This window comes from Heliconius melpomene, chromosome 10, assembly GCF_056956725.1.
Source record: "Heliconius melpomene rosina isolate 202511_hmr_F chromosome 10, ASM5695672v1, whole genome shotgun sequence".
Lineage (NCBI taxonomy): Eukaryota > Metazoa > Arthropoda > Insecta > Lepidoptera > Nymphalidae > Heliconius > Heliconius melpomene.
Window position 1 is genome coordinate 4,717,495 of NC_140398.1, and position 72,089 is coordinate 4,789,583.

Below are 72,089 nucleotides of genomic sequence, written 5' to 3' on the forward strand. Positions count from 1 at the left end.
GACAAGGCAAACGAGCGTTCGGGTCACCTGATGATGATCACCGCCGCCCACGACCCCGTGCAGCACCGGAGGAGCTACAGGTGCGTTGCCGGCCTTTGAGGTGGAGATAGACGCGCTTCTTGAAGGTACCCATATCGTACCGACCTGGAAACACTGCCGCGGGTAGGCCATTCCACAGTTCGGTGGCGCGTGGAAGGAAATTTCTACGAAACCGCACAGTAGTGGAGTGCCACGTATCCAGGTGGTGTGGATGGTATAACATACTGTTAAGTGGGCATATATTATTCAAATTGAGTTAATTATATGACAATTGATATTGAGAGAATAGGTAATGGAGTAGAATTTGTAATACGTGAGTAATGTATAAATATTTTAGTTAAATTTGAATAATACTAAAGATGGATGGATTGGGAAGACAAATATTTTAGAAAATTAATTAATAATTAAACTGTATGAGACTAGAACGGTGCCCAAGAGTTCGTCAAGGGTCGAAGTGTACAGTAATAACTAAATCACACAGTTTACTAAGATATATAATTATTTAAATATGCTTTTTCCTTTATAGCAGGTCATAGAAATTTATGCTAAGATACTCCGATCTGCTCTTCCCTTTGTGTGTTAATTGGCGTAACTCAACGCCGCGCTTCGTTTTTCTAAGATTTACTACGTTATACCATTGTATAAAATTTTACAATACTCATAAAAAAAATTAAAAAAGAAGATCACTATCAAATTTCACAGATTAAAAATAATAATTAAACAAATGTCAATTAAGTTGCAACTTATAACGTAAGTATATTTTATTCATATGTCAAAATCATGTACGAAAATGTTATTGAAATATAAATGTATCAACGAAAATGAAATGTATTGTGTACCTTTTAATTATCTTGCAATTTATACACGGGCTTTGTAAGTAATTCATTGAATTATTTACTTTTGTATATAAATATTTGTATTTATTCAGTTTCTCGTTTTAACGTATATGTTTTTCTTGATGTCCCTCTTTTTTTAGGGTTCTGTATTTCAAAAGGAGGACCCTTACGGACTAAACGGAACCCTTATAGAATACTTTAGTTTTGTGGGTCTTTCTTTATATCCTGAATGAAATATATGAATAGTTAAACTTTCTTCTGTTTCTTCTTTTCTGTCTCTTAGGCAAAGTAAATCTCACTTACACAGGATAAATAAAAAGAAACCTTTCTTCTTTATTATTTTTTCTTAAAACTATATCTTACACATAGCAGGCAAGCAGAGAGAATCTAGGGAACCTAGTGTTAATATAATCTCTTCCTACACTTCCGTTTCCCATTTTGTTCGTTTCTATGTTATAAAGAGATATCAAATCATTTCACATACAATAAAATGAATATTTATTTTATTTTGATTCATAATTTAGTAAATATGAAGTCAAGTTTTTGGATCTCAACTCAACAGAAGAATAGAAATTTATCTTTATTGTTTTTTTGTTAGATTTAAACTATGACAATGCGATATCAAGGAAATCACAAATAAATTTTGAAGACTACGAGTTCAAACCAGTCACCACGTTGTCAATACATAATGTCTCCGCTAAAAATATTAATTGTGATGATTTTTCTAAATATGCCTTAAATTGTACTTATGAAGCGGCACTCATATATAATTCTAGTCGGATGGCACCACCTTTTCCAACGAAAATCAATGATTGGTGTAGGTAAGTTAATTTCTTTATTAACTTTTTTTTGTTTCATATGTCTCTCGCATATAATAGGATAAGTAGAAGCATTTTTCATCTAATTTCTTCTTAAAGTCTTCTTCTTTTTAAAGTCTTTAAAAATATAACTGATAGCCATCTTTCACAAAAGACTAATTAGAGTGTATCCATATAACACCCTATATGTTATAAAAAAAAATTTAGATAATTAAGGTTGTTGTGACGCATTTACACTTGTTGGGAATGAATTATTTTTATTTATCTGTTATGATTTTTATTTTACTGTAACATTTATATTTTTTTCATAATGTATTGCAAAGGTATATAAGAACAATAAATATAAGGAATTCTATTTTTTTTCTTCTAAATAAATAAAGAAAGAATTTTTCTTACATATTTTCCAGAGCAATTAAGCACTTAACCAACTGCGCTATAGATTGGAACGCTGATTGTTCGGACGTGAGCGAAAGCCATTTCAATGAAGAGAGTATAAAGGGTCACATCCACGTCGTCAACAACGTCTGTGATGACGATTGGTTTTTGATACGTGAGTTTAATTAGTAATTATTAAGATTTCCCTCGCTTTATTAGATAAAACACTGTAAAGTCTCGAAAATTGGGCGGAAAATGAAGGATGATTGTGGTTTCGATCCCAGCTTGGGGGATCATTTAAGAAGGATAGGTTTAGTTTGATATATCTAAACGACTGAACAGGCAATGTCTCGATAATAATTGAACTTTTTTTTGACGAAACTCAACGCCGTGTGACCATACCAAATTACTAATTAGTTATAAACTTTTTAAGCAAAGCTTTTTATTTATTTATCAAAATTTCATTAAAGCTTGTTACTTACTTTTGTCACGCTTTTCTTGGTCAGCAATCAGTGTTACAAAAAAATGACGTCAAATTAAAGGCCGGCAAACGTATTTTTTCTCGTAATTGCCAATTTACCTGATTGTTGCAACATTTCCTTAACAAACGGTCTTTTTATAGAAATGTTGTTTTTAATTTTTTTCGTCGCCGTCATAAATAGAATCTGTTTTTTTTTGCTGAATATAATAACAATACAAAAATTTTAATTGGAATATGAATTTCTGTTTATCGTCAACGACGGTTGTACGTTTAAATACATAAGGATTTTAGAAGCTACAGGAGAATAGATAAATATTTATACTTATTATCATATCGTTTAAAATCATAATCGTCCTCTCCGTAGTCGGGTAAAAATTATTCTAAATTGGTTAAAGTAAAAAAAGAGTGAGTGAAAATGTCCAAGCAGTATTATTATTACGTTACTTAAACATTTCTTAATTATCCATTTATGCATTTAGCGATAGACCAATGAAAAAAAATTAAATCACTATATTAAAAAAATATACTTATAAATATTTATAGTACACAACTTATTTATAGTATAAATATCTCGATAACACTTGAAAAGTTGTACCTACAGGGTACGAAGAGCTGCCCCTTTGCGTCGAAAGCTCGACAGATTCCTGGGAATCCTGCTATATTGCCTTTAAGAATGCAGTTGAGGAACAGAAAAATACAACGCAGGAATGGACGCACTACGCTGTACATTTTGACCTTTGCTGGTTAGATTTGTATTATGAATGTTTTTGTTAAAGGAACTTCGTATTATATACTTATATTATAATACTAGTGACCTGCTCGCGGCTTCGCCCATTTAAATTGAACAAATATTTCCTTACTAATCTGAGGAAATGAAAATGTTAAATATATCATTACCCGAGTGGTAATCGAACCGACAACCGTCACGTTTACGATCACTCGCTTGTGCTCCTCCAAAATTTGAATTTAAATAAATATTTTCATATTTATAATTTAGCTTTAACTCGTATATATTCAATTGCTATCTAAATGTGAACATGTTTTAAATTCGGTACCGAATGATCATCAAAAACCGCATCGGGCGCATGTTTTATTCAAGTTTCATAAATGTTTTTGCCAAAGAGAATTTGTAGTTTGTCAATGTTGAGGCAATAAAGTGTTTGTTGGCAGTAAACGTATATTGGAAATTTTAAAAATGAAAAAGAAATAGTAAAAATACAGAAAAAAATACCGATTTGACATTTTTTTTTAAATTCACGCCGAATACCGCAGATAACAAGGAAGGCCGAATAACCTAACTAGGTGTTAAGATCGCTTATTTCGTGACAAAGCTTATTGAGTGAAAGATCTCCGCCAGGAGTGAACATAACTCATTACCCCAAGTGGGAATCGAACCGACAACTGTCGCGTTTACATTAAGACACTGCTGCAACTACACATTTGTGCATGTATAGACATTTTACAGGGCGCCTTGAACTTTTGTTTTGAAGTAATTTTATAGTGTGTTTTCTTAATTTTTTAAGTTTATTTGGTATAATTAAAACCAGACTATTCTTCTATATTGACTATCAACTATCATTTGTACACCAATCAATATCAATATTAATCTTCTTTGATCTTTTCTATGGTAAGAGTTGCCTGGAAGAGATCATCTGTGGTGATATGGTCGCTTTTACACCATATTTTTCATTTGTTTTTTTCTAGCATTTTTTGCATTGTTAAGTTAATATTATAAAGTATTAAATAAATAATAAATAAATAAATATATTTACCTCTATAGTGCAAGAGCTCTGTTCCGACGATGTACACTAGAGTCCTTATTCATGAAGCCCACGTTTTGTACCCACGAGCAGGCGGTCACTTTGCAAAAGTTTTCAGTTATCGTATCGGAGGGTGGAGTGTATCAGGTATTTAGATATATTTATAATTCTTTATGTATGTAGAGAGAATCGCTCGAGATTTTCGCTCATTTTAAAGCATTTTGTAGCGGAATTTAGATTATGCAAAATGAAAGTAATGTTAAATAAGTAATGCATATCTCATAATGAATTCATATCAATTTGTCACATCACTAACAATTTTCCTAATTTAATATAAAAAGTTTAAATGAGTTCTCAAGTTATTTTAGAGCAACGAACTTTCAAAGTAACAGCTTTCTTAAAGTTTATCCATTCTTCTCCTATGTTTTTTCTTATTTTTTTAAGTATAAATGAATGTATAGTTATTATTTAAAGGCTTTTTCTAGAAATAGAAGTAAAATATGATACTTAAGTATATTGTATTAGATAGAAAAGCAAAAGTTAGAATATTAAAAGTAATATTATAAAGTAAAATATATAAACGCTAATAATTAGAATATGTCAATGATCATATTTTTAGTCAAAATATTATCTTCGTTATTCCAAATAGATAGTATGGAAATCTTAAAGACACTGACTGCCACTCGCAATGGATGAATTATACATAGTATTTTCGGCTTCATATTTTATTCCCCTATGCATGGCATATGAGGCTCCTATTATGCCACTTCCGTTCTCCATTTTCCGCCGAATTCTGGAGGTGAGTCGAGTGTATTCAACCCCGCGCTTTGCCTCGTTACCAGAGCGAGGAAATTAATATATGAACCGTTTATTTTGAGAGTGGTGTAAGTCCATTTTCTTTTGTTTAGAGAAAATTAAAGATTAGTATGTCGATGATTATGCAATTTCATTTACCGACCGATTTTAAGTTGTCCAAAACATGGGTTTTTTTTGAGAAATTAAACACGGACTAGTTATATATAAAAAAATTACATTAAATTAAGCATGAATTACGTGATATCTCATTTTTCTCAAAAATGGACTTACACCACTTTCAAAATAAACGGTCCATATTAAATATTTCATATTTTCCAATGGGAATCGAACCCACAACCTGTCACGCTTAGTCTCCCGCTTTTACCTGTGCGCCATGACCGGTCTCAGCTAGATATACATATATGTATATATTAAAGTAATTCTTTGTTCCAAGGACTGTGAACGTAACATGATGTACGCAAACTGTCCGGGCGGCGACCCTCGTCCCACTACTACCATGTTGAAACGGTTGATGAGCGGGGAAGTCCGCAATAGGGGCACCATTATAAATTATAATTTGTGGATTTTGTTTAATATTATTTATTGTTTGTATAATTTTGATATATAAATATTTACATTTATATAATTTGTGTTTGTATTTTATTTGAGGTTTTCTGTTTTTTCATAATTAGTGAAGTGTTAGTGAAAAAAATTTATTGTTTTTTTTTTAATATACGATTTATTCATTTTTATTGAAATCGAACTCCCAACCATCTAATAGACGCAGGAAGACTAAGAAATTTATATTGTTACTAGTGGACCCGGACGCGGCTACGCCTGCTTGAACTATAAGAATATTTTCGCGTCGGTCATACTCATACTATACCGCCCGAAGGCTAGGTCATTCCGAATCAGTGACATCTCCTTAATTATTTATTAGAATGTTATACAGTAAATTATAATTTCAATCTAGATAAAATGTTGAAAGTGACTATTATATTTATTTTCATAAGGATGAATATCAAAATGTCGCGGTAACGGTTGCGTAGCGACGCGATGGTTGTTATTAACATGGCAGAATAAATTACATGTCAAATTAAAAAGTACTTTAAAATATATTAGTTTATATGTGTAATGTAATGTTATATAGCCTATAACACTTCTGAAGAATGCAGCTTTCATACAAAACAAAAACAAAGTAAATCGGACCAGTAGATCCAGAGATCTTAGCGTTCAAACAAACAAACAAACAAACTCTTCCACTTTATTATATTAGTATAGATTAAAACGACACAACAAATGTTCATGACATACAACAACTTAGTCGGTTCCCGAGAGGTAGAGGTTTGAATCCCATTAAGTTAATTTTTTTATATGATTTTAAATACTTTTATAACCATGTAGTTTTTTTTTCAATTGCATTCACACTTTTATATATAAATCGCTTGCAATTCGTGAGAATAATTTACCAATATCAATATTTATAATTGGTAGAAAAACACACATACATGTTGCTCGTTTATAAAAACATTTCTATTTTAACAATTTTGTAGCAGTTTTTTGTGTTAGATCTTTGTATTTTATTGCCACACTAAATGGATTAAAATAAAACTGCAGTCGAACGTCAAATTATTTAAATGTTCACTTTTTTATTAACGTACACAAACGATCATTTTTGTTTTTTTTTTAATATGTTTTTAGCTCATACTGACTCCCGCATATAGCAGGGTAGGCAGAGGGAAAAAGAGAGGGAGGAGGGAAGAGAATAGCGAAGAGGGAAGAGGGAAGAGTAGGGTTTGTTACAAAATTGTCACATTCATATTAGTAGAGGAGACGACGGTACTAAATCGGGATTTACTCGAGCATCATAGTGATCTGTTGGGTTGCAAAGCGTAGATGATAAAAAGAAAAAAAAGTTATATAATATCTTTAGCTTTAGTCAGTAGGGGGAGCGGCTATATTATAGTTCTTAGTATTTTGTTAGTTTTCTCTTATTACTATTATAGTAACAGAAAGTAAAAAAAGTGCGTTCAAGTTCCCTATACAAGGAACTTCTGCAAAGAAATAAGTAATTGTGAAACTTTCTTTCTTTTAACCCTAATAACGCTAAGCTAATAAATCCTGAAAATCCTGAAAAAACAAGCCATATAGTTCATTGGGATTGATCAGTCGACTCGGAGTCAATTGCGGGTTGAACAATATTCACCCAATTATATCTTCACAAGGCTCCGCCAAATTTAAATGGATCCCGACTGTTAATCTTAATAAACTTATTAGTCATTGTTTTCTTTTTATAGTTTTGTGCAGTCGAGTTCTTTATTTTTTGTATATTTTTTCATATTAATAGTAAATCATTGCTACCCGCAGCAAATAATTAGTAATGATTTAACCGTCAATAAATCCCCACCCTGGAACTAAACTATCGTTACCCTAACTGTCGTAACTAACTACTGAAATGTTACTTTAACCCTGTAAATGTGACTTTAACTTTTGTATATAAACAGACTAGGATTATGTTGTTTCGAAGCCATATATGGGTATGTATATATATACATGAGGCCATATTGGCTAAGTGGAGCAATGTCTTACTGTGTATGCGACGGTTCTGGAGTAGATTTCTGCTTTGTATTCAAATACTTTTTGAAAAATAAAAAAAAATATCTAACTCGCGCCTTTTGAAAACCATCCTAGTCCAAGAGGAGAGAGATTAAATATATTTTCTTCCTAAATGTGGTATAAAACAATTTTAGCTTCACGATGTATCCCGCACATAGCAGGGTAGGAAGATTGAACCTGGAAACCTAGTGTTATGACACTTATTAAAGTTAAGTTAAGTTTTTGAACGAAAGTTTTAGTTCTTAAGTTGGCCATCGGCGCCACTATTTTTGTAAGAGAGAACGTGATTATACTAAATTGAATGTAATTGTTGTGGAGAAATAAAAGTTTTTCTTAAAAGAAATCTTACAGTTTATTTATAATCAAAGCCTAAATCTAATAGGTTATGGGCCCAGGAATGTTATCGGCATATAATAAATTGTGAAGAGCAAATATTTACAACAATTTAACAAGAAAGTGTTCCGCTTGTATAACCTCAAACAATGGAGGTTACAAATGCAATGCAAGTTGAAAAGTTTGAAGGAAGAAACTTTCGCCAATGGAAATTCCATGTAAACTGCGCATTGAAGGCAAAGGGCTTGGATATAAAAAAGGCAAAACCCGAAGGAAACACAACACAATGGTTAAAAGAAGATGGCATGGCAATGTTCATCATAACTTCATCTATGAAATTAAATCAAATAACATTGATTGAAAATTGTGAAACTGCATTGGAGATAATGAACAAATTGGAATCTATCTACGAACAGAAATCAGAGTATAATAAAATGATGGTTCAAGAGAAATTTTACCAATACAAGATGTCACCAACGGACAACATTGCCCAACATATCTCAAAGGTGGAGAACTTGGCGAAACAGTTACGTGAAAGTGGAGAAACCGTGAGTGAAATGGCAGTAATGACTAAAATAATTTCAACTCTGCCAGCGAGTTACAGATCTCTCCGCCAAGCATGGTTATCCTTAGATCCAGCTAAGCAAACAATACATAATCTGACTTCGAGATTGTTAGATGAAGAGGCGAGTTTGACAACTGAAGAAGAAAGTGTAACTGCATTATTAGTTGCGAAGAAGCCTGTATCACAATACAACAAACAGAGTACCAATAGTAATAGAAGTTCTACAAGTCAAACACAACATAGATTTATATGTTATAACTGCAACAAACGGGGGCACTTTGCACGAGATTGCAAGGCACCAAAGAAATCTGGGAAGAAATCTCAAGAGCAGAAGAATATGTTAGCGTTTAGTGCAGAACATTGTTTACATTCTGTTACAGACACAGATGTATGGATTCTTGATAGTGGGGCATCCGCTCACATGTCATATAGGCGTGATTTCTTTCATAAGTTGCAAGATTATAAAACTGACCCTTGTATTAACAGAAAAGTGCGGTTAGGAAATCAAAAGGAGATTGAAGTACAAGGAAAAGGCACTGTGATGATTAAGAAACATGTAAATGGACAGTGGGAAGAATCCATACTGACTGAAGTGCTGTTTGTGCCAGATTTGCGTCGAAATCTATTCTCTGAAGGAGCGGCCACAAAGAAAGGTTATGTTATAGTAAAAAAAAATAATAATGCTTTAATACTTAAAGATAACTCAGTAGTACTGACTGCAAGTATAAAAGAAAATAATCTTTATGAACTAGATGTCAAAACTGTTTGTCAAGAGAGCTGTAATGTGGTCCAAACAACTTTGAAGTTATGGCATGAGCGCCTAGGACACTTGAACATAAAAGAGGTAAAAAATATGGCTAAAAATGGTGAAATTACGCTCCCAATGACTGAAAATGATAAAGAGTTTATCTGTGAAGCTTGCCAATATGGTAAACAGAGCCGGCTGCCGTTCCAAAAATCAGATAGGAACCCCCATATACCTGGAGAAGTTGTATACAGTGATGTATGTGGACCTTTAGAACATGCATCTGTATCGGGCGCAAGATATTTTGTCTTGTTTAAGGATGGAGCAACAAGTTACAAGCACGTATATATTATAAAGTATAAAAGTGATGTGATCAGCTGTTTTAAGAAATACAACAAGATTGTAGAGAATACATTTCAGCATAGTATAAAGGTATTGCACACAGACAATGGCCGTGAATATGTAAATCAAGAGTTCAGGGATTATCTTGATGAAAACGGAATAATTCATGAATGCACTGCACCGTATACCCCTGAACAGAACGGCCGAGCTGAAAGGGAACTGCGCACTATCATGGAATGTGCACGATCCATGTTGCATGGAAAAGATATGCCACTATATCTGTGGGCTGAAGCTGTATGTTGTTCCGTGTACTTGCTTAATCGGAGCTCGTCTAGCCAGACTAAGAATGTATCACCACATGAACTATGGTATGGTAAAAAACCACGTCTTGATCATGTCAAAGTTTTTGGATCAGAAGGATATGTTCATGTCCCTGATAAAAAAAGAAAGAAACTGGATAAAAAGAGTAAAAAAATTATTTTAGTAGGATATGACCAGTATAATTATAGAATGTTTGATATTGAAACAAAGAAAATAACTATATCAAGAAATGTAAGATTCAATGAAAACAACATGACTGTAACTGAAAATGGTAAGAAAATCCAAATAATTTCTATTGAAGAACAACATGAAAATGGAACTACTCAAACTGAAGAGCCAATGAGCTCAGAACAGCAAATTTCAGTGGATCAGTCTAGTCCAAGAAGCTTAGAGCAAACTCAAAGTGATGACAGTTTGCAAAGTTGTTATGATGAGAATGATGAAACTTATGAGCCAAGTAGAACTTTGGAAGATATTGAAGAACGTAACATTACACTGAGACCAAGACGAAATAGAATTCATGGGGCAAACCTAGTAGAGTTCAATACTCCAATAACGTTTGAAGAAGCCATGCAGTGTAATGATAGTGATAAATGGAAAGAAGCTATTTTAGAAGAGCTGCAATCCCATTATGAAAATAATACTTGGTCCATAATAAAAAGAGACAATCAGAAAGCTATCACCTCTAAATGGGTATTTTGTATAAAAAGAAATGAAGATGGAAGCATAGACAGATATAAAGCTAGGTTATGTGCTCGAGGATTTGCTCAGGTGAAAGATATTGATTACAAGGAGACATTCTCACCGACGGTAAGGTATGACTCCATTAGAATTTTATTAAGTATAGCAGCAAGAGAAAATTATGAAATAGAGCAGTTCGACGTGAAAACTGCCTTCCTGTATGGAGAGCTTGCTGAGGATGTGTATATGGAAGTCCCCGAGGGTGTCAAGGCTGCATCAGGAAGCATATGTAAGTTAAATAAATCATTATATGGTTTAAAGCAATCATCTCGTTGCTGGAACAAAACGTTCAAGTCGTTTTTATTAACTTATGGTTTTAAAATGTGCCATTCAGATAATTGCATCTTTGTTGGTAATTTCCAAAATTATAAAGTCATTTTGATATTATATGTTGATGATGCTTTATTATTTTCAAAAAACAAACCTGTTTTATCTGCTATAATAAATGATCTGAAAAATGTTTTTAAGATTAAAGTGTTGAACTTGTATTCTTTTGTTGGCATGGAAATAAGTAAATTGCCTGATTGCATAATTATTCATCAAAAACGGTATACAGAGCAAATAATAGAAAGATTTGGTATGTCACAGGCAAATCCATGTAATACTCCTACTGATAGTAATGTTATTTTGACTAAAAATGAAAACATTGACTTTGTCCCTGATTTTCCTTATAGAGAAGCAGTGGGAGCATTACTGTTCCTGTCATCTGTTAGTAGACCAGATATAGCTTATGCTATTAACATAGTAAGCCGGTACATAAACAATCCCAGTAAAGACCATGTTAATGCTGTAAAAAGAATAATTCGTTATCTAATAAAAAGTAAAGATATGTGTATAACTTATAATTATAGATCTGAATTAGTGGGTTTTTGTGATTCAGACTTTGCAGCAGATTTAGACTCGCGCAAGTCAAATACAGGATATGTGTTTATGTTCAATGGGGGGCCTATTACCTGGGCCAGTTGGAAACAAAATACTGTGGCATTGTCTACCACTGAATCTGAATATATGGCAGCTAGTGAAGCAGCCAAAGAAATTTTATGGCTTAGACAACTTTTGTATGATATTGAACAGCCACAAAATTCAGTTACTCTGTTTATTGATAACCAGAGTGCCATTAAGCTTATACATAATCCTGTCTATCACAAAAGGTCGAAACATATCGATGTACGATATAATTTTATAAGAGAAAAAGTTGAAGAAAATATAATACAAATAAAATATGTAAAAAGTGCATGTCAACTTGCTGACTTTCTCACAAAATCATTGCCTGCAGCAAAGTTTGAAATTAATAGAGATAGTATTTTAAATAAATTGTAACTTTTGAAGAAGTTTGTGTAAATTTTTATAGACTTTGTACTATAAAATTTAAGTGGGAGTATTAAAGTTAAGTTAAGTTTTTGAACGAAAGTTTTAGTTCTTAAGTTGGCCATCGGCGCCACTATTTTTGTAAGAGAGAACGTGATTATACTAAATTGAATGTAATTGTTGTGGAGAAATAAAAGTTTTTCTTAAAAGAAATCTTACAGTTTATTTATAATCAAAGCCTAAATCTAATAAAGTAAATCGTTCCCATTAATACGCTTCTGCGAATTATGGAGGTGTCTATCAAGCTCACTATATAAATATCTATAATTGGAATTCATACTATGTTAATACATAAATTAAAACCATCGTGGCGCAATGGCAACGTTTGACTGTAAAGACGATGGTACTATCTGCGTTTTATATTATTTTTATCCCATGACGAAAAAATAATCGTGTTATAAACGTGGTATAACGTCTGTGTATGTGTATATGTCTGTCTGTGACATCGTAACTCCTAAAGGGATGAACCAAATTTTGATTTAGTACTAGTAGTATTATGACTTAGTCATGATTTAAGACCATACGAGTATATTCAGCCGTTTGAAGACCTTCAGAGACGAATCTGGCTTCAGAGAAGTACCTATCGTATTTGAGCTCATTTTCTTTACAGCAAAGATATTGTATTTATGAATGAATAAGATGTAGATAGATGGTGATGCTTCATGCTTTCCAGTAATTCTTGTAGCTTTATTTTTTCTAAAATATTGATCAAAATCTCAACAATCACTGACATCGTTATAGTAGAATTTATAACGTTGTCAACGTCAATAAAGTATTGCAGCGAAACAAATCATTTTTCATGAACGTCCGTACAATGAATGTACATAACATATATCCATATGGTTACATCGTCCATCAGTGCTTATACAAAAACACTGTGGTTATACCTGATACAACTTTTGATATATTTGATTTAAAAGGTGGCTTAAAAATTTTAACAGTGTAAAACAAGGTAATTGTAGATGGAAAGGACCAAGATAAAAAAGGATCCACCACAGAGGCCAGTGGGGCTAGTGGATCAGGGGCACAAGCGAGCGACTAGGTGTGCGTTCGATTCCCACTTAAGGAAATGAAGCAATTTATATTTTCAATTCTTCGCTTTGGTAACCAGGTAAAGCGTGGCGTGAAGCTTACTTTAGTTTTATTATATTAAACAGGTATTTACTTCAGGTTAGATAGGCTTTGTATTGCGACATTCTGTTTTAATATATTACGTGAGCAGATGATGCCCGAGTGTACATTCGTTTAATGTGCCTATTTTCGTCGTACCTAAACCCTTTTTGTAGTGGTAATAAAATTGGGGACAAATTCTGCAATCGTAACAAAAGTGTTGTAAGTCAAATTGGAATGAAATTAAATGAAATCAGCTTTACACTGTATCCCGCACACAGCAGGGTAGGCAGAGGGAGTTTAGTGTTAAGATACTCCGTTCTCTATTTTTGACGGAACTCTGAAGGCATTGCGTGTTGAGTGACGAAACTCAATAGTGCGTTTTGCCTCGGCCTCTGAGTGAAAGTCACTAAAAGTGTGATCCTTTATTATTATTTTTACACTTATATCTCCTTTTGCTTAAAGAACTAAATTTATAGTACATTTTTAGGATCCAATAAATATCACTGAGCAAGTTTGTGGGACAATGCTTAAAACAAGTAAATAAAAAAAGTTTTTTTTAACAAAAATAATTTAATATTACTATCAGTTTTACTTAAAATTTCCTTTAAATAAATTGCATTAGTGTGTAAATGTTGTTTTGAGTAGTATATATTTATGACAATCAGGATTAACTCAGCTTAAAACTCTAACTCTAACTTTAAAAAATAACATCAGGATAAAACGTCATATTAAAAATATTTACGATATTTTTTATTCACAAAATGACACGATTTCGATTTCAACTTGTTAACTATGGTTCTTTCTGCCTACTCTGTTATGCAGGAACTGAAAATAAAAAAAGGAAAATAGTGAGCCCGCCCTTGAAATAAGCTTAAGGTCTAGTCAATAAGGCTTTACGTTCTTATCCTACCACGTAAAAAATTTAAATGGTTATTACAACTTTTAAGTTTTAGCTTCTATGCAGCTATAATTTTAATAGAGAACTAGAGACAAAATAAACTAAAATATAAAACGAAGACTTTCCTTTGATTATAGTACATTAAGAAGTCAATTTTACATGGAATTGGTCATATTCACATTTGAACAAGCAACACAAATATAAGGAATAGTAAACAAATTCGATTGTTAACTGAAATCCAATGATTGAATGCAATATGGCGCCGTGTTTGCGAGCGCACACAAAGACCTTGCCTCGAGGAATTGTACTTCATTTTGAGATAGAGTATCAATAATTCCTCAATTCAAAGTGTTTTATTTAAATTTGTAGCATTGTAGCTATACAGGAAGCGTAAGGGTGTAGGTTCAATTCCCACTTGGGGTTATAAATAATTATTTAAAGTTCCTCTGCGTAATCTGATATAATTTGTATACAGCGTGAAGCTATAAATAAAACATTGGAAAATATGATCTGTTGCTTCTGGAGTCGTAGCATTTAATTTCTCCTGAATTTTCAATACAAAATTTCCCAATATATTATTAGATATTATATTAAGTGGTGGATATTGCGAATTGAGCACTCTATGCCGCACTCTTTTCAGTAGCAGAGCAGGAAATGAAAATATTTCATTTCTTCGAGTGGGGCACCTCCGATTATCGAATTTACAGTGAGAACTGCTCCATAATGACTTAGTAATAAAATATTTGAGAAAAATAGCTTTACGCTTTTTCTCAATAGCAGCAGGTAGATAGGCAGAGAAAAATGTTAAGTGTCCGTTCTCTACTTCTCAATTCTTTTTTTTTACTTCACATTGTATCCCGCACATAGCAGAAAGGAACCTGGGGACCCCTAATGTTAAGATACTCCAATCACATTAAGAAACTTCTGTTCCCCACTTTCCCCAGACATTGCGTGTCGAGCTTTGCTTAGTTACCAAAGCTAGTGCTTTGCTAACGAAGCAGGAAATGAAAATACTAAATATTTCATACCCCCGAATGGGAATCGAAGCCTCGTCGCGGTTACAGTCGCACGCCTTTGCCCCTGCGCCATGACGGCCTCTTCTCATAAAATATTCATTTAAAAAAAACTAAATAATAATATCTACATAATTATAATAACCACTATATAAATAACACTGAAAATCCTTATGATATTAAATTTAATCCCATAATTTATAAGTGAAATTACTCCCGAAGGGTTCGTGACCAAAATATTGAAGAGAGGTTCAATTCTATTATCTGAGAGCGGATGTTATCAATTTCATATTAGTTCGTATCAAGTTTCGATTTTCATTTTCAATGGCAATTTATTTATTTTGGAAGGGGCTCACAACGTTATTGTTATGCTAAAACAGTATACAATCTGTTTTTTGTAGAAGATTTTGTTATGTATTCATGTAAGAGAACATTATATATGTATGTATGTTTGTAGTACCTCTAACAACTAATCGTCTGCAACTCTGATTGCATGGACTCGTTTCATTTTAAATCCTCTCCCAGATCCATATTTCAAAATCGCTCTCAAGTCTGAGATCGATCTTGAGATGCCATTTTTATTCATAGATATATTATTTATGTTCATGTGTTTAGGTTCCTGGTAAAGATTTAATTGATTGAAGGTATTGGGCTTATAGATCCCCACATCTTCCATGATTTTTTTAACGTCACCTATCTAAGAATACTTGGGCGGTTTAGACGAATCTAACGATACCTTAATTAGCGGATGCCTCAATTATCTTTCAGCGGTTCTGGAGATATGAAAATAAAGAATATTACACACATACATACAACCATAACCCTTTCTTAGCAGTCGGGAAAGAACACACTCACAAAAAAAATATATACTGTATGTTTTTACAAATATGTATACTAATCAGGTAAAGTGCATATCAAGAAACACTATCCAAACCCAATGGACTAGACAAACAAAAATAATTTGTTTGAAAACTTTTGTAATAGCGTCTCACTGTATATTTTACAAGAACACAATTTCATGGTACATTCCTAACAAAATAGACGGAGCTCGCAGTGCCAAGTGTTACGAATTACGATACTCGTGGCCATTTTGGATTTCTTATATTTCTCTCTTTTTTTATAGCCTCATGTTGTATCTTACGTACAGCGGGGTAGGCTGAAGGAATCTGGGAAAATAGTGTTTAGAAAATCCGTCTCCATAGACACTTCTGTTTCTCACTTTCCGCCAAATTAAAGAATTAAAGAAATTAAAGAATTAATGAATTAAAAAATTAAAGAATTGTGATACAGATATTTTTCCAGTCTATATAAACAAATCACAGCGTTGAGTTACGCTACCCTAAAAAAATACGTTAATACATATTTTCTGAATCTACCGAAGTAAGATACTAATTAAGATAAAAAATAATACTAAAGCTGTAATACAATAATTCCATTTTATATTAAATTAAAATTGAAAACCACTTGAAATCCTCTTCACCGTTGACTCGGATCTAAATTAATTACTGTTAAATGAACCGACTCTGATTAAGGAAATTATGAAACGGGTATAAAAGAAAAGCTGCTCTTTACGTGTCGCTGTCCTTTATTCTTGACTGTAATTTCATTTTGTTTTTCTGTTTTAAAATGTTTTCCCATTTGTTTATTGAAATATTTAATTTTGTCATAAGAATCTTAATTTATTTGAAGTCAGTTATGGCGCTGGGGCACAAGCGTGTGTGCGTGCTTTTAGTTTACCAGAGCGAGGAAATTTAGATATCCTTTTATTAAATACTAGCGGACGCGCGCAGCTTCGCTTGCGTAATTAGGGGAGAATTCTAGAAAACCATGAAACACATGTTCAATTAAATATTTTTAAGAGTCTAAATTAAAAATTTTATAATAATCGGTGGCGTTTTAAAGATTTTTCCATACAAAATTTCAACCCCTTATTTGCACCCTTAGGGGAAGAATTCTAGAAAACCATGAAACATGTGTTCAATTAAATACTTTTAAGAGCCTGAATTTCAAATTTTATAAAAATTGGTGCCGATTTAAATAAAATCTATACAAACTTTCAACCCCTAATTTGCACCCTTAGGGGGAAAATTCTAGAAAACGATGAAACACGTGTTCAATTAAATACTTTTAAAAATCTAGATTTCAAATTTTATAAAAATCGGTGCCGATTTAATTTTTTTTCCATACAAAATTTGAACCCCTATTTCACCCCTTTAGGGTAAAAATATTTCAAAATCCCTTCTTAGTGGATGTCCAAATTACGAAAGTAAACATCTGTCCAAATTTCACGTTTCTACCATCAGCGGTTACGGCTGTGCGTGCGTCTTACCTCAGTCAGTGAGGACAAGTCCTTTTATATATATAGATTGCATTCCCCTGAGTGGGTATCGAACTCACAACCGTCGCGTTTACAATCGCAACCCTGGGCCACGACAGCCTCAAATGTAGTTTTTTTATATGTAAAAATAATTTATTAACTACTTCATATAAGAAGTTTTAAAACTACAATATTTTCTTACAAAATATAGACGATAGAACGCTGTTTCTACTTGGATTAAATAAGCACCTACTATTTTCAGATTTGAAAAGGCGAGCGATAACTTTATAATTTATTTTCAGCTATAAGAAGTGTTCAATTTCTCACTATTTCTTTTAACTTCAAAAAATATTCGAATAGTGGAAAAAAAATTGCTAAGAGTTGTAATAGAACTTTAAAGGGTCTAGCCAGATAAGAATGGGGAGGCTAAAAAACTATGTTTTGCCCGGTCTGGTAAGATGGTAAGGAAGTCAGGTTAGGGAGTGGGATCCTAGTGTTAAGACACTCCATCCTCCACTTTTCGCCGAATTCTGGAGGCATTTCGTGTTGAGTGGCGGAACTCAACGCCTCACTTTGCCTCGGCACCAGAGCGAAGACACGGAAATATTTTGTGTTACAAATATTTTTCGGTTAGAAATAAAAGGAATTTTCAAAAAAAATCGTTTAAAAATTACTTGATTGCGAAAGAACTAAACGACTTTCAGTTAGGTAAAACATTTATTCTGTGTATTTCTTATTTTAGTTGGAAAGGTTCGTATAATGGTCTGGTTAAAGCAGAATATGAGCCAATTAAGTACCTAAAATACTGAATATGGGGGTATTGTGGGTTCGTAGCTGTATAGGCTAGGAAAGGCCGATATGTTTCTATTTAGCGGAATTATCTTTGTATATATTGTACGTATGTATATATATCTTCACATATTAAACTGTTGTTAGCAATTCTTTGTGTTGTGTGGTAAGGGCTAGCAATATTTTGTATTTTACATCATTTTTCATTTTACATTTATTTTTTTATTAAGCTTAGAAAGTACAATTTATTCATAAGTACTATTAATATATATTAGAAGGTACGGAATAAATGTATATTTTGTAGGAAAAATCCATATTATTTACGGCTTTCCCCATTTAGGAGAGTACGGTAGAGAAAACCTAGTGTTAAGTGCCTTTTTTTTGCCTAATTTTCGAATTTCAACCCCCCACTGCGTCTACGAAATTGAAGAAATAAAAAAATAATAATTACCCTGAGTGAGGATTGAACCTATAACCTTCAGCCTATGCCTACAGTTACACACTGTTCTACTGTGTCACAGGCTCGTATAGTTATAAAATATACTCATAAAATAAATGAATATATAGCTTAATTGAAAATTATTCTGTGTACAGCTAACTTATATAATTCTAATTATTATTCTAAATTTCTAGTTTAAAAATTAAATTAAATGAGTGATTTTCCTAATCTACTATTTTGTGCACGTTCCTAATATATAATATAGGCATCGTAAAAATATACTCATCATGTTCACATAGCAAGACAATACAGCGTTCGATGATTCCAAATGCTCTGTGAAGTATGAGATTGCTTGCTTGTCGACGTTCCTAACTCAATGACTTCAGTTCCTATTTGAGTATAGAATTTGAATGTACGATAGTAAGTAAGTAGTTAATTTTTTATTTAACTAAACTGGAAAATTTTGGATGTTAAATTTGATCCATAATCATATATATATATATATATACCTAGTACATTATAGCGGCGCTACCATTAAATTGTTTACTATCCCATATATTGAACAGTAATTAGCAACTCCTTATATTACGTGGCAATTGCTTGCAATACGACAGCGGCGTTGAACTCCGCCAGTCAACACTAATTGTCTCAGTGGAACTACGGTCTCTAGGGCTACCTTGCAATATGCAAATACAAAGAAAACCTGATAATTTACTCGCATATCGAGAAATTTAACTACCGACCATATTCAAGTAAGCTCACAATTTCTATCTGATATTCCCTTTCCCAATCTACCCACTAAATTGGAACGTTCTATCAATTAAATAGACGTGTTTTGTTTCCGCAACCTATGCAAAGCTATAAGTGATCCTTTTGGTGCTTAGAGAAACGCCGAATCCAGAGTCCGGTCACAGAACACTCGTATTGAGTGGTTATCGGTTTTTCGGTAAAGGCTTTCAATTAAAACGTGTGCATTGGTCAATGGATTTCTCCGTCCTGATGATAGTATTTACTAATGTATTGTACTAATTTAGTGTTCAGACACTCCTTTCTCCATTTCCCACCCGTAATCCCGATTAACAATTATTTTTTAGGAATGTGCAATGTACAAACAATTCAAACTGGACTTAAGACTTTAATTCAAGGAAGTATTCAATATGCAATGCCTCAAGAATACGACGGAAAGTAGGGAACCTAAGTATCCTAAAGTGAAAAGAAGTCTTTTAACAATAGGTTCCCTCTGCCTACCCTACTAAATGTGAGATATAGAGTGAAGCTAAAAAAAATATATACCAAAGTGTCATGAATAAAATCAGCTTGTGCTATTTACAATTGTTTGTTCAATAAACAAGGGGAAACGACAGCAGATATAAATTAAAAATATATATATACAATTTTGGGTCAACATAACAACTCTCGAACGTTGCCCCACTTAAACCTTGAATAAAATTATTTTTATATAAATTAACAATTAATTATATTGTAAGTGACCTGTATCTTTTTATTAAATTAATAATTTAAATTAAATGAATACGCTTGTAATCTTTTAAAAAGCATATAAATGTAAACGTCATGATCGAGATAAAATTATTTTCATTTTCAAGCTGTGGTAACCGATAACCGCGGCGTTGTGTTCCGCCACTCAGCACATAATATCTCGTCTCGAGTTTTAATCTGTAATAGGAAATATATAATGTTTTATAGGTACTTTTTTAACTTCAAGGTGTACCCCGCACATAGCAGGGTATGTAAAGGGAACCTGGGAACCTAACCAAAGTTAGCCCCGGTAAATAATGTTGATATTTAATCAATATTGTTTAATCTTGTTCTTACCAACATAAAGGAAATTACTTTTCAGTTTACACTTCCCTTAAAGCGGGAAAAATGAAAAGTAGAACGGACGGAAGGAAGCTATTAATAACAATGTTCGATACCATAGTTTAATTATACTAGCGTCGATACTTTGATTTTTATTTATGTATATATTTTTATATATTTAATTCCTGTTTTTATTTTGAAGTGGAAGATGGCGAACGAAGTGTCTCAACACTAGATTCCCTCTTTCTGTTACGCGAAAAAAGCATGAAGCTGTCTATTTTTTTTCCCAAGTTCCCTCTGCTTAATAAAGCCTTACTATATCGCTGAAAACTATAATAAATACATATACATTTGTAATATTTCATATTTTTTTAGCTTCGTGCTCAATATTTAATTTTAATATTATTTTTTTCTTTTCGTCCAATCAAGTGAACATATTTTTTAAATCTATTGATAAGACACTCTTTCCTCGTCTTTTACGTGTAAAAGCGTGAAAATTAAAATAATAAATTCCCCTGAGCGGGCATCGAACTCGCAACCATTGTGTACAACATCTTAATACTGATGCCTCAAGTATAACGATACATTAAAACCGTTAAACGATTTCCGTATTATGATCCGTAGATATACGAAGGTTATTTTCAATAGAGCCGATATCATTAGAGATCAAAGGCTTTATTTGAATTCTTTACAATACTCAATCTGAGGTTATTCAAAGACGGCTAAAATTATGGCTGAAGTTAATGATGTAGGTATTAAATAAAATAATATTCTTATAAATAAAGAATAATTTTGTATATATTAAAAAATATTTATAAGAAATTATTTTAGTTGTATTTTAAAAGATAAGATTTTTCGTATTGATAAATAATACTGTTTAGTATTATGTTAATAGTTAGGACAAAGAAGAAACGTGTGTGTGATAAAAATTTATATCGGTTTTGTTCTTTTTATTTAAATTTACATAATTTTACATAAAGCAATTAAAATTATACTTCTTTATTGGTTCACAACACAATTTTCTAGTAATGTCGAAAAAATTGTACATATATGTAAGTAGAGTAACATTCCTGGCAGCCGTCAGGAAGGCAGGACTGTTACTCTACTTGACCGATGTCCGTTCTGGATGGACTACATTCGTTATTCGTGTGCATGCAATCGCGGACGACTCCTCCCTGTCTCTGATCTCCCTGTGCTGCATGAAAAAAATTGGGCGCGGCTTCGTGGATGACACTAGGTCTAGAATTTTTGTATTATTTTTTATGTAGTAAACTTGTGGTACACAGGATTTTAAATACATTGTGACGCATGGGACCGTGTCACTTCAATGGTTGTAAGTTCGGCCCCGGCCCCAATAAAACCAGTTGTCTTATTGAAAGGGTAACCAACTATATCGATTGATACAATGCCATTGCTTTTATTGACTTTTCACCTATACCTGCTCTCTTTTACACGAAAATACGAAATATTGATACGCCATGCATTACGCTTTATCTTACATAGCAATGAGGGCAGAGAGAACATGGTCTTAACTCATTCCATTCCCGCTGTATCCCGCACATTGCCCGGTAGGCAGAGGGAAACCTAATTTTAAGACACTACGACTACTACTACTTTTCTTTTATTAGCATCACTCAGTATCACGCACTCTGCAGGGTAGGCAGAAGGACCCTAAGAACCTATTGTTAAGACACACCCCCTGTTCTCTACTCTCCGAAGAATACTTGATGCAATGCATGTTGAGTGGAGAAACTTTACGCCGCGCTTTGCCTCGTTACCAGAGCAAGAACTATTTTCTTAAATATTAAATATTTCATTTCTCCGAGTTTGAATCGAACCCACGAACGTCGCGTTTATAATCAAAAGCCGTTCCACTGCGTCGTATGGCCTTAAACTTATTTATACCATTTAAAAACATTGTTGTTACACATATATATATATATATATATATATATATATATATATATATATTATTATTCGTAGAAGTAAATACTTACCGAGATCCATTGCACTTAAAGCTGCTTAAGTATGAAACAGTTTCTACAATTCTCTAGAGAAAGATGCTAGTATGCTTGATACATTAGTACTTTGCCCAATTATCTAAAGTACTATAGTAAGATGAATAGATAGAGACCAGGTGTAGTGCAGGGGAATAAGCGTGCAACTCTTAGCGCTCTGGCAATCAGGTAAAGAGTGGCGTTGAGTTCCGCCAGTCAACACGCAATGCCTCCAGGATTCGGCAGAAAGTGGAGAACGGAAACGTCGTAATGGCAACGAGTTCGTTCCCAGCGTGAAGCTAAAAAAAAGCGCGCAGTGTGATAGCGATTGACTATCAATGGTATGGATGTGCATTCGATACCCACTCGAGCTATAATTATATTTTATTTTTTTCTTTGCTCCTATAGGACAAACGCGGCGTTAAATTCCGCTAGTCTTCATTCAAAGTATTTTATTTAACGCTCCGCTATAAAAGGTAAAGCTTTTATATCGAATAAATAAATAAAACATTAATCGTGTTATCTAAATAACATTTTTTAAACAAAGCCTACTAAAATATGTTTATTTTATCAAACGATCCCAAAGACCGTATTAGGTGTACTGGCCCTATTGTCCTATTACCTACATATTTACGAGAGCCCGCTGGCGATCTTCGGCAGAAATTTGGTTTGGCAAACATTCTTGGTGTACCCTCGCGAGGTATAAAATGTAAATGTTTATATACGAGTACATTTAAATAAAGATAAAGAGATCGGACTTAATATACCTATATGTACATATAATACACTGTTTTACGATACAAAAGTAAAGAAATAATTGTATTAAGCTTTAATTGGCTTCTTTGATGAAAAAATATTGGTTATTGACAAAAAATCAATAAATATAAGGAATATCGACTGATTGTAAACGTGACTGTTGTGGATTCGATACCCGCCCAGAAGAATTAATAACCCCAACAACAAACATTATTAATAATTTTATTTTATTCATTTAAATCTAAATTACCGGTAAGTACCGGTTGACCTTTAAACACAATGTCTATGATACTGCAGAAAGGTCACATAAAAAAAAATTTAAATATCCTGAGTATAATAATAATTTGCCTGAAATTTCATATACAAAAGGAAATTTGTATAATTTTATACACTACCAACGTCTATCCGGCTAAGGTCCTTTAGTGTACGAGTAAAATTATATTGTAGAATTTACTATTAACATGGCACAAGGGGCGAGAAAAGGAAACTCCTTCACTTTTGTATACTATAACTGTATTTACGTATAATTAAGCTATATATAAAAAACAGCTTCACGCGGTATCCCGCACACAGAAGGGTAGGAAGAGGGAATCTAGTAGTAGGACTTTTTTTGACTAAGTTTTCTTTATTTTTGCTTTTGGTTCTTCCTTCTGAATGTACTCCAAATAAAATATAGTATAGCTCCAATGGTTCGATGATTGTAGATTCGATTGAGTTTCTAAGGTAAAAGTCTTTTTTTTCTATATTTTTCAATCTTTAAAAAATATTAAAATATAAAGAATAGTTATGAAATTTAAATGAACGAAATCGTAACTGAAAAAAATGAATATAATGTTTTTATAATAAATTTGAATTTCAAAAACATGAACTATCTGCGTAGATAAATAATCTATATATATTAAACTAGCGGACGCGCGCAGCTTCGCTAGCTTATTTAGGGGTGAATTCTAATAATCCATGAAACATATGTTCAATAAAATATTTTTAAGAGTCTAAATTTCAAATTTTATAAAAATCGGTGGCAATTTAAAGATTTTTCCATACAATTGTTAAGACACATCCCCCCCTTATTTGCACCCTTAGGGGGTGAATTCTAGAAAACCATGAAACACATGTTCAATTAAATATTTTTAAAAATCTAAATTTCAAATTATATAAAAATTGGTGCCGATTTAAATTTTTTTCCATACAAACTTACAACCCCTGTTTCACCCATTTAGGGTTATAATTTTTTAAAATCCCTTCTTAGTGGATGTCCAGATTACGAAAGTAAACGTCTGTCCAAATTCCACGTTTCTACCATCAGCGGTTACGACTGTGGGTGCGTCTTACTTCAGTCAGTGAGGACAAATCCTTTTATATATATAAATTAGGGCTATTCTAGTAACGCAACAAAGCGCGGCGTTGAGTTTCGCCAATCAACACGCAATGCCTCCAGAATCCAGCGAAAAGCGGGGAACGGAAGTGGCTTAATGGATATGGAGTGTCTTAACACTATGTTCCCTATTGCCAAATCAGGGATACAGCGTGAAGCTACTAAAATCAATTCCAATATACGAGAATACATACAAATTATCATATCATTGCCATATTCATACATCTTGTATGAGAACGTTAATAACATAAGAGCTTGCAATTAATAGATACACTATACGCATTAACACTAAGCAAATAACACATTCGATAATAGCATTTATTTTAAGGTAATAAAGTTTAAAATAGATTGTTTTTATATAATAGTAAATACTTCATATCTGTTTGTCAATACATTTGCTATTGCTGTAACAATAACATGTCTTAAAACAGTGTCTCACAGGCCATTAGTGATACAAGAATAAGCTCTCGTTGTCATACTAATGATAATTCAAAATAATTTATAGTTTATAAATAGAGAATGGAGTGTGTTCACACTGGGTTCCCTCTACTTACCTCGCTTTAAGGGAAAAGTCACGAAAATATTTGATTGTAGCATATTTAGTTTATCAACTATTGGAATACATATGTAGTGGAATATATCAATATAAATTAAAATAACAACAATCCTCGATACAAGTAGTTTTTTTCGTGAAAGAATAACAAACATACATACATCCATTCTTTAAGATAACTAAACTTATCAACTGATTTTTGTAACGTAATAAAATTTTTCCAAAGATTTTTTTTAGTTAAAATAACGAAGTTTAAACAAAACTAGCCCGAAATTCGTGAAAAACTAAAAGTGAGGTCAGAAATAGTATGTGTAAAGAATATTTTCCACTAAAATATATTGCTTTTTCAATGGAAATTTTAATGTGGGAAAGTCACTGCTTTTACCGGTAAATGTTTTATCATTTTGTTCTTCATTTTTCTATGATATGGAGTTTGGGGAATGAATCATTCTACAGAACTTTAACAATGGCTTCGTTTTAGTAAGTGATAGTCAGTTCACTGTTTATTTGTTCAATTTTCATTGTGAAGTTCCTGAATTTCTAACATTTTCACTGCGGTATTTTTAAACGAAACTAACGCATGAAATATGCACGAGATATAAAGTCCCAGCCATTTTTTTGAATATCCAGGGACAAGTTGTCAATTAAATAGGCAATTTTTTTTTTCACCATTTAAGAAATATATATAATTTTTTGGCTTATTTTTAACATAGTATAGATTATTAATAATATAATTATTTACAGTGAACAAGGCGTAAACATCAATTAACTTTGGTCCAGCAGACTTTAAATTTTAATTTCCCTACTCTGATAGGATAAAATATACAGTTTCGACATAATTCACTGTATCCGGGGTCAAAATTGCCACGGAATTTTAGAATGTGTCATTTGTCATTCATGAATGATCATTATTTGTGCCGTAGATCCTCTACTGAACGCACCTTTAAAATGGGCGGAAAGCGAAGAACGAACGTTTCTAACCATCAGACTTTCTTTGCCTCCTCTCCCTATTAGGGAGATGTATGAAAAAAAAAATGTAACTAATATATTTAAAACTTAAATATCAAAATATTTTGTATTCGATTATCACTTGCCCAGATTTACCCTGTTAATGGGCAAGTTTTTTTTTTTTAAATAAACTAACGACTACAACACTATTAAAATAAAATAACAATATAGAAAACTATTTAAAGAGTCCCGTGGTGTATGGGCATAAGCGCGCAATAGTGAACACAACAGTTGTGGGTTCGATTCCCACTTGGGGGAATGAAATGTATGAAAGCAAAAGGCGTTGAATTTCGCCACTCAACATGCCTCAATAATTCGGCAGAAAGTGGGGATTGGAACTGCCTTATTGGGGAACAGAATGTCTTAATATCGGGTTCCCAGGTTCCCTGTGCCTACCCCGCTATGTGCGGAATATAGCGTGAAGCTAAAAAAGGCAGTCTTATTATTATAAAAGAAAATGCAGTATAAATAAAATAAACATAATTATCTCTGTTTCTGAAAATGTCAATATGTGCTTACTTTAAAATAATACGGGTAGGTTTTATTTACTCGTATGATATTGAAATGTAAATATTAATATCATTAAATTAAATATTGCGGAATAACATTATAATTAGATGTAATTAAATAAGATAATAAATTGAAATAACATTATGGAAATAGTATAAGATAACATTATGGCGCAGAGACACAAGCGTCTGAATGTGAACACGACGGCCGTGGGTTCGACTCCCACTCGGGGAACTGAATTATTTGACATTTTTATTTACTCGCTGTGGTAACGTGACAAAGCACGGCGTTGAGTTCCGCTACTTAATACGTAATGCTCCGAGATGCTAGTTCCCAGGTGCCTGCCTACCCTGCTGTGTGCGGACCCTTCACTAACATTTTACTTGGAGTACAATAAATCAATGTCATGATTTCAAGACAATTCTCATGAGCCTAATTAAATTCACATTATGCAAGAGAAATCATCTCTTCTGCCTTTGTAGTAAATAAGCTCAAAGCGACTCAACCAGCCGTAGTTGGCTTAATCCTTTTCATGGTGCTCTTTATAGTTCCCCTTTGTGGAGCGTTGATTTTTTTGTACGGTGCGGTTTTTAGAATTTTTATTGAGCGAGTTTTGAACGAGAATTAAACTGAAATTAAGGGCAGAATGAGCTTTTAGTACGTTTTAGTTTTTATATGCTTGGCTGCTTGAAACTTTCCACTAGGTATATGGTTTATAGTGGATTTATAATGTTGTTTTTCTAGCTTTACGCTTTATTCCACATATAGCAGGGTAGGTAAAGGGGACCCTATGTTAATAGACCCCATTATCGGGACTGCGTGTTCAGTCGCGGAACTCAACGCCACATGTTGTCTTGTTACCAGAGTTATCATTTCCTCACTATAAATGACTGACAAATATAACACTAAGATAAACAATAAAAAACATATATTTTTTAACAACACTTTTAAGCTATTGTATAATTACAAACGATTTTAAATAGCAATAGTTTCAAAAATTCCCAATGTGGCCGAATCTGTTTTGGATAGTCGATAAATAAATCTACATTCGGTCGCCAGAGATCCGAACTAATTTGTGGAACAGAGCGTGGCTGCTGGAGCGTTAAATTCTAGGAAGATTGTATGTGACGTTATAAGAAAAATAGTTTAATTACTATAAAAGAATGATGCCATCCTTTTGCCAAGTGTTTGTGGATTCGATTATTTTTTACCTATGTATAATTATACTATATATATATATATTTAATTTTGTTAAGAGACCCCAGTTGCGTCACAGATTCACAAACGTGTTCCTGTAAAGCCGACTGTTTATGGGTGCAGTTCCCACTCGAGGAAATTAAATATTGTTGCGCTACTCAACTCCCAATTATTACAGAATTCTGTGGAAAGAAGTAAAGGGAACGAAAATGTCCTAGCACTAGGTTCCTAGGTTGAAAATATTAAATATTTAATTTCATTTCCTCGAGTAGCGATCGAATACAACCGGTCGCGTCTACAGACAAATATGCCATGACTAACCTCAGGATACTTTATTTAAAAATATTAATTATTTTTCACTTTTAAATTGACTTTTTTGTTCAATTTCACAATAAAACAGTAAATCATTAGGCCTAACATTAATAACGATATAAGCAATATTAGAACAAAAAATAATATTAATTTAAGTTCATAATATTCTGTCCAATCCATATCTACGCCATTGGCTTTTAAGTGTGAAGCGCCTTTATGTCGGAGTACGTGTTCCGTCCACCACACGGCGCGTTCCAGCGGTGATAGTGGTTGATCATTCATTATAGTACGTAACTTCAACACGTTTTCACGATAACTGTAATAAAAATGTTATTAATTGACTGCAAATATCTAGATTGTATATTGTAAATCTCCTGAAATAGTTAAAACCTTATAAATTCGAGTTCCGTATATATTATAACATAAAACATTTAAAATACATTAAGCAAAAAACATCATCGCTATTTAACTTTAAACTACTCAAGTTTTCTTTTTAAAAATCGCTTAAAAAGATAATTAATTTTGTTCGTATGAACTTATAAAATTCATACAAAATAATCTCTGGCTTTTCTCTGTATTTCCCGCTTAATGTTATTGTCATTAATGTCATTGTGCAGTTTGAAAGCGCAGGATTAAGTAAAAGAAGGATCTTGGTGATAGAAATAGAAGTTATTCTGCTATTATTGCAAGATATTTTTTACTTTTACGGAAATTACGTACTTAGTACGGCTTGTCTACATTTTTCAGTTCACAGGCAAATTTAGCTACCGTCCGGGTCCTCGAGTATTTTATATATTTTAACAAGCTCTTTTATTTGATATGACAAGGGAATAACAAAAACATTTTATACCTCGAATTGCTAACAACTGTTTCGATGGCTTCCAATAATTCTTTCTCCGTAACTGTTTCCAAGTCCAGTTTTAGGCCTATATTATGTTTAGCATACTGGTCACCATTGTACCACTGGTCAGCAAGCATCGGTACTCCAATAAGGGGAACCCCCGCAGTTATAGCTTCGTCTGTTGATTGTAAACCGCCTTGTGTGATAAATAACTTGATGTTAGGATGTTCTGCAAAAGGTCACTTGTATCAAATATTAAGGTTTTTTTAATTACTTAGTAATAATAATATTATCTTTCCTTTTTTATCTTTCGCATGTTCGACGATGAGCGTCTTATACGAGGTTTCTTGGCTACTTTCTATCCTGCTATATATAGTACAAAAAAATTATATTGACGATAAAACAGATATTTAACGAAGATAAATTTGTTCTAAACGGAGTAGCTTAATAGTTGCATAAATAAAAACTAGGACTTACTTAATAAGTCCGATTGTGGGTACCACTTTGCAATTTTAACATTTTCAGGGCAGTCTGGTAGCTTGTCTGTATCCCATTTCCATAACACGTCATATGGCAATTTCGAGAAGACATTTGTAAATATTTTCAATTTTTCGGCTGGTAGTAGAGATGGTTTCACATTTGTGCCAAAGCTTATGTAAATTACGCCATTTTTAGTGGAATCTAGATGGTTTTTAAGATTCTGAAATTGAAGCAGGTACGTCATCATATTCGTGGTATATAATAATAATAAATTTATTTATTTAACAATAAATGTCCATATATATCTGGGGATAAAAGCATTGAATAAAATATAAATAATGCACTCATTTTCCTGGTAATTTCATCGGAAATAGTGATAAAAAAAAAATATTTTAAAACAAATAAATATAAAATCTCCTAAATATTCAATGCATATTTATTGTTATCACAATATGCTAATCTATTATTCTAGTTATTCTTCAATAATATTCATGATTACAAAATAAATAATACCTTTGGTAATTCTTTTGATTGTCTCTGATGTATTCCTCCCAAATAAACAACATTAGATGGCACAGGACGATTAAGATCCCAAATAGGATGCACGTTTAAAAACAAAACGTGTGAATTTTTCTTTAAATCAGCCAAATCTGGTATATTTGGACCAAAAAGATTTTTTAATATCATATTATCCGATATTTCCAACGTTTTATAAAAACTATTGTACTTGTAGTATAAATTTATTTGCAATATTTTATCCCATATATTAAAGTTATGAAAACCCTTCAGAAACGACAAGGGATAAATGAGTGGATGTGACGCGGCGCCAACAGCTTCAAATGTACCAACCAATCCACCCATAGAACTAATTTCAATAACGGGAGCATCGTATACATAAGAAAAACTCAGGGCGAGTCTTACACAATGTTCCATTATTATTAGATCAAATTTTCTCTCTTTGTTTGATAAAAGTTTGTGCACCTCAGGAGTTTTTACTTGCGCTTCGAAAATTAGCGATAATAGGCTATATCCCATTTTGATTTGTTCGACAAGACTGTCTGCAGTGCCTTTATCGGTTCCTTCTACAAATTGTTTCCAAATATTGTATGATATATCATGAACATCTATTTCTGTAAGATTTTGAGGGGATCTTCCCTTGGGATGTTCTGGATCTGTTGTTATTGTAGTCACTTCATGCCCTCTTTTTACCAATGCTTGGACAAGCGAGCGGAACACTAATTGATGGCTTATTGATGGTGTAGGGAACACGGCTAAAATACTTTTCGTTTCACTTATACTTGATAAGTATAGAACTAAAACAGATATTTGATATATTTTTATTTTTAATTCCATTTTTTACTAAAACAGGACTTAAAAATATTTATATATAATTTTAAGCAAGCACATAGTATATGTATATATTGAATAATTAAGTGTGATAATTAGGTATGTAAGAAAGTAAATCCATGACTGATGCATCTTACTTCCTATTAGTTCGTTTATATTTCAAGTATATTATTAGTATTCAGCAATAATATACTACTCATTGCATCCTAGTACGCTTGTATATTAACATTTTGATACAATAATGAAGTAATAAAATAGATTAGTTATTTCATTAACATTTACATAAACTTAAATTTATATTTATCTATATTTTTGAAATCGACAATAGAAAATTACGAAATTTCGTTGATGGAGACAAAATTAAACATGTACATACAGTCAACTATTCGCAGTTTTTGATTATGTAGATGCACTTCTGTTTAATTTATTACTATTTTCATAGTTCGTTATCTTTGACAAAGTAATCTAAAAGTACACACTATATCAATTACATATACATGTATTACGCATAAAGTGATCATTGCGAATCTTCCCAGGCATAATTTGAGCCTGGGATTTTATTAAAATTTACAATTTCAGCTTTAACTGCTTTTTTTAATAGTTAATAAAAAAAACTCTATAAAATGTATATTTCTGTGAAAAAGAATTTTGTAATTAGTATAATTATATAAACAATAAAGTTAAAAAAGAAAAAATATTTTGTGATTATTTTAATTAAAACAATAACAATCTCAACAAGCAATTCTTAAGGAATTCTTAAAGATTTCGAATGTGTCTTAATAGGAACAGAGTGCCTTATCACTAGGTTCATAGGTTTTTCTGTAGGACATCGTAAAGCTATAAAAACTGAGTTTAATTTTCAGGAACCCTGCGACTTAAAGGTTAGTTTATAAACATTCTCCACCAGCCAGGATATCTGGGAATGCGGCCGAATAAGGTCCGCCTATGTTGACTTGTAGCAATAATGCGAAGCAATATAATTTACCATTATAAAATTTGTACAATGTTAATAAATTGACCACATGTTTTCAATTTTCTAGGAATTTACCATTAAAATAGCTTAAGAGTTACAGGTGGACTGAGAGAATAATAAAAAAAAATATTTTAAATTCTAGTTTCTAGGAAGACAAAAGACGTCGTTGACTTTGGGAGTCACTCAACTTGACCAGTAATTTCTCGGATTCGAGTGAAGTCTCAGCTTTACCCCAAAACGTAATGTTTCATCACTAGGTCACCTACTCTGCTATGGAAAACAACGTGTAAAATTAAAAACATACACACATAGAGCCAAGGTGAAAAATTTGGTACGCTTGTTACAACTATTGTTTATTCTTATTACATTCTCTAAAAATATTTTTTACAAGGTCACATAACTAAGTAGTTCAATGAGCATTGTGTCCCTAATATATTCGTAAAAACGAAGTTAATGACGTGACATATTTAGGCACAATTCTCACAATCCTTTATGTACATACTCAGTGATATGATGAAGGTGAAGCAGACAATTAAATTTTCCGTCAATTATATATTGAAAAAGAGTTAAATTTTAACGAAAACAAATAATTTTACTAACTTTATTTTAGTATTTCGTACAATGTCTCCTAATAGACTAAGGACAGAATTGCCGACGTAACCAAATTAGAAGCCTTTTTTTATTTTTCAACACACAAACTCTCTTTGTATCTTACTATCTTCTAGTGATGTTCTTCTGCGTTTATCTATGAAAAATAATTCTTCATGACAAAATATCTATCCTCCGAGCGCAATTTTTTGATGAGGAAACAAAATTAAGTCTTTTGGGGCCAGATCTGATAAATGAGGCGGATAGTCGAGCAGTGAACTGCTGAATACCAGAGTGAAGATGAAAATAGTAAAGGTTTAATTTTCTTGACTGGGTATCGAACCCATGACCTGTCGAGTTTACAATCACACACCTATGCCCTTGCGCCACGACTATCCTCACCATCGTTATGATTATTATTATCATCATCATCATCATCAACAGCCATCTTTTGTCCACTGTTGGACATAGACCTTCCCCAATTCTCGCCACCAACTCGATCTTCAGCTTTTCGGACCCATCCGCTTCCCGCCAATCTCTTCATATCGTCAGCCCATCTGGCAGGCGGTCGTCCCACCGGTAATACGAGTATAATAAACTTTCATTATTATTATAATGAAAGAGTATTATATTTTCATACTATCATATCTTATATGCGTATTTCTCTTAATTTAAACGACATCGAATACCACTAGCCTTGTTTCACAATGAAAATTTATTGATACCCTTCATTGGGGTCAAGTTTCTAATAAAACTATATTAAGACATAAATAAGCAAGCGCTATCCTATGTAGATATCTGCCCGTTTTCTTTCACTCTCCTTTTTCTAAAAAAAACCGGAGAAAGTTCTCAATTGGTCACATACATTATATAATAATTTTTATTATTTTATTTTTATTTTTACAGAATATACACAACTTATAATTTTTATGGCACTTGGCTTAGCACTTACAACTTTCCCTCTTCTTTATTTAATGTTGCTTCTTTTCTTTTCATTTCAGCTTGACGCTCTCTTATAGAGTATAGTGGGTTAGACAGAGAGGACTTAACATCTAACATACGGGTACACTCTGCTTTATATTCCCTTTTTTAAGATTTTCCACAAAATTTGCATATTTAACAGGCTATCTTAGGAACTTAGTGCTCTCTTTTTGAAATAGGTTAAGTTAATTACCATAAGCGGTACTAAAAATAATATACTTTGTAAAAAAATATAAGTATTATTCAATAATAAACTTTGTAAAATTATTTAACTTTTAAATAATGTATTAAAATATTGGTGAATAACATACTTCTTAAAATAACCTTTTCTAAACTATTTTTTTGCCAATTTTTAAAAATATCAAAACTAATGAAGATTAAGACTCAAAAACTTTTTAATAAAAAAAATCATCTTTACGCTGTATCTAGCATACACTACGGTAGGCAGCCTAGTGTTAAAACACTCCGTTCCATATTTTCATCCAATTCTGGAGATTTTACTCAGCTCAATTTAACACCCAACTCATGTGTGCATGCGTCGTATTATAAGAGTGAGGAAATCAAAATATTAAAAATGTCATTTCCTAGAATGGGAATCGAATCCACTACCTATCGTGCTTACAGTGACACTCGTGTGCCTCTGCACCAAGACTGGCTGTAACTTTTTATTTTGAATATAATCATTTGACATCGAATTTGTGGATTTCGAAAATGAATAAAAAAAAATCCTATATTTTCAACATTTTTATTTTATTTTATAAATTAAAGATAATCTAAAAAGATTACAATAGTTTAATCTTTATTCTGGAATTTGTAATCTTTTTGCCTATATAATATATTAAAATTCCCAAAAATAGTAGGAAGATTGTTATAAGAATTTGAAGTGATAATATCAATTTTATTTCGTAATACTCTGTCCAGTGCATATGAGCGCCATTGGCTTTCAAGTGTGAAGCACCTTTATGTCGGAGTACGTGTTCTGTCCACCATACTGCCTTTTCTAACGGTGATAGTGGTTCATCATCCATTATTTTGTGTATCTTTATCACGTTATCACGATAGCTGTAATAAGAATAATAATGAAAGGATTTTTTTATGATTATTATTTCTAACTCTACAGATTTACGGTTCGTACAGTTTGTTGTCGTATATTTTTCTTTTTATTATTAAAAAAAATGATCAAATATAGAATTGACTTGATACTAATTTTTAAATAAATGTAAAGATTTCGATATTATTGTTTAATAATTCAAAATTAATCTTGATAAGTGAGGGATTATTAAACATTAAAAAAGTATAAATAAAATTTTAAGTGAGTAGGGGTCAGTACTCTCTTGTTTTTTACAATTACCTTGAATTGTTTATAACCATATTAATAGCATGTTTTAATTCTTCTTTTGTGAACGTCTCCAGATCTAATTTTAAGCCTATTTTATGTATAAGATACTGTTCCGCGTTGTACCATTGATCTGCAAGCATCGGTACTCCGATAAGGGGAACACCTGCAGCTAGGGCCTCGTCAGTCGACTGTAGACCACCTTGTGTTATAAAGAGCTTGATATTTTTATGTTCTGAAACCAAATTTTATTATTTTCTAGTGTTTAGGGTTTAAGGAAAAAAGGAATCCTTATAAGATCACTTTGTTGTCCGTCTGTCTGTCTGCCTATCTGTTGGTCAAGAGCCTTTATCTCAGGAACTCTTAAAGATATCAAGTTTAAATTCAAACAATATACCTAGATCTACGGCCCCATGAATTCCTGAAAAAAAGAGTCAAATTCGCAAACTGTCACGTTTTCAGTCTGGCTGCAAATAAAAATACATTTATAAGAAATATAGACAGATATTTTTAAGGTGGATTTAAACCAAAAAACAATACTGTCATCAAAAATGTAATAAAAAACAATGTAAACTTTAACAATATGTCATAAGTTTTTTATGTTTTAGTACCAATATACTTATTCAATTGTATAGTATGTAGATACACACTTATAAAATGTACTACTGGTATTTACATTTATATAATATATATTTCTATAGTTGTTAGTTATCACTCGTTGATTGATATACATCGAGTCTAGTAATGAGGTAAAAAGTGCAGGGCAAAGCGCGACGCTGAATTACGCTACTCAGCACGTGGAACAAGGGGAACAGAAATGTCTGAACACTAAGTTCCCAGGCGTGCGGCGGGCGGCCATGACATGTAGGATACGATAGAGAGAGAGACATAGGAGATAGAAATATACATAGATATATATAAAATTCTTTTGCTTCCGAGTAACTAATAGACAATGTACAAACGTATTCTAAGGTCTTCCCTATGCTTTTTACTCTACGTAGATACCTGACCTGTATTCATACACGGAAGCACTAAGAAAGGATTTCTCGAAACTCCTAAAGGGACGGAAAGTGACGGGATTTCTATTTTAGTTATTGAAGTTGCGAAATTGATATGTTCGTTCACCAGAAGCAATTGCTTAATCACTAATCAGTGTCGATAATATTTTTGCTTATTTTGAATTAATATAAAGTTTCGTTTTAATTAAGTCTTATAAATTGATTAAAGATAAAAAAACAGATTAAAATGAAAATTTTAAATTCAACATTTGTGGGTAAAATTATTCGAATTATTCACTTATTTTATATTCGTGCATATAGCATTGGAAAGTATTATTACTAAGTGGTAAGGTTATTACCCATAAGCAAGTCTAGCACAAAAATAGCCAAAAACATATATCCCAATTACATGAATTATGTATCAGGAACTAGATATATGTATTCAGAATTATTTTTAACCGACTTCCCTAAGGAGGAGATTATTAATTCAACTATTATAATTTTTTTATGTTTGTTATCTCAAAATTTTGGACTGGGTGAACCGATTTTGATGATTCTTGACGATTCTTTTGTATGAAAGCTGTAGCTTCCCATGTGGTCCCAATTTAAATTGGTCGATTTCTGACAATGTTATCCATGTGTTATATTTTGTATTAAGTGTATACGCGACAAATGGACGAAAAATTCAATATCCCGCCAACCTATTTCGATTATTCTCCTTTAGCATTCGCATCTTTTATTTTCTCAACACACCGACTAATTTTCGAGACATTATGAGGAGCAAAACTAGACGTTGCACTTTGTCTTATTATTAGAGCGAAGATATTAAATATTTCATTCCTCCGAGTGGAAATCGAACGCACAACCGTTGTACTTGTAGTCGATTAAAAAGTATACACATAGCAATAATATACTTAGAGCACCAAACTAACCTAGCAGCCTATATGTTGCTACACAACCTTCTCATAGGTGAAATCTTATAAAAATAGACACGTATACCATTTTACATAAATAATGGTCAATAAAACTGATAACTGCAAACATTTCTAATATGTAAAAAAATATTTTTACCGGTTATGTCCTTATTAAATACTAGCGAACGCGCGCAGTTACGCTTGCTTATTTAGGGGTGAATTCTAATAAACCACGAAACATGTGTTCAATGAAATATTTTTAAGAGTCTAAATCTAAAATTTTACAAAAATCGGTGGCGTTTTAAAGATTTTTCCATACAAACTTTCAACCCCTTATTTGCACCCTTCGGAGGATTATTCTTAAATACCACGAAACACGTGTTCAATGAAATCTATTTAAGAGTCTGAATTTCGAATTTTATAAAAATCGGTGGCGATTTAAAAATAAATCCATACAAACTTTCAACTCCTATTTCACCCCTTTAGAGTTAACATTTTTCATAATCCCTTCTTAGTGGATGTCCAGATTACGAAAGTAACATCTGTCCAAATTTCGCATTTCTACCATGAGCGGTTACGGCTGTGCGTGCGTCTCACCTCAGTCGGTGAGGACAAGTCCTTTTATATATATAGATAAGCAAGAACGCAATCAGTTTGTTAAATAAATAATCGTACAGTCCAAGCGGTAGAAGTCGCTATAAAAAAATAAAAAAATCCAAAAAATTAAGCATAAAAGATAGGATTTTGTTTACTCAGACAGGTGTTCAGTATACGAATAATTTAAAGATTTTTTTTACACTTAACCCGCATACAGCAAGCAGAAGAAGTAAGTAAAGAGAATTTAATGAAGACACTTCGTTCTCCGTTTTCCTCCGGCTTAAGTTACAAGGATCAACGGAAATATTTCTTTCTTCAGTAGGGATTGCATCCATAATCACCAGATTTAAGGGCACTTGTCTTGTCAGTTCTAAATCAATAAATCTATTCTTAAGAAACTTACTGAGTAAATCCGACTGTGGCAACCATTTTGCATATTTAACATTTTTGGGGCAATCCGAAAATTTGTCGCTATCCCATTTCCACAAAACATCGTACGGCAATTCAGAAAATACTTTTTTAAATATCTTCAATTTCTCAGCAGGTAGTAAAGATGGTTTCACATTTGTACCGAAACTTACATAGATAACTCCGTTCTTAGATGAATCTAGGTACGATGCTAGATCCTGAAATAATAAAAAAGTGTATTAATAAGGACTGAATTGACCAAATTAAAGTAAAAAAAATCATATAGGACGTTGCAATTTTGGAAGTATTGTTTGTGTAGTAGCGAAACTCAACACCGCGCTTTGTCTCGATATCAGACTAAAGAAATAAAAATATAATAAATATATAATATGTCATTTCCTCGAGTAAAAATTGAACTTTTAGAGTCACACGCTCGTACTAAGCTACCACGACTGATCTCAGGAAATTAAAGTGTTTTAATTGTGAGTGTTAAATATATAAAAAAATATAAATATAGTACAAATGACTTAAATAATATATTATAAAAATTTACCTCAGGTAATTCTTTTTGTGGATTTTGGTGTAATCCTCCTAAATATAAAACATTAGGTGGTACAGGGCGATTGCGATCCCAAATAGGACGAAGGTTTATAAACAGCATGTCTACTTTTTTTTTTAATTCAGCCAAAGTTGGAGTTTTAGGACCAAAAAGCTTTTTCAATGACATATTTTCCAAAATTTCTAATTCATCATAAAACTTATGAAATGAGTAATATAGATTTATTTCATAGATTTTATCCAACATTGTTACTTCAAAAATTTTTTGTTGATATGCCGTAGGATAGATCAATGGATGTGAAGCAGCGCCCATCGACTCGTAACCACCAATTAATCCACCCAACGAACTAAATTCTATTACAGGGGCGTCATATAAATAGGAAAAGCTCAATGCTAATCTTACACAATGTTCAGAAAATACTAAATCAAATTTCTTCTTTTTATCAGATATAAGTTTTTGAACTTCTGGTGAATTTATTTGAGCCTCAAAAATTACTCTTAATAGATCGTAAGCTAATTTCATTTGTTCAGCGAGACCATCTGCTTTACCTTTTATATCTTCTACAAACTCAGTCCATATAGTATAAGAAATATTATGAACATCTATTTCAGTAAAATTTCCAGGAGCTCCTCCTTTAGGGAATATTGGATTTGGTGTTATCACAGTCACTTCATGCCCACGTTTGGCTAATTCCAGCATAAGAGGACGAAAAACTATTTGATGACTTATTGACGGTGTCGGGAACACAGCTAATATATTTTTCGATTCACTTATACTTATAACGAATAAAACTAAAAATATTATTTTGTACATACTGTTTTTTTTTTGTATTCTTACTAAAATATTAAATTCTAAACACAAGTAAAATTACACTTTAAATAAGTTAAGAGCTATATGTTGACAGTACCGCAGCTATTACTAAAATGCAAGGTTGAAAAGACTATACCTTATTTCAAATCTATTTTTAATATAACACAACTTACAAGAACAGAGCAAGACCAGTTTCTTATTCATACTATTTTATCTAATGACAACCGTAGCGCAATTGTTGAGTAAAACAACCACAAGCGATTATTGTAGGTTCGATTACAAATTCATACGAATTTATGTTTTATATGAAATCTTTTTGGTTTTGGTCACGTAAAGCGTCCCAACTACTTATATACATATTTATATCTAAAATGAATGAATGAATGTGAATGATAAGTCATTTTTGCCTTAAGTTAATGTGAGAAACACAAGAATAACTTTTAAAATTTAATATAATTTTAGTGATGATACAACACTTCCTTGTTTCTTCATGCGAAATTAGCACAAAAAATCAAGGTTAATATGCAAAAAGTATGAATATTTTTTTGCAAATTGAATTAATTATATATACCTACATACCTATAAAAACGGGCCTTTTTACTAGTGACGATCTATTTTAAGTAATTTAAATATAACGAGACTATTCTAAATCGAGGCATTCAAAAACTAATAATATGTGATTTTTAGCTTCACACAGTGTATATCTTGCACACAATACAGGTAGAATATTATAAAAATATTTTTTAAATATATTTAACATTTATAAATAATTAGTCGTAATTTACATAATTTATTATTAGTATGTAAATTTTTAATAATATAATTTTTACAAATGATAAAAACTATGCGTATATAGATAATAATCACTATCATAAATTTCCTATTTTAAGAATTATGTTACGGCCGTCGCGTCGTAGCATTGACGCCCAAGCGTGCGGCTTTAAATAAGGTAGGTTGTAGGTTCAATTCTCTTTTGAAGAAAAGAAAGATTTAATATTTTAGTTTCCTTGTTAGCAAGGAAAGTTCTGCAGCTTCGGCCTATTTTATAATCGTTTTATTTAGAACAATAATCTTAGCTTAACTAACAAAAACTTTTCTTTGCAAAAAAAAAACCTTCTCTTAAAAAAAAATCACCTTTTATTGTAAGTGCTCTATTGGCACATGTAAGTTTAAATTATAAGTTTAATTGAATTCATTTATTTAAATTTATTAAGCAATAATTTGGCCAATTACGCTTATTATTTTATACACTACTTTACATAATGGCTTCCACCTTATTACAGGTTTTCTCTAAATGGACTAGATTAAAGTATATGAGACATGGAATTCTGCGATAGATATAATGCAAATGAGACAGTAAGACAATTTAAATTTATCGTAATGATTATTGAGACCTTTACTACTTACTTTACATTAGTATTGATATTACAATTATTTTCAATTTCCGGCCCGCCCGCATTTTCTCCTGTGTATACCTATACGATTATTTAGGGAAATTTTATTTGTTTTGGAATTTTATTTATTTTTTCCGCCTAAGTTGTCGTATTTAAATGCATGTGCATGTTTAAGTGCATCTATCAGTTGGCATAATATTATATCAAACTCCAAGAAAGTCACCACATTTTTAGACCATTGAAAAGTAATATTCCTTTGCAGTGTACAGGCGCATACAACTGATTGTGAACGTAGCTTGTCATAATTATGTTGCTTAAGTGCACTTCGAAAACTATGTTTTTTTTTTTAAATCAGATAGACGTTTAAATCGTATTATTTAATCGTATTTTTTAGATAATTTCGTAATCCATAAGTGACTTCCATCTCCCCGATTCAGATGATTTTATATTATCCTATATCTTATAAAACAAAGTCGCTTTTCGTGTCTGTCTGTTGTTTCTAACTCTTCTTCTTCTAAAGCACCTATCGGATTTTGATGCGGTCTTCACCATTAAGTCGAATGTTTTTCGTAGAAGGTTTATATATAGTTTATTATTTGTACATTCTTATATAAATTAACATAAATACGATAAATGTGTATAAAGTCCTACCCGTTGAGACACTTTCGCGCATGCGCTGCTTTAATGGTAAGTACTACATGAAAATAATGTACTGGAATATTGTTCCTCTTAATAAGATCAACAAAAAAGTCCGCGACAGCATATTCGTATCTTTTAAGAATAACGTGTAGTGATCATTTTTCTGTCTAAAAATAATAATTTCAATATATTTTTTATTGTGAGGGATATTTTTCCATAATGGTATTAATCGTTATCCTTTAAAATACTTTATTAATTTTCTACGTTAAACGAAGATAAAATTTTCTTTTTACAATATTTCGAAATTGCGAATAGTTTTACAGAAAAACGCATTTAATTGTTGACACATCCCGCCGTTGACACATCAGCTGTATGTTACTCAAGTTTCACTTATCCCTTACTCTCAGCATATAAATAAGTACATTAGTTACGTTGGCCATTTAATGTAGACCAAAACTGTCTTTAACTGTTTTTCATTTTAATAAGTACTCTAGAAGTTGTTACAATATCAAAAAAATCCTTGCTGCGAAACGGCTCGCCACTCGCCATGCGTCCGCCGCGCCCGCCTGCCTTACACGCATCGGTGGTTCAGTGGTAGAATGCTCGCCTGCCACGCGGGAGGCCCGGGTTCTCTCATTATAACATCCAAATCTTATTTATTTATTTATTTACACTTTATTGTGCACAATTATACATTAAGAAGAAAAAGGAGAATATAAAAACGACAAAAACATAACAATTGACACACAAAAGGCGGCCTTATCGCTAATCAACGATTTCTACCAGACAACCTTTGGGTTAGGAAATCTGTGATAAAATAGAGCGGGTGGTGTAAATAAACTTACATGTCATATTAAATTCTAATACATAAACATAATACATATATATTTGAAAAAATACATACCATTATAATATACTAATATATATAATAATACTATTAATAACAATGTGTTGTACATATTGATGTCATTTCAAGGTGAATCATCCTTCAAATAATAATATTTAACTATTTTTTAAAATATATTTAAAGATTTAAATCTTGTTAGATACTTCATGGTTTTTCAAATAATTTTAAGGAAATTTAAAACCATCTGTGTTTATCTATATATATAAAAGGACTTGTCCTCACTGACTGAGGTAAGACGCACGCACAGCTGTAACGGCTGTGCATAGAAACGTGAAATTTGGGCAGATGTTTACTTTCGTAATCTGAACTTCCACTAAGAAGGGATTTTGAAAAATTTTAACCCTAAAGGGGCGAAATAGGGGTTGAAAGTTTGTATGGAAAATTTTTTAAATCGGCACCGATTTTTATAAAATTTGAAATTTAGATTTTTAAAAGTATTTAATTGAACACGTGTTTCATCGTTTTCTAGAATTCTCCCCCTAAGGGTACAAATAAGGGGTTGAAAGTTTGTATAGAATTTTTTTTAAATCAGCACCAATTTTTATAAAATTTGGAATTCAGACTCTTAAAAGTATTTAATTGAACAGATGTTTCATGTTTTCTTGAATTCTTCCCCTAAGGGTGCAAATAAAGGGTTGAAAGTTTGTATAGAAAAATCTTTAAAACGCCACCGATTATTATAAAAACTTAAATTTAGACTCTTAAAAATATTAATTTGAATATGTGTTTCATGGTTTTCTAGAATTCATCCCCTCAGGGTGCAAATAAGGGGTTGAAAGTTTGTATGGAAAAATCATTAAATCGCCACCGATTTTTATAAAATTTGAAATTTAGACTCTTAAAAATATTTCATTGAACACATGTTTCGTGGTTTTTTGGAATTCACCCCTAAATACGCAAGCGAAGCTGCGCGCGTCCGTTAGTTGTACATAACAATAAACACAGGTGGTTTTATGCAAAGTAACTATGGTAGTTTCTTAGAACAATATATTTTTATAGGAAACTAGCGACCCCCTTGCGGCTTCGCCCGCTTTTACTACTGGAATATTCATATAATGTAGGTTTGCAAAGCACTTAAGATAATGTGAAAATTAATTAAACCCTAATGCAACCCGCATTTTCGTTGTTTCAATAAGGATTTTCCAATTGTTTTACACAGCAAGGATTTTTAAGTAGGTACCGTAATTTTATATCTGTGATACTAATCTTTTCAAGTACTTATTAAAATATATTTAAATTACTATTTTTAGATAGTTAAATGACATTAAATAATACATTCAACTCGAATTATCCAATACGTGCAAACGCATCTAAATCTTCGTTGCTATAAAAGCAGGCGGGTTTTTTTTTTCGAGCTTGTGGTTAATGCTGAAGAGGGTATTCTGTCCCTGATGAAAAGCAAGCACTACGTGGCTGCCTGTGACGAAAATTAAATAGAATGCATCGGCCGGGAATTGAACCCGGGCTGCCCGCGTGGCAGGCGAGCATTGTACCACTGAACCACCGATGCGTGTAAGGCAGGCGGGCGCGGCGGACTCGCTTGTATAAGCATAACGTCGCGAGGCGCGTTTCGCAGCAAGGATTTTTTGATATTGTAACAACTTCTAAAGTACTTATTAAAATGAAAAACAGTAAATGACAGTTTTGATCTACATTAAATGGCCAACGTAACTAATATACTTATTTATATGCTGAGAGTAAGGGATAAGTGAAACTTGAGTAACATACAGCTGATGTGTGAACGGCGTGATGTGTCAATAATTAAATGCGTTTTTCTCTAAAACTATTCGCAATTTCGAAATAGTTTAAAAAGCAAATTTTATCTTCGTTTAACGTAGAAATTTAATAAAGTATTTTAAAGGATAAGGATTAATACCATTATGGAAAAATATCCCTCACAATAAAAAATATATTGAAATTACTATTTTTAGACAGAAATATGATCACTACACGTTATTCTTAAAAGATATGAATATGCCATCGCGGACTTTTTTGTAGATCTTATTAAGAGGAACAATACTCCAGTACATTTTTTTCATGTAGTATTTACCATTAAAGCAGCGCATGCGCCAAAGTGTCTCAGCGGGTAGGACTTTATACACATTTATCGTATTTATGTTAATTTACAAAAGAATGTACAAATAATAAACTATATATAAACCTTCCCTGAAAAATACTCGACCTAATGGTGAAAACCACATGAAAATCCGTTGGGTGGTTTAGAAGAAGAAGAGTTAGAAAGTTCAGACAGACACAAAAAGCGACTTTGTTTTATAAGATATAGGATATGTGAAATGATGATAGATGTTAGATTAAAAAATGCAAGAAATTAAAATAAGATTTCACTTTCAAATTTTCAATTTTTTTTAACTTTTAATTGGCTTAACTTAAATTTTGATATAAAATAGTACAAAGCAAACATTATTATCGTTTTGACTATAATTATTATACCTAATAGGATAAATATTAAATTTAGTTCATAGTATGCCGCCCAGGTCATATTAGCAGCTGGTGATCGAAGATGCAGAGCTCCGCCATGTCGCAAAACATACTCTGTCCACCACACGGCGCGCTGTAGTGGTGGTTGGGGCTGGTCGTTCATTATATTACGAAGTTTAGCAATATTTTCACGATAACTGAAAGCAAATAGGTAAAATTTGTCAGTATTTTTTTATTCTGTGTCAAGATTCTAATAATCAAGTATTAATATGAATAATTATTTATACTCAAATAGGCAAAGGAAGCCAAGCAACTCTTCAATTTTCTTACTAAAAGAACGAGTACCTAAATTAATCGACACAACGTTTTAATTTCTTATGTAGCTGAATATATCAACGAAAAATAATGTTGGAATACACTAAAAAGAATATTTGGGTAGAGCAATATTATCTAAATAGTGAAGCCAATAAAATCATCTAGGTATTGACATTTAGCTATAATATTTATGAAACAAACCCTCAAAAAATCGCAATACATTTAATGATAATTTTCAACGTAATACTACTTTAGCAAAATCTGTAGAGATAAAACTATTATTTGGAACAATATACGTACCCATTGTCCTCAATAACAGTATGAATAGCATTTATTAATTTTTCCTCTGTAAGAGTTTCCATGAGTAGTTTCTTTCCAATTTTAAGGTGTTCATATTGCTCAGCATTAAACCATTGATCACCAAGCATGGGTATAGCGACAAGTGGTACACCAGCTGTTAAAGCCTCATCGGTTGATTGCAGACCCCCTTGAGTTATAAATAGCTTTATATTTGTATGACCTAAAATAATAATATCGTTTTATATTATTTCCAATTTTCTATCAATATTTTTATGTTCATCAGGGAAATTTGGCATCATTTCTTTTTGACTTTTCTTATTCCTGTTTATATTTAGACTCAATTCATGATACTTATCCAATATTTCGTCGCTCTTTTTTCAACCAAACTAGGTATTCATAAATATACCTATAAATTAAATACTTACAAACGGTCAATTTAAAAAAAAATATTAAATTATAGTTGTCATTATAAAACTGCTGAAAAAACAAATTTCTGCTTACGCAATAAATCTGATTGTGGAAGCCATTTTGATATCTTCACATTAGAACTGCGTCCTGGAAGTTCATCTTTTTCCCATTTAAATAAAATATCATATTTCAACTTGGTGAATACATTAATAAGTATTTGCAATTTTTCTGGTGGGAATAAAGATGGTCTAACGTTTGTGCCAAAGCTTACGTAAATAACCCCATCTTTAGAGGAATCAAGATAACTTTTTAGATCCTGAAAATATATAAATATTTAAATAATTTTGTTTGTTATATGAAATATTCTATAATAAGATCGTCGTGGCGCAGGGGAACAAGGGTGTGACTGTAACGCGAAGGTTGTGGTTTCGATACCCCTTCGAGGGAACGTAATATTATTTATTTACATTTTCGTTTCTTCGCCCGGGCACCAAGACAAAAGTCCGGCATTGAATTCCTCCAATCAGCAGGTGGCAGAAAGTGGGAAACGGAGGATTTCACAAACATTTTGTGAAATATACAAAGTGTTTCTTGTGCTACTTAAATATTGCATAAATGAAAATATTTACATTCCTCGATATTTTATTAGTACAAAACATAAATTGTAATTTATATTTCTTTCAATTTAAAAAAAAAATTATAATAATTAATACATAAGTTTTAACGTAAACTTTACCTGCGGTAAAGAATTTCGCTCCTTTTGATGTAACCCACCTAAATATATGACATTTGGTGGTACTGGTCGATTAAAATCCCATATAGGATGCACATTTAAAAATAACATGTGAACATTTTTTTCTAATTCTGAAATATTTGGAATATTACGTCCAAAATACTTCTTCAGTGTTTCCTTTTCTTTAGGCTCCTTATTTAATAAAATATGTTCTGATTTAAAGTGGGTGTGCAAATTTGATATTTTTTCCCAAATTGTTAAATTGAAAATTCTTTGGTTTAGTGGATTAGAGTAAATAAGTGGATGTATGGGTGCGCCCACTATCTCGAAACTCCCAAAAATCCCACTTAAGGAGCTAAATGAAATAACAGGCACTTTATATAAATGAGAAAATATCAACGCTATCTTTGATGCTGTTTCAACAAATATTAGATCAAATTTTCTATCCTTATCCTTTAGTAAATTTTGTACTGCAGGAGATTTTAGTTGCTCTTCAAATACATTCAATAGCAAGTCAGGTATAACAGTCATTAATTTGATCTGGTCGCTTATGCTCCTATTTTCTTGAATAAACTTGTCCCATAATGTATAAGATATATCATGAACGTCTATTTCTGTAAAATTTGACGGCGCTTTTCCTTTAGGGAATGCTGGATCAGGAGTAATCACAGTTACTTCGTGGCCTCGTTTAGCCAATTCTATCATAACAGGACGAAACACTACCTGATGACTTATCGATGGAATTGGAAATACTCCAAGTATCTTTGCTGCCAGGTTCCCATAAATAAAGGTTAGCAAGCAAATAAATAATTTAAATGTCGTCGACATTATAACACAAGTAATTGTAAAACTGTCTTCAGTAGTTCCGGGGTCCTTTATAAGAGAACAGTTAAGTGGCTATATGATAACAGTATCTGTGATAATAATAATGCATTGTAATAGTGCTACAAGTGCAATATAGGTACAATCTCAAAACTTATATTAAAATAATATGTACTGGACAAATAAAAACTCTTTCGTTATTATATGACTCACTGACAGACAAAGAATAGCCACCACAGAAATCTGAAAAGAATGCTGATTCTATTAGTACTGAGGACCACTAAAACAGTTTTGTCGAAATTTCTATGGGATCCGAATAGCTTTTTTTTCCATTTGTCACAAGTAATTGTTGTTGTTGTTTAAAAATATTAAATAACGTATTAACTAGTAAAATTTACATAATATGTAAAAAATAAATTAATACATAAAATTAATAACAACGCGTGGCTATTCTTCGTGCATATTTTGAAACATAAATGGGAAAATAATTTCGTTTTCTTGAAATTTTGAAGTTTTTAATATCCTGTAAGTCTTAAATGTTATTCATTTGTTAGTTATTCATGCCTGTCAACAAAATTATTTGCAGATACTAAATAAAATAAAATGGTCTAGTGCGAGTAAGACCGATCCCTTTCAAATAAAATATCTAAAATAAATAATTTTGAAACGAAAAAGAAATAAAATACAGATTAGATTGTACATACAATACGAGTAAATCCTTAGGGGGTGAACCTCTTAATATATGCAAAGCTCGTAGACAATATGTACGAAAATCTGTATATATGTATAAATATAATGATATGTGAGTAATAATAGGATAAGAACACTTAAGATGATTCAAATATCATGTGACTAATGTCACATGTCATAATATTTAAATCAACACATCTAAGGAACTACCATATTTTAGGGCAGGGCTTACCTCAATAGGGTAAAAATGGAAGCCTTATGGGATCATTTAGTTACCCATCTGTGTGTCTGCTAAGATCACATATTTCGGGATCGCGTAAAGGTATCAAGTGTGTGTATGAATCGGAAACGTATCGAGCACGGTAAGCTCTTCGGCGAAATTGACACTGTTCTACTGCGAGCAAAAGCATATTACTTATTCTTTCCGGGTGCATACATATTTATTTCTGGCTATTACTAAAGGCTGTGTTCTCTCTTAGAGGGCTTTGAGCCGTATGAGTGATCCTCAGGGTAACCAAGGTGGATGACCAAGCTTTGCTTTCCTCGCAGCTCTCCTAGGAGCACAAAATCGTTGTCAAGATTCTTTACGAATCTAAACACGACGCCACTTCGATAAAACTCCCAGACTCGTTTGAAATAAATAAACAAAGACCATTTATTTTATACATTTTAAAAATGTTAATCCGCATATAAGAAAGAAAAGTACTTACCCGTGCCACTAGGAAACCGTCCGAAAATCAATAGGCGTGGGTTCAAATCCCGCTACCTTCAAATTTTATACGTTTGTAAAATAGTAAAGAGAATTTAGTTCAAACGAATGAACGGTCTTCGAACCGAACGGAACGGAATTCGAACGAATTAACGAACCAAAGATAAGATAAGAGAAATATTTGAATAACCTGACATATATCTAGCAATGTTCTTCCTCCCACCGCGAATGACAATGTATAAGGCGTCAGAGTAGACCCTCGGCCATTGGTTTCTTTCACCGCTTATAAATATGCTCTTGTTCTTTGGGCTAAGGAAATTTTTATTTGTGCTCTGCTGCTACTCTCTGGTGGGGGAAATTGTCTTTTTTAGAGTAGGGAAAGGAATTGGAAAAGAGGGATGAGCAATTGCCGCCTGGGCGGTCAGTCAATCCCGCCAGGTGAGGTGAATTTACAGACTTATTACATGTATAGATATTACATAACTATGTCCCTACCTAGCCATATATAAAAAGTAAATTTTTACTTGTTTCACATTAATATCTTTGAAAATCAATGAATAAGAATCGTAAATATTTTTGTGTTAAAATGTTTCCCAATATGAATATGGCTTTTAAATAGACTAAAATTATTATTTAATTTCAAATAGAAATATGATTAAATAACAACGAATTGTATTTGAACAGTTGGTTTTATAATATAATTTAATCATAGTCATAGTAAATAATAAAGTCGCTCCTCACCAATAACGTTTTACTATTTATTTTATTTTATTTAGTTATTTAAATAAGATTAATACAAAGATCAGAAAAACTAATGAAAAAAATAAACGTATGCCAAAATGTTATAGAGCGAAGTGTAATTGGCGTGAAGATAAAGAAAGGCTGAAAGAAATAAAAAGTATAACAAAAATTAGAGACGCAGAAACAACATGCAAGACTTTAAAATGGAAATGACCAGGGTATATGTTGAGAGAAATAACTGAGAAATGGACCAAAACAATAACAGAGTGGTACCCCAGAATTGGGAAAAGAAATAAATGAAACGTTGGGAGGATGATATTAAAAAAGAAGCTGGTACAGAATGGATGAGGATACCGAGAGATAGAGAGAAATGGAAGCGTTTAGAGGAGGCCTATGTCGGAAGACAAGCTGTTGACGAAAGCCGATCGTCTTTGCATAGATTAATTAAGGAAAATCAAATATATAGATAGTAATAGGATAGTACAATCGGTAAATAAATAAGAACATACCATATTGTAAAATGTTTGCAGCAATAAAGGCTTATTTTGTTTTATTTTTATTAATACAAAGATCACAAATGCAAGGTGCAATAATAAACTCAATTAGAATTTTACCGTACACCAGCGTCTTCAAACGCGTGAAAAGGTATTATAATAATTATTATAATCTATTATAATCACTCGCACTAAGAATAACAAGTGTACAAAATTAAATCACTAATAAGTAATAAAAAAATATTTAAAAAAACAAAAACCACGACTGCATAAAAATAGAAGGTAAAGAAACAAGCCTAATAGTTCATTAAGATTAATAGTCGGGACCTGTTTAAATTATGCGGGGTTCCTGGTAAAGATTTTATTGATTGAAGAATTACTTATTTTATTAATATTTTATAAATGATAGTTATGATATATTTATTCTGAAAGTAAGTAAAAAAAATAATACACATCAAGTTAATTGTGAACGAAAAACAATTTTAAATAAGCTTCCATACACAATGTAGTAATTAGTGGTGGCAATCTTAAATTATATGAATAAAAATGAATGATGCGTTATAATTAGAATTCATTTGACGGGAAACAGGATAGAGAGTAGATTAATTATCACAGTTTTTATTACAGATAGACAAATGAAAAATTACATGTATTTTTTATTTAAATTTCATTTACAATACAACCAAAGTTCAACTAATACGTTAATTAATTCTTAATGTTTTTTTACCTTCAATTTGCTGGTTCTAAGTTTTGATATAAATTTATATAAAGTAACAATTACTATTATTTTGATTATTAAAATTATACTTATTACAATTAATATTAAATTTATTTCATAATATTCGGTCCATTGCATCTCAGCAGCTGGTGTTCGGAGATGCAATGCTCCACCATGTCGTAGCACATACTCCGTCCACCACACCGCGCGCTCTAGCGGCGACTGTGGCTGGTCCTGCATTATGTTACGAAGTTTTACAATATTTTCCCGGTAGCTGAAAAGAATATAATTATTAGCATAATTATATTTAAAGCATTTTTTTACATTATTTTAACATATATGGTTACAGACCATAACATTGGTGCTTACATAAAAAATCGAATGACGAAATAGTTTTAGTATCTACACCAAAGACCTGCCACACCTAACTCATTTTAGCAAAATAGCATTTTAGCTGAAATTTTGAGATCTATTAGTTAAAAAAGTAGTTAAGACAGTATGCCTACTCACTAACTTGAAAGTGGGGCTCTTTCGTAGGACGTAGGTTTTGGGGCCCGGGGATCGAAGAACGAACAAGATGAAATATTACGTGCGACTCGTTACAGTAAAAGCATATTCGCACCACTTATAAATTATTTAATTTTAATCTCCTTTTCTAGAGTACAGTGAGATTGAATAGGTAAATAGTGCTACGATACACATGCAAATATAAACAATTCAGAGCCTCTAATAGAGCACGTTCTCCTATTCTTGCTTTTCTGTGATCCTAAACATTTTTTATTGTCTTTAAATAAGATGTTATAATTAAAAATGAAAAAAAAAATAATAAAAAATGTACCTGTTATCGTCAATTACAGTTTGTATAGCATTTGTCAATGTTTCTTCTGTTAAAGTTTCAAAGTGTAGCTTCTTTCCAATATTAAGACGAACGTACTGTTCTGCATTAAAATACTGATCACCAAATATGGGTATAGCAACAAGTGGTACACCGGCTGTTATAGCCTCGTCTGTCGATTGTAGACCTCCTTGGGTTATAAATAATTTTATATTTGGATGGCCTGAAATGGAAAATATTACCATTATTTTATTTTTTACTAGCGGCCCCTGATACATAATTGCTCATTATATCTTTTGACTGCGTTATATTAGAGAGAGTCACTTAAGAAATACTCGGAGTCACTTAATATCTATGTTATTTTTATTTAAAATGAAAGTTTATATTCATAAAATACAAAATGGGGTGCACTAGTGCCCCAGGGTCTTAATATAAAACAAAATCTGTTTTTCATAAAAACCAACCTCTTAAGTAAAAAAAATATAAGTAGGTTACTTACGCAATAAATCTGATTGTGGCATCCATTTCAATATTTTTACATTAGAGCTCAGTCCTGCAAGTTCATCTTTTTCCCATTTAAGCAAAATATCATATTTCAGCTTAGCAAAAACATGAGTGAATATCCTCAATTTATCTGGTGGAAATAAAGATGGTCTGACGTTTGTACCAAAGCTTACATAAATGACGCCATGTTTTGATGAATCAAGATAACTTTTGAAATCCTGAAATTAAATGAGACACCTCAGGTATCCTATTAGCTTAACAATATGTTATTTTAAAAATATATGTTTTTAGGTAAGGAATTTTATCATCAACTGTAAAAAAAGATGCTTGATATTTCTCAAAAGATAAAAACGGATCGGAGCACTTTCTTATTTGTCTCTCTGTTTGTTAAGATCATTTATCTCAAAATCGCGTGGTAGTTTTAAGATTAAATTAATAAGAAATATTCAAATCGATGGTCCCATGAAGCGCAGGAAAATTTGCCGCGTAATCAATACCTATAGGATGTTTGCAATAAACCTACAGTTATGAAATTTGACAAGTAGTGGGAAATGAGTGCATACGCACACAAACTACTTAAGTTTAAGTATCAAATTTTATAAGTATACTTTCCGATGATCTACGTTCCTGAAATTGGTACAGCCAGTATAAGCCAGTATTACAGTACAAGTACAGCTCGGTATTATCCAGCTTTTTTATGTTTTAATATTTATCTCTCACTTTTTAATAATTTATATTTGCAATTTAAAATGACTTAGTATTAGGTAATATTATTTAAGTAAAATAATTTATTATTATAAAAAGTACCATATCGTTACTATAAGTAAAATTTATTACCTGGGGTAATTGGTTTTGCTGTTTTTGATGTAAGCCACCTAAATACACAACATTTGATGGGACTGGCCGATTAAAATCCCAAATAGGATGCACATTTAAAAACAAGAGATGGACATTCTTTTCTAATTCAGAAAAATCTGGTATATTGTTTCCAAAATAAGGTTTCAATTTTTCCTTTTCTATAAGCTCATGTGCTAAAAATGTATGTTGCGTTTGATAATAAAGTTTTAACTCAAAAATTTTTTCCCAAATTGTTAAATTTAAAATTCTTTGGTTTATAGCACTAGGATAAACAAGTGGATTTGTAGATGCTCCAATCATCTCGAAATTTCCAAAAATACCACTTACTGAACTAAATGAAATAACAGGTGCCTTATAAAAATATGAAAATACCAACGCTGGCCTCACTGATGACTCAATAAATATTAAATCAAATTTTCTGTTTTTATCATCTAGAAGCTTTCGTACTGCTGTAGATTTTAACTGTTCAATTAAGAGATTCAGTGTAAAATCAGGCATTAGACTTAGTAATTTCAGTTGATCCCTCAAATTTCCATGTTCTTCAAACATTTTATTTGCTTGAGCGTAAGATATATCGTGAACATCGATTTCTGTAAGATTTGGTGGTGTTCTTCCTTTGGGAAATGCTGGATCAGGAGTTATCACAGTCACTTCGTGGCCTCGCTTGGCCAGTTCTATCATTACTGGACGAAATACTACTTGGTGACTTATAGATGGTGTCGGAAACACTCCAAGTATTTTTCCTGCCAAGTTTCCATGAATACAAATTATTAGCCAAATAAATAACTTTAGCGTTATGCACATTATTACTATTTGAATACATCTACAATACTGTTTTTAAATATTTTATCGTAATGACATTTGATAGCAGTATCTACGAGTATGACAACAATTGTTAGTAATAATGATTCAAGTGCTTATATAAATTATGCTAAAAAAATAGGCAGTCGTGGCGCAGCGGCACAAGAGTGCGACTCTATCGCGATGGTTGTGGGTTAGATCCCCACTCGAGAAATTGAAATATTTATTTATATTTTTCGCTTTTCTTCGCTTTGGTATCCATAATTCGACAGAAAGTGGGGAACGGAGTATCTTAACACTGGGTTTCCTCTACATATCCTGCTGTGTGCGGGATACAGCGTTAAGAAAAAAATTTATTAAAATAGAGAGATAGATAATTTGATGACATAATTTTAGATTGTAATCTCTTCCCGCTGTTAGACAGTCATATCCACTTCCTTTGGTTGGCTGGAAGACATTTCTTTTAGAAATAAACCCACCATTGTTAACGAATTTTTCAATTTTGTTTTACTTATATGTAATTTTTTAAGTGCAATAAAAGTATATATAAATTCTATAATTTTATTTAAATTATTTTACAATCGTATATACATATAGTGTCTTTACACTAGGTACCCTCTGCCCATCCTGCTATATATGGGACTAGCGGACGCGCGCAGCTTCGCTCGCGTATTTAAGAGTGAATTCTAATAACCCATGAAACATGTGTTCAATGAAATATTTTTAAGAGTCTAAATTTCAAATTATATAAAAATCGGTGGCGATTTAAAGATTTTTCCATACAAACTTTCAACCCCTTATTTGCACCCTTAGGGGGTGAATTCTAGAAAACCATGAAATATATGTTCAATTTAATATTTTTAAGAGTCTAAATATCAAATTTTATAAAAATCGGTGGCGATTTAAGAATTTTCCCATACAAACTTTCAACCCCTTATTTGCACCCTTAGTTGGAGAATTCTAGAAAACGATGAAACACGTGTTCAATTAAATACTTTTAAAAATCTAAATTTATAATTTTATAAAAAACGGTGCCGATTTAAATTTTTTTCCATACAAACTTTGAACCCTATTTCACCCCTTTAGGGTTAAAATTTTTCAAAATCCCTTCTTAGTGGATGTCCAAATTACGAAAGTAAACATCTGTCCAAATTCCACGTTTCTACGCACAGCGGTTACGGCTGTGCGTGCGTCTTACCTCAGTCAGTGAGGACAAGTCCTTTTATATATATAGATAAAGCTTGAAGCTGATTGTATATACTTAAACTTAAACCCACTTACTATATCACGGTGCTAAAATCTCGAAAGCAAAACTTTTCCGTGCCAATATTCCTCTTGACTTAAAAAGACAGCTCAAGGTAAGTAAAGAACATTTTATGCCTTCCCAGACCCGTGAGTTAACCGTCGTTATCTTCCAATATAAAGTTCCCTATCTATATCCGCATCGTTTTTACATCCGCCGTGGAACCCTAAAAAGCCGGTAAAAATCATCGATAGTTATACCGTGGTCGTAAATCAGAGAGCCAATATATTGTTGAAATCTCTACGTTTAGGGTTGTGCAAGTAGTTTTAATTTTAGTTTTGTAATAGAAGCGATTGCACCACTGTGTTGAAAGGGTGTTTTATAGTTGATGACTCTTAGTTCAAATTCTATTAGGGGAAAAAAATAATAATATTATATTCAATTTGTTCGATATTTCTTTTATTCTAATAAAAACATAATTAGTTCGCTATATTTTCCGGCATTTTATTACTAAATAGGTAGAGGTGTTCTTTTTTCTGATACCATTGACAAAATATATATATCCGTGAACGTTTTTGAACCATTGTAACTGACATAAATTAATTATACATTCAGAAATTATCGATTTTTTAATTTTCCAACTTTTCAAGGTTTTAGGTATATTTCGAAAAATGGAGATACGTACAGACATACTTACATATATGTTATGTATGTGTTATACTTCACTAACATAACAATATATTTAATAAGCGTTCAACCCTACAATGAGAGCACGTGGGAGGAAAACTGATGCCCAGTTACAGACAGTAAGGCAGTAGGAAAAATAATGATTCCTAGTGGGGATCGAACCCACGAAACACACTGCCCAATTGTGTCACGAAAATCAACTTGTTAATGGTACGATCCCCACTCGCCTCACCCATTTATTTAAATATATATTTTCATTTCTTCGCTCTGGTGTCGAGGCAAAGTGCGGCGTTGAGTTCCGCCACTCAACACGCAATGCCTCCAAAATTAGGCGGAAAGTGAGAAAAAAAGTGGAGTGGGACAGATTCTAACTATTAGACAACATTTAAGGTGTTCGTTTAATCAGTTACAATATCTTATTAACATACTTTAATATCAAATTTCGATATATTTTATTTCAGCACAAAAACTTTGTAACGGCACAATTCTGTCATTTTATTAAATAAAACAGCGAGAGGGATACTTTTCATTTTCATTATCTAAAGTTGTTTGGAGACTTTCCAAAGTGTGGATTTGCTTGAAGTTACATTCTATCGCTTTCTATTCAATTGTAAACTCAAATCAGTTTTGAAATTTAATATTTTTGCCGTTGTTCGTAATATTAATATTTTATACAGTTCTGGAAGTTACGTTGACCTGATAGTGAAAATAAAAAAATATATATATAGAAACAGTCTTCGAAACGAAAACCAAACCTATAACCATCGCATTAACAGTCGGACACTACCCAACTCTTCCACAATTGCTTAAAGGAAATTATAATTCTTATTACAATATAATATTAATATCAGGGAGAAATCGGATCAAGCAGCTGTTCAGGGCAAAACATATTTCAGGCCAAGATTACAGCAGTAATGGCTTCAATACATTAGTTACAAATGTCAACCAATACACGTCATCAACACCCACAAGTACATACTACTATATATAATAGTTAGCTATTATTGAATGGCTCTTATTATATCTTTGTTATAATCTGAAGGTAGCATATTTGATTCCTGTAGAAAAAAAGTCTGTATTACCTTCGCATTAGATGGTACAATGCTGAAGAAAGTGCACTTTTCAGCATTAGGAAAAGCTGAAGAAAAGTGAAGTAAGTTGAGCTGGAGGCAAACCCTGGCAAATGCCAGTAATAATGCCAGAAAAAGAGGAATAAGAAGAGGTAGATACTTAACAAAATAGCTGTTAGCATTAGTAAAAACTTTTAAAACTTAGCCAAATCATTGCTATTTATAGTACATAAAATAAGTCGATAGACAGTATAACCATTCTTTGTTGCTTTTTGTATGATTCATACTTACACGACATAGATTGTTGTTTATGGAACAACAAATAGGGTACTTTTTACGCTTATATGCAAGATTATAGAAGAATTCCATTACAAATACACTAATAAATATAAAGGAATTAAGAACATAATTTGAGTTTTTATTTGTACCAAAATTAACACCAAGCAAACTGAAATAGAATCTACAATCTCCATGAAATTTCCATATTATATCATAAACCTACATCAGTTATTAACATTGTCTATCCCGTCTTCATTTGTACCAATCAATTAATTATATGTAACAGTAAGACGGGATTGTTAAATGAATTAATTACAATAATACTACTTAACTGCTATATTAATTACTCTATCGGAATTATAACAGTGTTCTATGATGTGAGAAATCGTGTCTTGATTACTGAAGCGGAGGTACACTCGTATCATTACAGTAATAGAATATAACCGGGATAAATGTGACGAATTCCATAGATTTCTAACATTGTCAACAAATTTAGGAGAAAATTATTTTTTCTTTCGTTTATTTTGCTAAAAATTTAAAAGGCATCTCTAGCTGAAAAGGATAATCGCCTCGAATCGTTTTGTAATTGTTTTCATACAAAATAAATTTCTTGCTCAATTCAAATTTGTACATTTTTTTTTTATTTTAGTAAAACTTACCTTCTAAATAAAAACCTGTTAAGTGCGAGTCGGATCGCCGAGGCTTCCGTACCAATATCAGGATTGTATGTAATAATTAAAAAAATATTTTTTGATATATCAGGCAGGTAGCTTAACTAGTATTTTTAGTGATTGTTTACCAAAATTTAAAAATAAATGCTTTGACATTATAAGAATGTAATCTAATAGCAAGGTATTTTTTTTTCTTATTAAAGTCACTCTAAGTGCGTTGAAAAAAATATATATTAGAACATGAACGTTACGAAGTTTTTCATATAATAATATACCCGCAGGCGGATCGCTGATATAATAATATTATAATAGCATTAACATAACAATATTAGCCCTATAATTGATCTCAAAGGATATTAGGATGTTCAAATCCACTTAATAGAATATCTCTTTGTTATGCTCGATTTAATTAATTACTATTAAATACAGTCTTTAATTGAATAAATACTAATGCATTAAGGTAAATACATAATTAAATAACATGATGAGATACTAATAAGAGAAATAAGTAAGTAGGTGTAGAGACTCAATTAACTGGAGGTTCCATTTTCACGCAAAAACTTCTAAGCAGATTTAGACAAAAAATTTTCATAATAAAAATAAAAATACAAAATAAAATATTTTGTATAATAAGATTACTAACAGGCGAAGCTCCGTGGGTCGCTTTATAAATAAAAATTAATGTTTGCATTATTCGCTGTAATATAAAAATATAAAACTCTGTAATAGCCATATTATTGATTTTACACCATTATAACATAGTCATTGATAATTAAATTAAAATTAAGTCATCTTCACTCTGTATCTCGCAGACAGAAGGGGAGGCAGAGGGAACCTAGTGTTAAGACACTCCATTATCCGCTTTCCGCCGAATTCGGAAGGATTTGCGTGTTGAGGAACTCTTGGAACTCTGAGGAACGCCCCGCTTTACCTCGATACCAGAGTAAAGAAATGAAAATATATATTATACACTTAAATAAATATTTTATTTCCTCGAGTGGGGATCGAACCCACAAACATTCGCGTTTACAGTCACATTTTAAACCCCTGCGCCTGCGCATATAATGCATAGATATGTATTGTACGTGAATTCACTCATGAATGACCACGATACAATCTACTTCAAGATGGTCCCTATCAATTGTTTACATATTATATTAATTAAAAACATAATTATTAATTAATTATCTATATAAGAATAAACCATCTTACATTTCTATTAATAATTAGACGTAGATTCTTATCTTTACTTCTGTGTGGCCGGACTTTGCCTTATCTTTAATGAAGAGCTCGTTGAGAACAAGTACATGTTTGTTTTATATTAGATAGAGACAGAAATTATAAATAATAACAATAAATAAAGACGACATTAAAGTTTGAGAATGATATAGAATAATACTTGTAGGTAAATTAATTTTCTTTACGTAGGCTAATAAGACATAGTACGGCTTGGGTTACACGATTTCATGGCTTTCTCTTTCTTTCTCTCTGTCAATCCCACTTAATCTCACAATTGAACATATATGCCCTTCAAGACTGTATGTTATACATAAGAAACCGGTCAAGTGCTAGTTGGAGTCGCCTATTGAGTGTGCCGTATATTTCAGAAATTATAACTTACAAAAATAAACAAACTTAAGTTTGCGGACCCATGCATTTATTTTGTATGAAAGTAATTACAATTTTAAGCCTGTAATGTTTTTTTGTTTTACGTTATTTCGAGGCAAATGGCTTGACAGACGGACAACGCAGTGAACCTTTAAGGGTTTCATTATTGCTTTTGAGGTATACCTCAACGTTTATTCTTTGCTTATTTTAAATGAGCAAAGAGTAAGCATTATTATTATTTAACATTTTAAATAATCTCTAAAAATAGCAAATGTAAAATTCGTATACTTAGGTATCAAATTGTTTAATTAGTAGTTTCCTTTAAGTTCTTCATTCTTACTTATTACTAGACCCTGTAAAAAAAATGAAAATAATTTCCTAAAACGATTTCGTTAGCCATCTTGTACCATCTGTACAGTGCCTATTCGTTTATGGATGAAACAATAGTATAAAATTTTACGAACGCTCGCCAGCTATATTGACATTTCCTTAGAAATCGAAGTGTTTTGGCCTTATTGTAAATCTTGATAACTGTAAGCTTAGTCTTAGCTTTTTGGTCTTATTTTTATATCTATCCATTCAATATACAATAATATTAGATATATATTATATTAAAATTAAATTAAATAAAATCAGCTTCACACTGTATCCCACACACTAATAAATCGTTAGTAAGATTAATTGTAATTTTTTAAAGTATTATTTACTTAAAAAATTATAGAATTAATTAATATTTTTTTCTTTATTGAGTTATTTACCCAAAATAAAATAAAATATAATAAATAAAGAATAGGGTAGTGTAGTAGGCAGGCCCCATCTGGCTAAGTACAAAATAGATGAATGAAAGAAAGGAATAAGAATGTGGAATGAAAGTACGAGAGGCATAAAAGCGAAAACTGGTATGAATAAGTAGTCTAGAAAAGTCTCTATATTATAAATAATGGAGGTTGCTAGTATTTTATAGTAAAAAAAAACCCTGCTATGATCTGAATATAGTGGGAAGCTAAAGAAACATAAAAGCAGCAACCTTCGCGTCTAAATTCTTACTAGCGTCTGCGATACATTGGTTGGCGTCAAAAATCTTAACTATCCCGATTGGCATATATCCAATTAAGAGTTTTATCTGATGTTCACTAATCGCCTTTTTATTTACTCAACTCCTTAGAAACTGATGCAGTAAGTCGAGTGTGAAAATGAGATTTGGGTTAATGGTTTATTTATGTGAATACTTTTCAAGCTTTTCAGCTGTTATAATGATAATATGGCCGTCTTGAAATAGTAGCATTTTTGATTCCCATTCGATCGAAAATGATTATTTTTAAGTTCACGAAGAATTACGAAGTTCGGTTCCGCAGCTCAATACGAAATATTATCTTAAAAATAAAAAAGTAAAAAAAAAAAATTAAGTTAAACGGTTTTATATTGCAGATAAATGTACTAAAAGCTAAATAATAATTTCATGGAAATTATGATTACTAAAATAAAATCGTGGGGACACTTGCTACTTACCACTAGGTGGGTGAAGTCTCATGCCATGTCTTTCGATTGTAGATATTGGACGTGCCCCACGATTTTATTTTAGTAATCATAATTTCCATGAAATTATTTTTTATTTTTTAGTACATTTATCTGCAATATAAAACCGTTTAACTTAAAAATTTTTTTTTACTTTTTTATTTTTAAGTTTTTAGTTTTTATTTCTCATGCTATTCAATTCGTTGAGTGCCTCATTATTGCAAGGTTAATGGAGAATGTTACGATCGACCCCCCCAGAGGTCCAATAGCCCTCTATTTACAACTATGTACAACAAGAGCGAGCAAGCAAGCATAGCAAGGCTATGTACAACAAGATGTGCCTGAATCTTGAGGGGAAAACGCTAACGACATATCATTTTTATCCACCCTAATGCCATACAGTTCTCGGCGCGCTTTTACCTTTTACCTTAACTTGGGTGGTGTACCCCTAGCGACGTCTCATTTTTAACCACCCTATAGCCACACAGTCCTCGACAGGATACCAGATCTTGACTTAGGTGGGAGATTCATATTGTAATTTTGTATAGTATACTGTATTATACTTACCAAGCCCTTTATTTTGATACCCATATTGATGGGATTGAAAACTACATTATCCGCCATTTTGTAGCAGTGGCCATCTTGGATTTTGATTTTGTATAGTCCACTGAATTCTACTTGACAAGCCCTTTCATTTGATATCCATATTGATGGAATTGAAAAAAACTAAGTGGTCCGCCATCTTGTAGCGGCGGCCATCTTGGATTCACAATAATATTGAATATGGATAATTGTATTGTCACCAGAATCAAAAGCGTATACCAAATTTCAGATCAATCGGTTAACGGGAAGAGGGTTAAATTTCAATACTAAATACTAAATTTGACCCAAGCAAATATACAAACAAATAAATAAACAAACGGGGTGAGCTAAATAAAACCGTTTAATTAGGCGGAAAGCTGAAAAGGGAGTGTATTGTCACTACGTTGCCCTATTATATGCGATACAGTGTAAACGTAAAAAAAATACTTAAAATAAAAAAAATATTACCTATTACAAATTATATACCTACAGAGAAAGAAATATCACATTTATAATTTAATTTAGTTTTTTAAATATAAAATGAATAAATTAACTTTGTTTTTCAAGTGCTCTCAACGACATTCTGTACGCTCGAGTACGCTAGAAAACATTTTCATGTTGACGACTAAATGATATGAATGTTAAATAATATTTTTTGCTTGAAGCAAAGTAAGGAATACAAGTTTATAAATTATATAAATATGTATATGTAATTGTGGGTTCTATTATATCCTTAATATTAAGATTTAAAGACCGGCCAAGCGCGAGTCGGAACCAGAGCGCCACACTAGGTACCCAGGTTCACTCTGCCTACCGTATGTGCTGTATCCTAGGATGATCAAGCTGAAAAAATATTCTATTTTTCCAATATGAAAGATCTAGTACAAATAGTCATAACACTAACATCGTCAACTCGTACAAATTCATCAATGCAATATGCAAATAAAAACATTCTACAGAGAATATAATTCAAATATGACTTGACGAAACTTTCTTGTCTATTCGGCCGAAAATGATTTATTTTTGTAAAATTTTAAACTAGTTTGCTTTAGATAGACGGTTTGTGGTTCATAGATTGACACTACTGGATATTGAGCGGCTTTCGCTTTGTATTATAGATACAAGCTTTTTTTACAAACACTGTCAGATATAACGAATAACACCAACCAAATGTAGATTTCCAAGTAAATATCAAAATAAAAGGCTATATTTAGATTAAATAAACAGAATTAAAGATATTGCACAGTTTTGTTTAAATAACTAATAGGGAAATTTACATTTTAGACGCGGTCGTCGCGCAGGGGCGTACCGTGAAAATGTAAACGCGACGGTTGTGAGTTCGACTTCCGCTCTGGTAACAAGAACTGAAAGAAACTGGTAAGGCTTAGCACGGCGTTGCATTCCGCCACTCAACACAGAAGTGTTGTAATAGAGAACGGATTGTTTTAACATAAGGCCCCCAGATTCCTGCTGCCTACCCTGTTAAATGTGGGATACAGGGTAAAAAGGCAGAGACCGTAGCGTTTGGAGCTCCATTCTCTCTGACTACCCCACTAGGGATAAAGCGTGAAGCCATGTTATGTTAAGAGAAACAAACACAGCGTTGAATTACAAAATAAAAATACAATTTTTCGATTTTTTTTGCAAAGCAGAGAGTGGAGTGTCTATAGAACCTACAATAAGTATATATACTTATTGAATACCTCGCCTGTTTTAAGCAGGAGATACGTGAAATTACAAAAAATAATATTATATAACTATCCCTTTCCCGCTCTCGTCTCAATGGCGTCACGGCGAGACCCTGTGACTAAGAAGTAATCATCTTTCACTTAAGTACACAATATTCAAATATATTTGAGTACATTTACATAATTTTCTATTTATTCAGCGAGGAGCATGACAAACTATAGTTAAATTTGGTTTTAAAAAATATTAGTCATTGCCGTGCGCAAGGAAAAAGTATCACGCATATTGGTTAATAGACTACACGCGACGTGTTCTCAACACGCAAATATTTAGGGCTCAGAACAAACCTAATTTATATAAAAGAATAATTTTAAAATTATATCATTTACGTTCCTAATGTGTATATTATACATTTAATTTATTTTCTCCAGAAATTCTAGTACGCCTATGAGCGTCTCAAAAACTACTGCAACCGATTTTGATGAAACTTGATCTGTTCTCTAGACTACAATATACATCATTCAAATGAAAATTAATCATTTCGATATCGTTTTTAGTTTCAGAGAAATTTATTGGCAAATTTACACATACAAAATTGAGCAGATTATACGTGACGTATCGCTAGTCGTGGAGTAGGTGCACAAGTATGCTACTGTAATCGCGACAGGTTGTGAGTTCTATTCCTCTGTCCCCGCTCTGGTAACGAGGCAAAGCGCGGCATTAAGTTCCACAAATCGACACTCAAGCCTTTCAGAATTCGGCGTTAAGTGGGGAACGGAAGTGTCTTAATGGGAAAGAAGTATCTTAACTCTAGGTTCCCAGGTACTTTCTACCTACCATGTCCTCTGCATATCCTGGGATACAGTGTGACGCTAAAAATAAAACTGCTTTCCTTCTGGGAATCTAAAACAAGACAACATTTCTTTGACATAAAATTTAATCTTCTTGTCAATGGAAGTAGCCCACAAAAGCCCTGTCCAGGGAGTAAAATATCACATTTCCTTACTTACTATAAACAAGGAAAAATGTGATTTGTTTTTGAAATATAATATGTACCTACATATATATGAGGACATCATTGATGGAACTTCTTATTGTAAACTAACTGTGAGTTCGATACCTATGTGAGCTTAGTTTAGTGAAGTTGCTCCGCTTTTATAAGATGTCCGTATGCGGAGAACGGAGTATCTGGTTACAAGAATTTCCTATCATCCCGCTATAAGGGAGAGAAAGTGTGAAGATAAAATAACACGTAATGTTGAGAAAAGAAGACATAGAAATGTATCACTACATTATTTTTACATTATGTAAATTCATTAATACTAAGCAAAACACGAAGCCTACAGATTTAAAAGCAATGCGTCTACTGCGTCATACGTTAACCAAGTCGAAAATATCAAATCGTCACAGTCACGCGAACTACAAGTGATCTAGAGGTAATAACGTCATGCGGAAGTTTTGTTTATCTTTTTAAGCACCTACTTTAGAAACGAACTAAAACTACTTTAATAAATTTTTATTTAAAGGTGACTGGCGATTGTTATTGCGTCAAACACTTTTATAATTATTGGTATTTTACACGCACAAAGTAGAGCTTTTTTGTGATTTGTATTTTTTTGGAATATTATTTTTAATTTTTCATTCAAAGATATTTTTTTGTAAAGGCACTAAACTCTACACTTTCCGCTGGAATTCAAAACATTATGTACTATATAGTGAAACTGAAGCAAGCAGACCGTTTTTAAACGGTTTTATTTAGCTCACCCCGTTTGTTTATTTATTTGTATATTTGTTTGGGTCAAATTTAGTAATTGAAATTTAACCCTTCCCGTTAACCGATTGATATGAAATTTGGTATACGCTTTTGATTCTGGTGACAATACAATTATCCATATTCAATATTATTGTGAATCCAAGATGGCCGCCGCTACAAGATGGCGGACCACTTAGTTTTTTTCAATCCCATCAATATGGGTATCAAATGAAAGGGCTTGTCAAGTAGAATTCAGTGCACTATACAAAATCAAAATCAAAGATGGCCACTGCTACAAAATGGCGGATAATGTAGTTTTCAATCCCGTCAATATGGGTATCAAAATAAAGAGCTTGGTAAGTATAATGCAGTATACTATACAATATTACAATATGAATCTCCCACCTAAGTCAAGATCTGGTATCCTGTCGAGGACTGTGTGGCTATAGGGTGGCTAAAAATGAGACGTCGCTAGGGGTACACCACCCAAGTTAAGGTAAAAGGTAAAAGCGCGCCGAGAACTGTATGGCATTAGGGTGGATAGAAATGATATGTCGTTAGCGTTTTCCCCTCAAGATTCAGGCACATCTTGTTGTACATAGCCTTGCCCCTCTATTGGACCTCTGGGGGGGGGGTCGATCGTAACATTCTCCATTAACCTTGCAATAATGAGGCACTCAACGAATTGAATAGCATGAGAAATAAAAACTAAAAACTTAAAAATAAAAAAGTAAAAAAAAAATTTTAAGTAAAACGGTTTTATATTGCAGATAAATGTACTAAAAGCTAAAAAATAATTTCATGGAAATTATGATTACTAAAATAAAATCGTGGGGACACTTGCTACTTACCACTAGGTGGGTGAAGTCTCATGCCATGTCTTTCGATTGTAGATATTGGACGTGCCCCACGATTTTATTTTAGTAATCATAATTTCCATGAAATTATTTTTTAGCTTTTAGTACATTTATCTGCAATATAAAACCGTTTTACTTAAAATTTTTTTTTTTACTTTTTTATCCTATATCTTATAAAACAAAGTCGCTTTTCGTGTCTGTCTGTTGTTTCTAACTCTTCTTCTTCTAAACCACCCAACGGATTTTATTGCGGTTTTCACCATTAGGCCGAGTATTTTTCGTAGAAGGTTTATATATAGTTTATTATTTGTACATTCTTATGTAAATTAACATAAATACGAAAAATATGAATAAAGTCCTACCCGCTGAGACACTTTCGCGCATGCGCTGCTTTAATGGTAAGTACTACATGAAAAAAATGTACTGGAGTATTGTTCCTCTCAATGAGATCTACAAAAAAGTCCGCGAGAGCATATTTTTATCTTTTAAGGATAACGTGTAGTGATCATATTTCTGTCTAAAAATAATAATTTCAATATATTTTTTATTGTGAGGGATATTTTTCCATAATGGTATTAATCCTTATCCTTTAAAATACTTTATTAATTTTCTACGTTAAACGAAGATAAAATTTGCTTTTTACACAATTTCGAAATTGCGAATAGTTTAAGAGAAAAACGCATTTAATTGTTGACACATCACGTCGTTGACACTTCAGCAGTATCGACTCAAGTTTTACTTATCCCTTACTCTCAGCATATAAATAAGTATATTAGTTACGTTGGCCATTTAATGTAGATCAAAACTTTCTTTACTGTTTTTCATTTTAATAAGTACTTTACAAGTTGTTACAATATCAAAAAATCCTTGCTGCGAAACGGCTCGCCACTCGTCATGCGTCCGCCGTGCCCGCCTGCCTTACACGCATCGGTGGTTCAGTGGTAGAATGCTCGCCTGCCACGCGGGCGGCCCGTGTTTGATTCCCGGCCGATGCATTCTATTTAATTTTCCTCACAGGCAGCCACGTAGTGCTTGCTTTTCATCAGGGACAGAATACCCTCTTCAGCATTAACCACAAGCAAAAAAAAAACCCGCCTGAATTTTTAGGCCAACGAAGAATTAGATGCGTTTGCACGTATTGGATAATTAGAGTTGAATGTATTATTTCAGCGCGATAGATTTTTTGTAGTAGTTATTAGTAGGTAGGCTTTTGTTTATAATTTCTTCCGTTTAAAAATAGTCATTTAACTATCTAAAAATAGTCATTTAAATATATTTTAATAAGTACTTGAAAAGATTAGTAGCACAGATTTAAAATTACGGTACCTACTAAAAAATCCTTGCTGTGTAAAACAATTGGAAAATCCTTATTGAAACTACGAAAATGCGGGTTGCATTAGGGTTTAATTAATTTTCACATTATATTAAGTGCTTTGCAAACATACATTATATGAATAATCCAGTACTAAAAGCGGGCGAAGCCGCAAGGGGGTCGCTAGTTATTATATAAAGCCTGAAAGTTTCTGTGCGCATACACCCAACACCGGTAAGTACTATTGGGGAATATGGATCTTGGATGGTGGTTACTATGGAAGTTATTAGTTAACTAAGATGCAAAAAATAGTTTCTAACTTTCGTTAAATTATAAAGCTCAATTTTTTTATATTTTCTTGACAATAATAATAGAAATGACGTTGTCCATTACCAGACACTTACCAAGGTTGCACCTCCCTGTAAGACACCTCTAAACTCTAATAAATTAGAAGCGCCTACGAATTTAATATACTAAAGTTACATGTAGAACTCACAAGAACAATATTTAATTATAATTAAAATAATATTTTTTAACTAATGTGTAAAAAATATTATTTGCTCCTAATATATTTGTAGGCGCTTATAGCTTATAAGATTTGGAAGTGTTTATATTATTGCCAAGAAAATATTGAAAAATTGAGTTAACTATTTTTTCCATCTTAAGCCTAACACGAAAGTGAGCCAATTCTTGAGACCAGTAAAAAGTAATATTCCTTTATAATGTACAAGGTGTATACAAACTAGATTGTGAATGTGGCTTATCAAACGAAGAGAAGAGAAGAGAAGCATCGGTATTAGGGTGAAGCGGTGGTTTCCAAGAGGCGCAGGTTAAAGTAAATTATTATTATTTAAATATTTTTCTAACTTAAACTGAAATAACATTATGAAAATGATAAAAATATTATAAAAGTACCTACGTGAACAATCTTAACCTAAATTCTACTGAAGCAATTTATTTAGTGTAAGTATGATTCGACATTAACGAATATTACATAAAGTTAAATCGTATCTTTGATCTTCTCACGTGTGATGAAATGCATTTGCAATTTATTTTTAAAAGTCTTCTTAAAGTATTTTTCCTTTGAATTTAACCTGAATTTGTTAAACCTGTGTGACGAACACACGTTTAATTTAATCATCAATCATAATTATTAAGGATGCAGGTTTTATACATGAGCGTAGGAAGATGGGGGGGGGGGGGGAGTGAGCCGTGAAATACGTGCGGGGCTCAATGTGATAATAAAAAAATACTAAAAGTCAAAATTAACATTAACAGTTTGTTAGCTCCACGTGATCTCTATATAAACATTCTTGACAGACGGACCAACGATCGAAAACGGAGACCACTATATGATTATATAGTCTCTCCGTCTCCGTCGCTGTCTCGAAAACTGGGTGGACCTTGAGCAACGTACACAACAGAGTATCTTAACACTAGATTGCCTCTGCCTACTCTGCTATTAAAAAAACATAATTAAATTAGCTTCACGCTGTATCCCGCACACAACAGGGTAGGCAGAGACAACCAAGTGTAAAAACACTCCGTTCTCCACTTATTAATATAATTATTTAAATTACCTTCCTTTTTTTTCCTCCCTGCGCCACATAGAATTTTTAATTTCATTTCGTAAAATCATCGTTGTGAGTTGAAGCATTCGTGTAATCGTTCTTTTATCTTTAGATTTCAAGAGACTTTCATAATCTTGGTTTTGTTATCTTCAACATACTTACTTTGTAATCTCGACTTCATCATTCTCTTAATGTATTATCTTCATTTCTTAATAGCATGCAGTAGTTTTTGCTAAAGCTAAAATAAAATTTTTTGCTAAATATTTCATTTCTTCGACTGGGGAAAATTTCCATTGATAAATAGTTTAGTTTAGTTGTATAATACGGCCAATTTGTAATCAAGAATGTGTTCATCGGCTTATAGAATCTGTGTATAATCATTTAATCGCTCACATAATTTTTGGATAATCTAATTACTTCACTTAATCTGACAATTCTACGAATATCCAAAATCGAAAATAATTGATAACGACAAGTCATAATTATTTTAGCGAACACAATCAAATAATAATAGTCTAAAAATGCATAGATTTATGCAATTATTTAATACTAGCGGGCCCGTGGCGCTACGCCCCCTTGAAATATACAAATGTTTATTTAAGTGTATTTAAGAAAAAACTGTTTTAGTATTGTGCTTGTTTGAGACTGAACTTCTTTAACATTCAATAAATTTCCTTCTCTTCTATTCTCTTCTAGGCCAGAGGCTTCATTTTAATAATGTTTGAGCAAACAATAGCTGGTTGATCTATCGCGTCCAGATGAGCACTGATGCTTTGTCATAACCCGGAGATTATGTGGCCGGCCATTTTCTGCCAGCCGCTTAAGGCGGATATAATGGTTGTAGTCTACGTTATTAGCGTTAGCGTTTTAATTTAATGATGTTATATGAAATTATGAGGAAAATATTTTTCTATGTCGTTGTTGCAATTATTTTACTATCGCAAGAATAATTTTTATTAACAAAAAATCTGTCAAATCCTATATATTTACGAGTAATTATAAGCATTAAAATACATTAATAAATAAAGGCAGTATGACATAAAATTTATAATACTTTATTATGGTAAAAATTTCAAACAATTCAATACTGAAACTGTATATAATTTAAAAATATATATTAATTTAATTTTTCTTACATATTTTCTTTTTTCATTTAGAAATATCTTAGTTCAGCCATTAAGCAGTTTGCACAACACTGTTAGTACCTATTTTTAAACGTTTTCTAAAAATAAGTAATAATTATTCTTTCCTAAGTGTGGAAGAATACTTTAAAATTGTTAAAAATATTAGTACCTACTCACAAATTCAATTTAAAGATCCAAACAAAATAAAATGAGTAATACTCCTTCAGCCAGTACTTTGGGACACGAGCTCATTTTGAAGTGACGTATGATAAAGTAAGAGGACCAAGCGATGGTGTAACGACATCGATTTATACCACATATCGTCCTAAATGAAGATCACGAACATAAAACTAGATTTGAGTTATATGAATTTCATTTCCCTAACGACGATTTTCCTTATCATTACGAGCTTTAATTGAACGAACAAACTTTCATACTAAAAGATATCTTTGAACTAATTTTCTCAGTGCTTTTGGATATTACTAGCAAACGTGAAATACGAGTATGTCATTTTTTATTTTTTTTTAACTTTACGCTGTATCCCGCAGATAGCAGGCTAATCCAAAACAGAGAGAACTTTGTATTAAGATGTAATTTTAGAGATATTGCGTGTTGAGTGGCGGATCATCAGAACAGTAAAAGAGAGAGATGGTTATGGAGCATATAGACTACTTCTTATCCTGGAATTCCCGCAAGATCGGGACTTACGCAGGAAAAACCGTTGTTCCCTCGGCCTATCCTGCTATATATATGATACAGCGTGAAGCTAAACAATAAATGTAATATAAAACAGCAACTCTTTTTTCTTTTTACCAGTCGATGTGAAAAAAAAAGCTAATCCGTTAAAGTGGTAAAGTTTCGGGCATTCTTTAAATGTAAATTTGTTTTTGCGCAATTCCAAGAAACGCGTACTGGTTTTGTAAAGGATAAAAATATTTTGTTCCTTCCTCTATTATAAAATGTATATTTGTATTCTATTAATATAATTATGTATATACATTACAAAAACAGAGGGCATGTCTTGGTGCAGGGGAACAAGCGTGCGATTGTAAGCGTGACTTTTGTACCCACAAAATACGAGTGAGGGAACCCTCCCACTCGAGGTTCCCACTCGAGGGAATAAAATATTGAATATTTTTATTTTCTTCGCTCTAGTAACGAAAAAAAGCGCGGCTTTGAATATATCCACAATACGATAAACCTAACGCGACTAATTCTTTTTTTCGAACGTAAGTTTAATAATATTAGCTCTACTGGCATTTACATTGACATCTGGAGGGGAGATGTAGTGAGAAGTCTGCGTCTGAGAATCTTCAAGCGCTATGCACTTGAGGGGTCGTCAGCGGCAAGGGCGTACCCTGCGGGACTCGAACCTAGGTTTGCGACCATCAAACGGGCGAGGGACCTATACATCTTCCTATTCCAAGTATTCAAGTCTCTGAAGAAAAGAGAAAATTCCCATAAGTAATAATATTGTAATATTTAACACAAGTATAATTTTAAAAAAAAATTTTTAACTTTACTCTTTCCCACACAGCGAGAAAAGCAGAGGGAACCTAGTGTTAAGGCACTCCGCTCTACATTTAATCCATTTTTACGTGACGAAATTCGATGCCACGCAATTTTGACATAATATATAATCACAATAATCAAAGAACTTAATAAAAACAAACAAAAAAATATATATTTTTAAAATAATATAAGAAATATTTGAAAAAAAATTCAATCATTGTAGCAATGTGACCTCATCAAACAGAAAACGTAAAAAGCCAACGTCGGGTGTTATTAGCACTCTCGTGTGCATTTGTAATGCACGATTGTATACAGGTGAGTATTATGGATTCGCACTTGGCATTTCGCCAAGACTCCATCCATTCGACGTATCTTGTGTTCATTCGTGCCTATGACGCCTGATGCGAGAGGTAGCCAGGATGGAAGTAAAGGTTCAGCAGTTTAGCAAATAAATATTTTTACTCTATTTGTAGTTAGAAAGTTTCTTAAATTTAAGTAACGCCACTTGGACGTATAAATGTGACAATCACTAAATTTTGTAGTATATATTTACTAGCGGCCCGCCCGCGGCTTCGCCTGCGTGAACTACGTTATACTTAAATTCTGTCTCCATGAGTAGGTACCTACGTTCTATAAGTGACGTCCATGCAAAATTTGAGACTCTTAGCATTTGTAGTAACGAAGTTTCATACAAACTTTCAACCCCAAAAACAACCCCTTAGAAGTCGAATGTTGCAAGTTCCCGTCTTACCGAGCACCTACGTCCTATAAATAACTCTTATGCAAAATTTGAGATTCCTAGCACTTGTAGTTTCTGAGAGTTCGTGATGAGGGTCACTCAGACCTTTCAATTTTATATGTATAGATTTGTATGTACCAAATACATTTTGGTATATGCGATATGTATAACAAATAGATACTAATAACGTAAATTACATATTTACGTTATTGGTAGCTGCGTCACACGTAACACAGTATGAATAAACATCGTTAAATGAACCTACGTCTAAACTGTTAACGTATCTTCATTATTTTTTTAAATACGGGTTTGAAATATATTTCCCTATATGCTGCTTTTATTTCGCACAATTTAGCAAACGAATAGAAACACAAAAGTTAAATAATTAACTCCACAGTCAGGTTTGTTAGAACACAGAACCTTAACAGAAACAAGGAAGTCACACTGTCAAAAATTCAAATTGTCAATTGACGTAACTTTTCGTTTTATGAATTCTGTTTTTACTTTGCCC

General features: G+C 32.2%; 5 protein-coding genes across 5 annotated transcripts; 1 reads left to right on the forward strand and 4 right to left on the reverse strand.

Annotated features, from left to right (window-relative positions):
* The first annotated feature begins 303 nt into the window (after nucleotides 1–303).
* LOC146535249 (uncharacterized) lies at nucleotides 304–5,732 on the forward strand. The gene is made up of 6 exons (XM_085191158.1): nucleotides 304–352; nucleotides 1,474–1,696; nucleotides 2,101–2,243; nucleotides 3,151–3,292; nucleotides 4,330–4,456; nucleotides 5,559–5,732. The coding sequence occupies exons 1-6, from the start codon at nucleotides 304–306 to the stop codon at nucleotides 5,730–5,732; spliced, it is 858 nt and encodes a 285-aa protein (XP_085047284.1).
* Nucleotides 5,733–27,986: 22,254 nt separating this feature from the next.
* LOC146535250 (UDP-glucosyltransferase 2-like) lies at nucleotides 27,987–30,979 on the reverse strand. Its single transcript, XM_085191751.1, has 4 exons — nucleotides 30,065–30,979; nucleotides 29,549–29,771; nucleotides 29,081–29,300; nucleotides 27,987–28,546 (listed from the first exon to the last, which is right to left on the reverse strand). The coding sequence occupies exons 1-4, from the start codon at nucleotides 30,902–30,904 to the stop codon at nucleotides 28,264–28,266; spliced, it is 1,566 nt and encodes a 521-aa protein (XP_085047877.1). The 5' UTR covers nucleotides 30,905–30,979; the 3' UTR covers nucleotides 27,987–28,263.
* Nucleotides 30,980–34,171: 3,192 nt separating this feature from the next.
* Nucleotides 34,172–39,773, reverse strand: LOC146535251 (UDP-glucosyltransferase 2-like). Its single transcript, XM_085191761.1, has 4 exons — nucleotides 38,247–39,773; nucleotides 37,689–37,911; nucleotides 34,792–35,011; nucleotides 34,172–34,502 (listed from the first exon to the last, which is right to left on the reverse strand). The coding sequence occupies exons 1-4, from the start codon at nucleotides 39,063–39,065 to the stop codon at nucleotides 34,223–34,225; spliced, it is 1,542 nt and encodes a 513-aa protein (XP_085047887.1). The 5' UTR covers nucleotides 39,066–39,773; the 3' UTR covers nucleotides 34,172–34,222.
* A 4,569-nt stretch (nucleotides 39,774–44,342) lies between these two features.
* On the reverse strand, nucleotides 44,343–47,068 carry LOC146535252 (UDP-glycosyltransferase UGT5-like). The gene is made up of 4 exons (XM_085191759.1): nucleotides 46,201–47,068; nucleotides 45,558–45,780; nucleotides 45,057–45,276; nucleotides 44,343–44,638 (listed from the first exon to the last, which is right to left on the reverse strand). Exons 1-4 carry the CDS (start codon nucleotides 47,023–47,025, stop codon nucleotides 44,359–44,361), a joined length of 1,548 nt encoding a protein of 515 aa, XP_085047885.1. The 5' UTR covers nucleotides 47,026–47,068; the 3' UTR covers nucleotides 44,343–44,358.
* Nucleotides 47,069–49,670: 2,602 nt separating this feature from the next.
* LOC146535253 (UDP-glycosyltransferase UGT5-like) lies at nucleotides 49,671–53,409 on the reverse strand. The gene is made up of 4 exons (XM_085191758.1): nucleotides 52,548–53,409; nucleotides 51,706–51,928; nucleotides 51,210–51,429; nucleotides 49,671–50,645 (listed from the first exon to the last, which is right to left on the reverse strand). The coding sequence occupies exons 1-4, from the start codon at nucleotides 53,370–53,372 to the stop codon at nucleotides 50,366–50,368; spliced, it is 1,548 nt and encodes a 515-aa protein (XP_085047884.1). The 5' UTR covers nucleotides 53,373–53,409; the 3' UTR covers nucleotides 49,671–50,365.
* Nucleotides 53,410–72,089: the final 18,680 nt, after the last annotated feature.

Bases quoted from the DNA above. Each gene is read 5' to 3' on its own strand.
- LOC146535249 (XM_085191158.1), top strand. From the start codon at position 304: ATGACAATTGATATTGAGAGAATAGGTAATGGAGTAGAATTTGTAATA. The intron at 353-1,473 runs GTGAGTAATGTA...TTTTTTTGTTAG, and splicing joins TGGAGTAGAATTTGTAATAC to ATTTAAACTATGACAATGCG. The intron at 1,697-2,100 runs GTAAGTTAATTT...CATATTTTCCAG, and splicing joins AAAATCAATGATTGGTGTAG to AGCAATTAAGCACTTAACCA.
- LOC146535250 (XM_085191751.1), bottom strand. From the start codon at position 30,904: ATGGAATTAAAAATAAAAATATATCAAATATCTGTTTTAGTTCTATAC. The intron at 29,772-30,064 runs GTATTATTTATT...CTTCAATTTCAG, and splicing joins AATCAAAAGAATTACCAAAG to AATCTTAAAAACCATCTAGA. The intron at 29,301-29,548 runs GTAAGTCCTAGT...GACCTTTTGCAG, and splicing joins CCCACAATCGGACTTATTAA to AACATCCTAACATCAAGTTA.
- LOC146535251 (XM_085191761.1), bottom strand. From the start codon at position 39,065: ATGTACAAAATAATATTTTTAGTTTTATTCGTTATAAGTATAAGTGAA. The intron at 37,912-38,246 runs GTAAATTTTTAT...TTATTATTTCAG, and splicing joins CACAAAAAGAATTACCTGAG to GATCTAGCATCGTACCTAGA. The intron at 34,503-34,791 runs GTAATTGTAAAA...TTCTTATTACAG, and splicing joins ATGGTTATAAACAATTCAAG to CTATCGTGATAACGTGATAA.
- LOC146535252 (XM_085191759.1), bottom strand. From the start codon at position 47,025: ATGTCGACGACATTTAAATTATTTATTTGCTTGCTAACCTTTATTTAT. The intron at 45,781-46,200 runs GTAAAGTTTACG...ATATATTTTCAG, and splicing joins AGCGAAATTCTTTACCGCAG to GATCTAAAAAGTTATCTTGA. The intron at 45,277-45,557 runs GTAAGCAGAAAT...TTATTATTTTAG, and splicing joins TCCACAATCAGATTTATTGC to GTCATACAAATATAAAGCTA.
- LOC146535253 (XM_085191758.1), bottom strand. From the start codon at position 53,372: ATGTGCATAACGCTAAAGTTATTTATTTGGCTAATAATTTGTATTCAT. The intron at 51,929-52,547 runs GTAATAAATTTT...ATTTAATTTCAG, and splicing joins AGCAAAACCAATTACCCCAG to GATTTCAAAAGTTATCTTGA. The intron at 50,646-51,209 runs GTACATTTTTTA...TATTCTTTTCAG, and splicing joins ACTGTAATTGACGATAACAG to CTACCGGGAAAATATTGTAA.